The sequence below is a fragment of the Lactuca sativa genome, chromosome 5 (assembly GCF_002870075.4).
Source record: "Lactuca sativa cultivar Salinas chromosome 5, Lsat_Salinas_v11, whole genome shotgun sequence".
Taxonomy (NCBI): Eukaryota; Viridiplantae; Streptophyta; class Magnoliopsida; order Asterales; family Asteraceae; genus Lactuca; species Lactuca sativa.
This window is the reverse complement of record NC_056627.2, coordinates 357,945,019-358,017,107: the sequence shown is the minus strand read 5'-3', so window position 1 is coordinate 358,017,107 and position 72,089 is coordinate 357,945,019. Positions and strand designations below refer to the sequence as shown.

The 72,089-nt window shown below is 38.1% G+C and overlaps 4 protein-coding genes and 1 long non-coding RNA gene across 6 annotated transcripts in view; 3 read left to right on the top strand and 2 right to left on the bottom strand.

Moving 5' to 3' along the window:
- Positions 1–21,401: 21,401 nt before the first annotated feature.
- Positions 21,402–24,767, top strand: LOC111895519 (protein NPGR2). Its single transcript, XM_023891608.3, has 6 exons — positions 21,402–21,648; positions 22,110–22,312; positions 22,443–22,695; positions 22,804–24,017; positions 24,095–24,254; positions 24,315–24,767. Exons 2-6 carry the CDS (start codon positions 22,160–22,162, stop codon positions 24,635–24,637), a joined length of 2,103 nt encoding a protein of 700 aa, XP_023747376.1. The 5' UTR covers positions 21,402–21,648; positions 22,110–22,159; the 3' UTR covers positions 24,638–24,767.
- A 919-nt stretch (positions 24,768–25,686) lies between these two features.
- LOC111895530 (protein NRT1/ PTR FAMILY 5.2) lies at positions 25,687–28,051 on the bottom strand. The gene is made up of 4 exons (XM_023891618.2): positions 27,878–28,051; positions 27,493–27,710; positions 26,838–27,409; positions 25,687–26,560 (listed from the first exon to the last, which is right to left on the bottom strand). Exons 1-4 carry the CDS (start codon positions 28,005–28,007, stop codon positions 25,687–25,689), a joined length of 1,794 nt encoding a protein of 597 aa, XP_023747386.1. The 5' UTR covers positions 28,008–28,051.
- Positions 28,052–29,530: 1,479 nt separating this feature from the next.
- LOC111895531 (eisosome protein SEG2) lies at positions 29,531–31,211 on the top strand. The gene is made up of 3 exons (XM_023891619.3): positions 29,531–29,790; positions 29,956–30,044; positions 30,169–31,211. Exons 1-3 carry the CDS (start codon positions 29,704–29,706, stop codon positions 30,770–30,772), a joined length of 780 nt encoding a protein of 259 aa, XP_023747387.1. The 5' UTR covers positions 29,531–29,703; the 3' UTR covers positions 30,773–31,211.
- Positions 31,212–64,822: 33,611 nt separating this feature from the next.
- On the bottom strand, positions 64,823–70,062 carry LOC111895522 (uncharacterized). 2 transcript variants are annotated; one of them, XR_006183848.2, is made up of 2 exons: positions 69,423–70,062; positions 64,823–69,335 (listed from the first exon to the last, which is right to left on the bottom strand). It is a non-coding gene; the product is annotated as an uncharacterized LOC111895522 (long non-coding RNA). The 2 variants fall into 2 exon arrangements; XR_006183849.2 differs by having other exon boundaries at positions 64,823–69,310.
- A 1,085-nt stretch (positions 70,063–71,147) lies between these two features.
- The window catches only part of LOC111895526 (MDIS1-interacting receptor like kinase 2-like), a 3,576-nt gene continuing 2,634 nt past the window's right edge, over positions 71,148–72,089 (top strand). The window contains exon 1 of the mRNA XM_023891613.3: positions 71,148–72,089. This exon is cut by the window's right edge and continues 2,127 nt beyond it. Within this exon, the coding sequence (XP_023747381.1) occupies positions 71,183–72,089 (907 nt within the window). The 5' untranslated portion in view covers positions 71,148–71,182.

Below are 72,089 nucleotides of genomic sequence, written 5' to 3'. Positions count from 1 at the left end.
GATTACAAAGCCAAATGTGCCGCCAAAGCCAAAGGCAAGAGCATTTCAAATGATCCTTGATGAAGTAGATGATAACGCAAGGAATCAAGGATGAGGATTTTATATCCAAAGATCAAGTTATGAAGTAGCAGTGTGAATAGTAACTTATGGTGTAGCCTATTAGAGGCATAGTATAGGGTGAACTTGAACTTTTGTGTAATAGTTTCAAGGAATTAATATAAACCCTAGTTCTGTTATCTGGTGTGTTGAATGATTGTATGATTTTCTTGTGTGGTGACTTGGTCGACTGCAGGACAATACTTGGGACAAGTACGAGTAGGTGTGAAAGGTAGTAGATGCATATACTACCAGAAGCACAGGATTCACACTTGGATCAGGGAAAGTCACAAGGTTACCAAGAAGCTAGTGATTGATTCCATTTTATTCTGGTATGTCATTACCATTGTTTCGGTAATGACTAGTAAGATGGTTCTTGTTCCGACCCTAGTGGCCATGTTTAAATTTGAGTTCGACTACGAGGAGTATGTTACGTGGTCTAGAGGACCAAGTTAGATGTAACATCTGACTTAAGTCGGAAGGTTGAAGTTAATGCGATTGATAGTGTCGCGCTCGTCGTTAAAAGAAGTTTGCAGGTAGAAATGGTACATGCTGAAATGTGATTATATCACATTAGAATATGAAGGAAGGTATATTCCATTTTTTAATTTAACTCTAGGAGACCTAAGTCTAAGTATTGCATCATTCGATGAGAGGTCAGTAGAGCACGACCCATCGGTTTGTTACAATAGATAACGGAAAGTATTTATCCTAAGAAGAAGAAGGAGTCCACAATACGGACTTATTTGGTAACTTAAAGGTTACAATCGAAAGTACAACATAGTACGATAATCAGATGCAAGATTGGGCATCTTCTGCGGTCAAGAAAGCCATAGAGTTAAATACTCTTTCGAGGAAACATAGAAGTTACGGTTATTACCTAGGATGAAGAAATAACATGTGGAATCATTATGCAAGTCCTATTTCGTTGATGATTCTGGGACGTAATCATCCTAAGGGGGAGATAATTGTAACGCCCGTAGATACGGGCTAGTCAATTAGAGACGTTAAGCGTCAAAAATGACTTTTTGATGGAAGATTATTTTGAAGGAATAATCTTAACTAAGTTATAGTATATGTTACAAGGATTCCGTACATATAAAGAACGCCAAAATCCGAGTTATAACGAAGAAGTTATGACCTGTCGAAGTTTCGCGACAGAACCGACACGACGCTGAATGACGTAAAAAGTGAATTTATGTTAGAGTGATATTTAGCCTTAGCGATCTAAACGAAAGTCGTAGAGTTCCTTAAACCATGAGCGTGCATAAAAAAAATGCCCAAATCTGACTTCGTATGAGGAAGTTATGATTTTTCGAAGTTTCGACTTAGCGGTATATGCAGCCCGAATACTCGATTTGAGACCGAGAGGTTTTTAGCCGAAACAATCTAAATGAGAATCGAATATCTCATTAATTGTAGTAAAACGATAAAAAGATAGGTGAAAACGGACGTCGGATGGAGAAGTTATGATTTTATAACGGAGTTTTCTTGTCCCGGCCTACTAAAAATAAATAATAAAAATAAAGTCAAAATTAGCCGACGGAGTCTAAACAAAAGTTGTAGAGCGTAGTCTCACCTACGCGGGGATATAAAGAACGTCGAAAACAGAGTTCGTATGAGGAAGACATGAATTTTTGAAGTTTATTAAATATTTTCGATATTTAATTTAAATATAAATTCGATATTATCCGGAAGGGGGGAGTCAGCGTTCTTATCCCCATTACACCCAGCGTAATTCGGGTTTCCAGCCCCCTATAAAAGGAAGTCGTGGGCAGCCGAGTTCTATTGCTCCATTCTTCTTTCCTCTTGCGTTTTTACCTCGTTTTGCGTGCAACTTATACCCTGAAGCCCCAATATCATTCCCGAGCCCCGAAGCAAGTCTCGAGGCCCCGAAGATCCCGAGAAGTGCAATTCTCGAGCCGAAGCTCTGCCCGCGAGGAGTCCGGTTTTTGTGAAGATCTTCCAGATCTGCCGAAGAATACTACTTTACAAGTCGTACTGTCCGATCATCTTCTAATCAAGTGAGTGTGTAGTTGCTTTCTTCTAAACACATAAATATTAAGTATTTGCTATGAAATATGTGCTATGTGTATAATATAAAGATATTTATATGTGTGAGCGTGTGGTCACTTTCTTCTAACACATAAATATTAAGTATTTGTTATGAAATACGTGCTATGTGTTTATATATTGTTTGTTTATTTGAGATATTGGTGGAATGGATGAACTATATAGGTTTTAATGAGTTAAACTGTATATGTAATTTATATCTACAAATATGTTGGGTAGGACATGGGTAAATGAGATCCGTGAGTATGGATCAGATCAAGAGGTTAGTTTTAGATCCGTTACTATGGATTAGACCAAGAGGGTAGTTTTAGATCCGTGATTATGGATCAGGTAAAGAGATAAACTTGCTATTAGTCCGGGAGTATGGATTAAGACTAAGTTAATTGTCCCTAGTCCGGGAGTATGGATTGGGCACAGTTATAGATCCGGGAGTATGGATCAGATATGGATTAAGATTAAGTTAACTGTACCTAGTCCGGGAGTATGGATTGGGCACAGTTATAGATCCGGGAGTATGGATCAAATTAGGATTAATGTATAGTTAATTGCCCCTATTCTGGGAGTATGGAATGGGTACAATTATTGATCCGGGAGTATGGATCAGATTAGGAGGTTAGTTTTAGATCCGTGAGTATGGATCAGGGGAAAAGGTTAGTTTTAGATCCGTGAGTATGGATCAGGTTAAAAGGTTAGTTTTAGATCCGTGAGTATGGATCGGGTGAAGAGGATAGTTTTAGATCCGTGGATAGGGATCAGGTAAAGAGGTAAATTTTAGATACGAGAGTTTAGATCGTGTCGTTGTGAGGATCGATGGGGTGGGATAAGAGTTGCCTTTATATGGTGAAATTGTACAAGTTTGAATGTTCTATATTTATAAATATATGATATAATATTGTGGGATGAAAACCCTATATGCTCACCAGGCTCCCAAGCCTGACCCACTCAGTTTTCTTTGTATCACAGGTATCAATACGAAGACATATTTCACAGAGAGATTTAAAGGAGATATAAATCATTAGTGTAATTGAATGTAAGTTCGATCTGTTTATGCTTATATGTCTGTATCGGAACATGACATCCCGAGGTTTTATTATTAAATTAAAATACATTCTCTTTGAGAAATGTTATGATAAGTTATTATCATATCTTGTTTTGGGAACAAATTCCGCAACCGTTTTCTTTAAAAGATTACTCTGATTTTAAAAAACAAAGCATAAACAAATCGGTCTTTTCTGGCCGTGAAAATGGGGATGTCACAAAAAATCCACCCCTTCCTCATCAGACGAGTGAGGGATACTACAATCTTGGAGAAATCTTGAATAAACCTCTGGTAGTAGTACCCTTGCCAAACCTAGAAAACTACTGATATCTGAGAGAGACTTCGGGACTTCCCACTGCATCACCGCCTCGATTTTGGCCGGATCGACCAAAAATCCCATCTTGGTTAACAAGATGTCTAAGGAACTGAACCTCTCGTAAGCAAAAATCGCACTTCGAGAACTTAGCATAAAGTCGTTCTTTCCTCAAAACCCCCGGGAGCTCGCGAAGATGCTCCTCATGCTGCTCCCTGGTCTTGGAATACACCAAGATATCATCAATGAACACAATAACCAACCGATCAAGCATCGACATGCATACCTGATTCATCAAATCCATAAATATCACAGGTGCATTGGTGAACCCAAATGGCATCACCACGAATTCGTAATGCCCATAACGAGTCTGAAACGCGGTCTTCTCCATATTCTCCTCCCTCACCCTGACCTGATGGTACCCAGATCTCAGGTCAATCTTAGAGAACCAAGATGCTCCCTACAACTGATAAAAAAGGTCATCAATCTGCGAAAGGGGTAACGATTCTTCACCATTAACTTGTTCAGCTCCTTATAATCGATGCACATCCAGTGTGAACCATCTTTCTTTTTGACAAAAAGAATTGGTGCTCCCTACAAAGAACTGCTCGGACAGATTAACTGCTTGCCTAGCAGCTCCTGCATATGAGATGACAGCTCTTGCATCTCAGGCGGTGCCAATCAGTACGGTGCCTTGGCAATAGGGGTCGCACATGACACAAGGTCGATCTTGAACTCGACCTGCCTCTCAGGAGGCACACCGGGTAACTCCATCGGGAATACATCGGCGAACTCCCTGAAAACCGGAACATCAACCACTGACACCTGATCCCCAACCCGCGTATCCACCACAGAAGCCAAATAACCAATACACCCGTGCTGAATATACTGTCGAGCCCTGGCTGCCGAACTAAACCTTGAACCCAACCTGGTGCCCTCTCCAAAAGTAACCAGTTATCCCCTACTCGGGGTTCGAACTACCACACGCTGGCCCTCGCAGTCGATCATGGCACTGAAACGCCTCAGCCAGTCAATACCCACGATCACACAGACATCCCCATAGGAATTGGAATCAAATCGATTGGAAATGACACCCCGAAGATCTCTAGAACGCAACCATGATAAACCAAAGAAGCAGAAACCCCATTTTCGTTGGCGATAGAAACTCGCAACGGACACTCCAACTCCCCCATAGGCAAAGAAAACTCCCTACTAAAGGACTGAGAAACAAAAGACTGACTCACACCCGAGTCAAACAAAACTAAAGCAAGCAAAGATGCCACTAGGAACGTAACTATAGAGGTACAAACATATGAGCATAAAACAAACATAATCAATAAGATAAGGGATATAAACATACCAGTCACAACATCTGGTGATGTCCTTGCCTCTTCGGCAGTGAGCTAGAAAGCGCGACCTCGAGCCCTAGGGGGTTTCGCCCTGCCCTGACTCCCATCAGTGATCCTCAATGTAGCTGGCAGGGGAGCCTGCGTCGGCTTGGCGACGAACAATGGACAGTTCACCTTCACTTGGCCAACCTGATCACAATGATAGCAAATCCTCATACTCGGAATTGGGGTGGATTGGCAGCAGTCCCTCGCATAATGCCCCTCCTTACCACATTTGTAGCACCCACTACTAGGTCAACATGCTCCAACATGAACCTTCTTGCACTTCCCACAAGTGCGGTCACGCTGACCTCCAAATCTAGAATCAACAACCTTGAACCGCTTAAACACTGGTTGTGACTGTGTCGGGGCATGCCTCTGCTCTCTCAACTGGAACTCAATCTCAAGCTCACGCCGCCTGGCGGCCTCCTGTAACTTCAGCAAGGTATCACACCACTGAGTAGAAACAAACTGTCTGATGTCCGTTTTGAGCATGCTCAGATAACGGGTCATCTGAGCCTGCTCTGAGGCAAACTCGAGGAAAAACATTTCCCTCTCAATAAACATTCGGGCGATCTCAGTCACCGACTATGATCCCCGCCTTAGGTCCAAAAACCCCTGAGCCAACCTCTCTCGCTCGACCCGTGGAATGTAGCGAGTTCGAAACATCTCCCTAAACTGATCCCAAGATATCGTAGCCCTCTGCTCATTAGAGTATGACCCCTTAACCAGTCTCCACTAATCCTTCGCTCCGGACCTTAGAAGGTTCAGAGCGCACCTGACCTTCTGGTCAGCAGGGCATGAACAAGTGAAAACGCATCCCTCCACATCAAATAGCCACCTCATGGCCACAATTGGGTCTTGAACTCCATCGAAGGCCAGGGTCTTCGTATTATCAAAATCTCGATACTGAAAGGCCTGCCCTTTCCCAACACCTGTAGGCGCCACAGCTGCGAAGGCTGCTGCAGTAGCCGTCTCAGCAATGGCTGCATAGAGATCATCAAAGAACTCCATCATCACAGTCTTGATAAACTCGAACATCTCTGGAACCTGATCCCATACAATGGCCACAACCTTCTCGTGGAGGATCCTCCTAATCCTGACATCCAACTAATCTGATCTCATCTGACTGTCAGTCCCTGATCCCGACCCGGATCCAATCTCAACTCGCCTCATAGTCACTATACTGAAAATACACCTGAAAGATATCAGATAACCCACATAAATAACGGGGAACAAAATCCTAACGAATCCCTAGGGGCTGTGACTTCCTTGTTACGCATACGAGTCTTGTGCTTTCAGTAGTACGGGCCCATACTACCTTCCACACTTACCCGTGTTTGTCTCAAGGATCATCACAACACCCTAACAATACTTATAAGCATAAACGAACATGCAGTCCTCACTCTTAGAGGAAAAGATAAGCATCTCACTACTTACCGACTGACCCCACACGACTCATCCATGAAACTTCCACTAACCCTGCAGTACTCACGTATATACTAGCCATTCATAACACTGGACCCTATACACATTCGAATATTTGATCCTACCCTAAGCCCTTCATCAAACAAGAACAAAAAATAAGATCAAACCAAACATTCTTAGGCTATAAGATGTTAGTTATATATAACCACGATGCATATACTAAGCAACTACAGTAATGATGTCAATTTGATAAAAGAAAGGCCCTAGGCTATCAAGCATCATATAATCAGGCAATTCCTGAAGATCCCTACCCTATCACTAGCATGTTGTTCTAACATATCACAATATCAAATAATAGCATTGTATTTGGGGGTCTACTTACTGGCTCCGACTGATCGTACATATCGCATCCTCTTTTAGTATTTTGAAAACTGTTTGAAAATCATTTTGAAAAGATTTTCCTTAGTTTGAGATTGGATTCACACGGGTGTTCCTCTAATTCACTCAAACCAAGGCTCTGATACCAACTTGTAACACTTATAAAATTTTTGGAAATTTCAAACTTTGTAAATAAACACAAAACCATCCTTCATTACAATTTGTTTTCAAAATAAGTTTCACATCAGAGTTTTCCCCTGAAATTATAACAGTAACACAAGGAGGTGCACGATCAAGCCTATGCCTTCCCGCAATCATTTGAAGTACCTGAAACAAAATCAAAAACTATAAGCCCAAAGCTTAGTGAGACTTCCCCAAAATACCACCACATAAACATAACCAACAACAACATGCACACAGAGCCTATAGCCTATCTGGACCACTCTTCGGGCCTTCGGCCTGATTGGTCCGCCTTGCAGACCTTCAGTCTATCCGGACCGCCCTTGGTCTGTTGGTCTTCAACATAAAGTAGGACTGCCTCAACCCAACCATACACAGATGTCGACATACACATAACTCATAAACATATAATCAATCAAGCAAGCACAGATCATACAAATCAATAAGCATAGTATCATCTCTCTTCCAAGATTTAGATCAACCGATCACTACAGTACTCAGTCATACGATAATCAGAATAACTATCTAAATGGCCGACATTGGTGCCTTCGACCCATAAGTATAGTGAGGAATAACTCACCACACCCTAACATATCAAGCATTATCTCCAGCTGCTAGCTCACGAAAACCTCGAACTATCATGATAATGAACCTCTAATTAATAATCGGATTATCACCTCAAATCTCTTAGCCCATAATTTTCCATTAACTCTTCCTTAACTGGGCCAAAGCGCAAGTCCAAAACTTGATCCAAAAAGGTCTAAATATACAAGGCCCATAATTGGCCCAATTTTCCAAATTGGGCCCAACTCCCTTATAGACCTCATCCTAAGGTCCAATTCCCTAACTGGCCCAAAATACTCCTACTCAGAAAGTCCATTAAGGGCCCAATCCAAACTGGCCCATAGATGGCCCAAATCTGAAGCCCAACTCGCAAAAGCCCAACAGAAGGCGTATGTTGGGCGTACCTCGAAGTTACGCAAAGCGTACATGAGCCTCGCATTGACTGGAAACGGGGGTGTTGACCGCGTAAGCGGTGCGTACTCCTTTTACGTAGGGCGTACCCTCGCAGAGTTCAAACTTCAATATGTGCTTAATGCGTTAAGCACTTAAGCCGAAACTTCAGATCCATGGTCCAAATGCACCTTAGAGTCATAAAGTTTCCACTTTTATGAATTTGGATGTTTAAAAGTTCTTAATACAAGATCTAAGCACATTAAGACCTTTCTACCAAATGCACGGGACACTTCTAGCCATTGGAACCTCATTTTTATGATTAAGGACCCCTCTAAGGGTCTGAAAGGACAAATCAAATCATCCAAAACATGCCATGTTAAAAATGGAGCATTTGGGACCAAAAAGAAGCAATAAATAACCCAAAATAGATCTAGTAAAACAATCATAAAGGTATGAGCTTTATACCTTTGGATAATGAAGAAGGAAGCTAAAACCCCAGATCCAAGCCTTCCTTCACGATCCCAAGCTTCTTGATGCACTTCCTTTGATTCTAAAACACCAAAGACACACTTTAAGGCTCTCACTCTCACTTAAGGGGGCTAGAGTTTTGCAAGAACAACTATGGGACTTGGATGATTCAAATGATGGTTAAATACTCCTCAAACCCAAAACTTTAGGGTTTCACTTGGACACTAGTACACTCGACGTATATATGTGTACACCCAGTGTACTAGGGCGCACCCTGGTACGCTTAGCGTACCCACATGTACATGTATCGTACATCTCCTGCCCTCTAAATTTCCAAAATGCCAGTAGGGCTCCTTAGGGATAACTCCAAACAACTCCAAGGACCAAAATTTCACAAATGAAATGCAAGGAGAGGATTCGAAAATACTTGCAAATTCAGGGATGTTACAACATCCTTTATACATCTTAGTTTAGAAGCTAGACTAGAATACAATGTCCATTGTAACATACACGTTTTGAAATCGTGTTTTAAGTAAATAATATTATTAAATATTATGTGAATTTGAATGTTGAGTTCTAACAGATAGTTTTTACTAGAAATGAAGTAAAACTATGTTTAGAATCACTCATAAAATGTTGAAAGTCTTATGAGATTCTAATTAAAAGTCAAATAGTGAAATATAGCGAAAATATAAAATTTGGAATAAGTAAAATTTTATTATTGAAAGTTGTAGATAATCATGTTAGAAACATTTAGGCGAAAACCTCATCGAAATTCGAGTTATAACTAAGAAGTTATGACCAATCGAAGATCCGCAATAAAACCGGCACGACTCCGAATGACATAAAAAGTGAGTTTTTGATAAACTACTTTTTAGCCTTATTAATCTAAATGAAAGTCGTAGTATTCGTTAAACCGAGAATTTCGATAAAAAGAACGCCAAAATCTAACTTCGTATGAGGAAGTTATGATTTTTCGAAGTTTCAGCTTAGCAGTAGACAGCTAAAAACTCGAATTTTAGATCGAGTGATTTTTAGCCGACACAACCTAAACTAGAATTGAAGGTCTCGTCATTTATAATACAAAGGTAAAAAGTCTGACGAAAACGGACGTCAGATGAAGAAGTTATGAATTTTTAACGGATTTTCCTGTCCCGGTCTGTTAAAAATAATAATATTAAAATTAAAGTCAAAATTAACCAACGAAGTCTAAACGAAAGTTTTAGAGCATAATTTTAGCTACGCGTGCATATAAAGAACGTCAAAAACGGAGCTCGTATGCAAAAGTTATGGATTTTACAAGATTTGGCACATTTTTCGAGAAAATTCGCATGAATAGTACTGTCACGTCAGCACTCACATACAGCCTCCACGTGTCACCTTCTGATAGGACCGAGGTTGCTGTGTCGCCTTTTGATTGGACCAAGTCCGAGGTCCACTAAGCTTGGGACACCTTCGCATGAGACACCTCCGGATCACCCTCACACTAACGTGGAGCCTGCCCATGGGACCGAAGTTGGGTCCAATCCGAGGCTGCCGTCAGCGAGCCTGTTGTTCTGAGCCGAAGACCCAACCGATGACGCGCCTGAAGCTGATGACTCCTCGCATCCGAGCCTCGCCGAAGCTGCCATCTGGTCCGAGCCTCGTAGCCACCTGCCCTCTTCCCTTCGCTTCGGATCCGAACCTCGACCCTATATAAGGGGTGCGAGACCTCCTGGGTAAATGTTAGAATTTTGCCCCTTTTCACCCCTAAACTTATATTTCTTCTACTTCCACTTCCCCCGAAGCCCCGGTACTGATTCCAAAGCCCGAAACACGCCCCGAGACTCCCGAGAAGCCCGAAAAATTTATCTTTTCGGTTTCGAAGCTCTACCTTCGCAGAGCCCGGTTTTCAAGAAAACTCCCGGTTTTCAACGACGAAAGTCATATTTAGAGCCGAAGTACTGCCCAAATTAATATTTTAATCCCCGGTTATTTCACGGTGAGTTTATATATATAGAAATAATTGTATGTTATGTGTTATATGTGCTACGTGCTTTTCAGTGTTATTATTCCGGGTCATTTTCCCGGGTTATTTAAAGAAATACCTTTGACCATGTGATCAGTGAAAGGACTTATATTCATGTTGGTACTGGTATGTAGCCTCTGTCCATGTGGCACATGTCTCCGTAAGAGAATGAATTCTATTCTATGGTAGTGGCAGAAGGTTAGACAGGGCTATAAGCCTGAAATCTACCAAAATGTTAATCTAAAGTTATATATCTTCTGTGTCGTTTGGGCCAAAGCTTTATTGTTGTATATCAAGCATGGAAATTGTTATGTCTCATTGATTGTATATCTTTAAATCAAGTCAATTATTGATATGGAATGTTGGTCACATGATTCACATATGCCCTTGTTGTTCCCTGTTTCTCTTTGCTTCAGTCATATTGAAGTATATATATGGCATAACATTATATTGTATCTATTATTGAACTCACTAAGCGTCACCGCTTACCCTCTCAATGTTTAACAAATTTGCAGGAGATAAGCATCCAGTATAGTTTTATACTGGTAGAAGATTTTTGAATAGTTTGAAACTATTGTATCGATAGAAGTTTATGAATAGTTTGAAACTATTGTATTTTGCACTTCCATATGTATAAAACTATAGAATCCTGGGAAGTTATGTAATATATAACACTTTAAAATAGTCGGTTTGTATCCAGTAGTTTGTAACCTCTTTATCAATGTAAAATATTGTTTTTATGAATATGCAAGTAGCATGTTTTTGAGTAACTATATTGTCGAGTATGAAAGTTTGGGTCTTTCATAAATACGAAAGTTAGGGTCTTTCATCCATAATCAACATCCAATACCAAATCTTGTTCATGCAACACTATTCTAATTTGGTGTATTTTAATACCGAGTATTTGGTATTAATATAACTTTATCTTCTCAATAATAATACGTTTATTATTATTATCATTTAATAATATCATATATTCATCTTAACACATATATAACCATATCTGGTTCGCACAACGTATGTCATCAAATATACATCTAAAACATATTCCAGTCAAAAAGCATATAATTCACAGACACACTTTCAATAGATATTTAATACTTTTAATAAATACTTGTATTAAAATCATGTTCATGAAAGTAACTATGCAATCACTTTATTGAGGTGGAAGATCCCCGAGAAAGCTCGCTCCTCTGCTAACACTTCAACTTATCATTTTTAAACATCCTAAATACAAATATTACTATGCTTCACTATTCGTTCTTATTTATAAGCTTATAATTTATTTCTAGACTCTTCAATAATCCCAAGAAATACTTACAGCTCTATCAAATAAGGAACAACCAGGTAAGATCATATATATATATATATATATATATATATATATATATATATATATATATATATATATATATATATATATATATATATATATACTATTTAGAAAATCTACTTTAAACACCTCACAAGATCTAGCCTAGACATCACTCCTATAAGTTGATCAATCGGTATTATGACTTGTACTTACTGATAAATCTTATTCATAAATTCATAATAACGACTATGAATACTTCATCTCGTCGGGATTTCTTACGCTGCAACATCTCACTAAAATGCCCGAGCCTCAGAATTCGAACCCCATTGTTTTGAGAGAGAGTTTGAGAGATAAATATGAAGTAGGGTGTGACAAAATGAGCCAAAAATTCGTTATCTATTTATAGGTTGCTCAGGTGGGCGCACCGTGCTTTGTGGATAAGAGCATGTCGCACTTTGTGGACGATGCTCCTCCCGTTTGCTGCGACATGTCACACTCTTGTTGTTCCATGTCGACGACATGTCACTCAATTTTCTAGAGGCATGGATCTTCTGACAAGGCCACGTGGCGCCCTCCGAGTGGTGTCACATCATCATTTTTCGCAGGTAAAGTTTCCAATCTTCTAAAATTCATAACTTTCGCATACAAGCTTTGTTTTAGAAGTTATTTATATCCACACGTAGGCAGTTCTGAGTATTACAACTTTCATTTAGACTATGTCGGCTAATTTAGTCTACTTTAAATTTAACAATCTATAAAGGTTACAGTGCAAAAGTCTGTGCAAAATTCGTATCTTCTTCATACGAAGAACTACGTTCTCGATTGTATTTATATCGATGGATTTGTATTTACGAGATCTTTAAATCTTGTTTACATGGTTTTAGCTAACTCTCAATCAATTTTGATTTTGATTTTTTTGTCGCACACTACTGCATCGAAACTTCAAAAATTTATAACTTCTCCATACGAAGTCAGATTTAGGCATTTTTTTATATACACACTCTCAAAATTACGACTACTATGACTTTCTTTTAGATCACTTAGGCTAATAAGCAACCAATATCCGATTTACATTTTATGAAACACTTTGCCATATCGGGTTGAACGCAAAACTTCAAAAAATCATAACTTCTTCATACGAAGTTAGATTTAAGCATTCCTTATATCCACGAGATATTAATCACGGCTACTATAACTTTCGTTAAGATTATATATCCTAAATAATCTTTATTTTTACACTTTTATTTAACGTAATTTGTTTATTTTTGTATTAATGTTTTGTTCAAATACTATATGCCTATAATATTTGTCCATAAAACATGTACGCAATATATAAATATTATTTATATAACTCGCATCGTGTATAGATGATTCTTATTAATTTAGGATTTTCCTATTCGAGTATTTAATTATTCGATAAAACGAATATTTATATTTTATAAATTCTTAAAACATCTAGTCTGAATTTGTCGGCATTACACACGTCGTGGCCAACACCATGGCCACGTCGTGGTGGCTACATGTCAAAATAGTCGCGGTGGCACTGGTTGCCATGTCGTGGAAAAAAACTCATAACGTCGTGGGAACTAGTTCCCCACAGCTTAATGGATTAAGATCTTAACCCTAAATCTCTAGAGCTCAAAAACTCAGATCTGATTCTTCTAAAGGTCTTGATGGATAAAGTTTCTAACTTCATCCATGAAGCCATCCTAATAAGTCAAGATCTCTAAACATAGGCTCTTAATGGATGCGCCAAAGGCATGAACGTCAAACTAAGCCATGAAATCCATCTTTCTAACCACCACAGTGGTCCATAAGCCATAGAATGCACTCAAAGGTCCTATAGTTCACTCAAACTCCAAGAACAATAAGGTTTGGACAAAAAAGCTCATAAATTGACTTAATAATAGATCTAGAGAAGTAATAAGCAGTATAATAACTTTATACTCCAAATGATCAAAAATGTGATGAAGATGATAGATCTAAGCTGGAACCAAGCACACAAGCCACAATAGATGCTCATTCTTCCTTCAACCTTCACAAAATAGGATCACACATTCAAAACACACACAAGGAGGCTATGGTTTGGGTGAAATTATTGGATTAGGTGTCTTATAGACCATAACTATAACTGGGATGTACTTGACCTGATAGTAGCATGGTCCTTTTGGGTTGCCTTCACCAGTGCAATTTGATAGGATGGACTTTTGAGAATGAGGCTATTTGTGATTTTTTTTAATATATTATAAGTATAATATATTAATTGAGAAATCATATTATTTAATTAGTATTGATCAAGAATTAATTTGGAATTAATTTAGTGATCAAAAGAGACTAATTAAATATACAAGGACTGATTAAGTAAATCAATGATTCTTATAGTGTGGGCCAAAGATCCATGGTTAATTAGGATGGGCTAAACCAACATGGATAGTCCATGGAGGTTTAACCCATGGAGCCTAAGTAATATGAAAGGTCATGGTGCATTAGGGTTTGCATGGATGTAACCCTAGCATTTGTAACACTATAAAAGCATACCCCTAGAGCCAAAATCGGTTGCTCCATTATTCTAAGAGAGTGATAATCGATTTTGAGCTAACTAGCCTATTCTCTCAAGCCTCCTCTTGCATTTAGTGTTTGTGACACATTAGAGGCATCACACTTGAGGTGCTAAAGTTTTCAAAGGCCAAGAACTTCAAAACTACATAAGAGGTATTCATCAAACTATGATTTTTATATTGTATATCCTCTGTTGTATGCTAGTTAGGATATATGCTTTGGAAAATTTAAAATGCATGTATAATTAGAGAAAACAGAGATCCAAAGCATCTAGGGTTGCATGTGCACCATATGAGTGTTATAGTGCTTAAAACCCAACAAAAATATGATCTCAGAGGTTGGAGGTTGGTAATTGAGGCAACCACAGGAGTTTGTGCCTTTAAATAAGGTACTAATCCTGTAACGCCCTATTCCGAATCGTTTCATATTTCGGGGCAGTGATCAAAGATCGGGTATTAGCAGGCTCATGACCTTTGAAGAATTGAGATCTGGACTCATTTGGAGGTGGGTGATGTAATTTAGATGATTTGTGTGTTTGTTTTGTGTTTTGGATCCAAGGGGTATTTTTGTGATGTGTCAGCTCGGTCTTTTATGGAAAAAGGGATTTTGCTCGAGAAATTATAAGGCAAGTACGAGTTCATTAAAGCATAGAGCTTCTCGTTACCTTTTCATGGATATAAGGATCGTCGAAATCAGGTCTATAACAAAGAAGTTATGGCCTTATGATGGATTTAGGGTTTAAGGAAAAACCCTAGTACGCGGGGTGTACTAGTGCAAAGACCTTATGTGAGGCGTAATTTGGTGTATGCTTAGCATACTGCGAAGGATGGACTGGGAATGCGAGGCCTCATACGTTTGACGTACGAGGATTTTGCGTGGCGTATGAAAGGAATAAGAAACCCAAATTTTAGGGTGTTACACCCTATACAAACACCTTAAGTCATTAGGGATGGCCTCTTTACCAACCTTTAAGCCTCCAAAACTCTAAAAGTCGTCCCTTAGCCTCCATGGTTGTACATTTGAGTTCCTAAGAAGATTTTGGTGGTTGTTTTGCTCCTTGTGAAGGAAGTATAGAAGTTGGAAGGTGTTTTGCTTGTTGAGAAGGTTATAGATCCAGAATCATCACCCTTTTTGTAAGCTTATTGAGGTATCAAGTTCAAACCTTGTCTTCTCCATGATTATATCTCTTCATTTCTTTGCTTTATGCTTTTGGTCCCTCTTTGGGTTGTTTTGAGGAGTTGGATCGTTTTAAGGACCTATTCTTTTAGGTATGAGCTTGCTATGGACTCCTATGGCATAAATGTGCAAGCTTTATGGGATTTTTGGTCACATGCATGCATTAAGTCACTTGTTAAGTCCTCTTGAGCTTTAAGAGCTTCATTAAGCCATGCATGAGCGTAAAGTTAGCAACTTTATTCATGATTACCCATCTCAAAGAAGTTAGATCTATGTTTTGGGATCAATGTCTTAGCGGATTAAGAAGCAAATTGAGTTTGGGCTGAATGGGGGTGTACGCTAGGCGTACAAGCTTGTACGCGCATTGTACAGGCCCTTAAGCCAGTACGCTTAACATACAAGCTGAGTACGCCCTGCTTACTTAGCAAGGTGGGTTTTCGTTGTTTGGGCCATTTTTTGGGCTTAGTTGTTTTGGGCCTTCTTGGGCCACTATGGGATTTGGCCCAATTTGGAAAATTGGGCCATAATTTGGGCCTTGGGTGGCTAATTAGGACTGGGGCTTTGGATTGTTGGATTGGGCCTTGGCCTTGGGCCAAATTATGGAGACATTAAAAGGTCTTTTACCCTAGTTTGGACACTTAGTGTGGGTCGGATTCGATTATTGATGGATGATTAACTTGTGATTGATAACACAGTGTTTCTTGCGGGTCAGCAGCCATAGATTCTTTCTATGAGATTCGGTTGTGTGAGGTGAGTCTCCTCACTGAGTTTAGAGGCTCAAAGGCACCAATTTCGGCCCATGGTTTATATGTTAGGATGCTAGATGTATGCGTGACTCTTGCATGTGTTATGTGATGGCATGTTTACTGGGCAAGGTTGTAACGTTCGTCGATCAGTGCTAGTCAATTTAGAGACGATAAGCGTCAAAAATGACTTTTCTATGGAATATTATTTAGAAGGAGTAATCTTAACTAAGTTGTACTATGTTTTACAAGGATTCCGTACATATGAAGAACGCTGAAATCCGAGTTATAACGAAGAAGTTATGACCTGTCGAAGTTTCGTGACAGAACCGACACGACACAGCGCGACGTAAATAGTGAATTTACGTTAGAGCGATATTTGGCGTTAGCGATCTAAATGAAAGTCGTAGAGTTCGTTAAACCGAGAGTGTGCATAAAAAGAACGTCCAAATCTGACTTCGTATGAGGAAGTTATGATTTTTCTAAATTTCGACTTAACAGTATGCAGCCCGAAACTCGAATTCGAGATCGAATGATTTATAGCCGAAACAATCTAAACGATAATCGAATATCTCGTTGATAGTAGTCCAACAGTAAAAAGACAGACGAAAACGGACGTCGGAGGAAGAAGTTATGAATTTATAACAGAGTTTTCATGTCCCGGCCTACTAAAAATAATACAATAAAAATTAAGTCGAAATCAGCCGACGGAGTCTAAATGAAAGTTGTAGTGTATAGTCTCACCTACGCGTGGATATAAAGAACGTCAAAAATGGAGCTCGTATGTGAAAGTTACGCAAGTTTGAAGTCTGCTTAATCGAGTACACCCAACGTAATTTTGGAGTACGCCCAGCGTACCCGGAACCGCCTCAGCTACGCATGCAATGACGTCACTCAAGTACATACGCATGCAATGACGCCGTGTGCGCCCAGCGTAAGGCTTAGTACACCCAGCATACCTAAATTTACGCCCAGCATAATCGAGGTTTCAGCACCCTATAAATAGATGTCGATGGTTGCCGATTTTTTTTGTTCAAACTCGTCTCTCTCACTCGTTTTTACCCCGTTTTACGTGCAAGAAATATCCCGAATCCCCGATATTAATCCCGAGACCCGAAGCAAGTCCCGAAGCTCCGAAGATCCTGAGAATTGAAATTCCCGAGCCGAAGCTCTACCCGCGAGAAGCCGGTTTTTGTGAAGATCTCCCGGTTCACCGAAGAATACTACTTCTACAAGCCGTAGTGTTGTCCGATCATCTTCTGATCAAGTGAGTGTATAGTCCATTTCATAAACACGGTAATAATACAAGTATTGTTTGAATGTATTAAGTATATTGTTGTTTATATGTGTGAGTGTATAGTCACTTTCTTCTAACACATAAATACAAAGTATTTGCTATGAAATACGTGCTATGTGTTTATATATTGTTTGTCTATTTGAGATGGGCATAAAATTGATGTTTTATACAGGTGTTAAATGATTTAAACTGTGTAAGTATTTGTATCTACGAAAATGTTGGGTAGAGCATGGGTTGATGGGATAGTTGGTGACTATGGAGTTAGCGCCTATTGTATAAACCTTGGCGACGATGTGACTTCGTGCCTATTTGATGAACCTTGGAAACTATGGAGTTAGTGCCTATTGTATAAACTATGGCGACGATGTGACTTCGTGCCTATTTGATGAACCTTGGCGACTATGGAGTTAGCGCACGTTGAGTAAACCTTGGCGACTATGGAGTTAGCGCTTGTTGAGTAAACCTTGGCCACTATAGAGTTAGCGCTTGTTAAGTGAACCTTGGTGACTATGGAGTTAGCGCCTTATAGCTATGGATTTAGTACCTGATAGATAAACTTTGGCAACAATGGACTTCGTGCCAATTCCTTAGGTAAATCCTTAGGAATGAATGAATGAAGGATAGTTGGTTCTTAGGTTAAAACCTTAAGAAATAAAGAAGATAATGGGGATGGGTAATTGGGTTGATTATTTGATGATTAAATATAATAATTATATTATTGTAGGTTGAAAACCCTATATGCTCACCAGGCTCCCAAGCCTGACCCACTCAGTTTTCTTTGCATTACAGGTAATGACACAAGGATATAAGTTGGTGGACTTGACGAGAGATTTTGGATTATAGATCAGTAGTTATAAATAATTGTTGTAAGGTCTATTTTATATTGTTTATGCTTTTGGTCTGTATCGGAACATGACATCCCGAGATTTTGTTATTTAATGAAAATACATTTCTTTAAGAAATGCTTTGATAAATTTTGTTTTATCATATTTTATTTTGGGAACAAATTTCGCAACTCTTTTAATCAAAGGATTAGTCCGATTTTATAAAACAAAGCATAAACAAATTGGTCTTTTCTGACCGTGAAATTGGGGATGTCACAAAGGCCCGATGTCAGGTGAGGCCTGATGAGTATATGGTATGCTAGTTATCAGTATGTGTTTTATGCTACCGGGCAAGGCCCGATGCCGGGCGGGGATCGATGACTGTATGGTATGCTATTGTCTTTGTGATTATCGTAACATGTGTTAGTATGGTTATATGTTTATATGATTATATGTATCGGGAGATTCCCGATGTCAGGCGGGGCCTGGTGATTGACAGATCTGTAAACCGAGCAGGACTCGATGCCGGGTGGGGCCCGAAGCCGAGTGAGAATCGATGGAGGGCGGGACCCCGTATATGGTTTAGTATGTGGTATTTTGGGGAACTCACTAAGCTTCGTGCTTACGGTTTCAGTTTATGTTTCAGGTACTTCAGTTTTCAATTGGAAGAGCTCGTTATGATTGTTGAATACACACCACATGTTTCCGTATTCTGTGATTTACTCTGATAATGATGATATATTAATGAAGCTTTGACTACCTTGGTTCATGAAAATGAGATGATGTACAATTTTAGTAATTTTAAAAATGAAAAGTTTTTGGGTCTTATTTTTAGGACGTTACAAATCCTGAAATCTGGGGTTTAGAACCCCAACCGCGACTATGCAACTTGCCACGTCGTGGTGCCTCATTAATGTGCATCCAATAAGTTGAAAATGCCACGTCGTGGCCCCTCCACCACTATGTCGTGGCCAAGCTAAAACTTTACAAAATTAGACTAAATGATTCAAACTTGAAAGAAGCTTCCCTGGAAAGCAGATGTTACAATTTTTTCATAATTAAATGACCTCACTTAAGACTATAATTAGACCAACTGAAAATGTAAATGTGTAGGTTACATTGTACGTAATTTTGATCTGCATTTGATTTATGCAATTAAATGTATAGGTATAGTGACCATTATGGTTCAGTCTTCCTTTAAAACTATGATCAAAGTCACATTAGTTTGATATTTATGCATAAAATGGATCATATTGTTTTAAAGAAAATAAAAATGAAAATAATAGCTGTACACCTAAAGATTATATAATAAAGTTTCAAAAATTTAATACACAAAAAGAATTGTTAAAATTTATAACAATAAAGGTTAAATATTAGAAATTAACAATAATAATGTGAGCAATATATGCTTTGTAAGTTAAATAAGGTTATTAATTATTGGGTTTAAGTTATTTTTAGTCAATGCATTTTTATGGATGTTTTATTTTGGTCATTATATTTTGTTTAAGTTATCATTAGTCATTGAACTTGTTTATTTTGGTCACTCTAACCGGTGATAGCAAATATATAACATAGAACGACGTTGTCAAAGTTATAATTAGTCATTGAACTTTTATGAGTGTTTTATTTTAGTCATTATATTTTGTTTAAACTACCATTGATCACTGAATTTGTTTATTTTTTCATTTTAGTCACTTTATTTTTTTATTATCATTTATAATTTTTTTTTAAAAAAAACTACTATTTTTTTCATTTTCTCCACAACTAAACTTGTTACATCAACTATTTAGAGTAAACTAAACTATTTAGAGTAAACTATATGAATAATCCTTGTGATTTAGGGTAGGGTGCACATTTAGTCATTAACTTTTTTTTAACTCGAACACTCCCAATGATTTAAAAAAAAGACTATTTTGCCATTATCCACCCCATCGCTCTTGTCACTCGTAGAAATGCACCCAGTCATCATCGATAACTAGTTTTACATTAGGTGACCCTATGGAAAGTCTTCTTATCGGGTGGTCCAAACCAAGAAATATCTTAGTACATACGAATTAATTGAAAACACTAACAAGTCTACTTCTTCTTCCGAAAGCCCGAATCAAGAGACTAGATCATCCTTCAACGCAAAAAGGCTATGTTTTGTATGTAGCATTTGAAAACATTAAACATGCATGCTACCCTCAATCACAAAGATTATTCATATAATTTACTCTAAAATAATTGATGTAACAAGTTTAGTTATGGAGAAATGGAAAAAATTATAGCTTTTTAATTTTTTTTTACATATGATAATAAAAAATAGAGTGACTAAAATGAAAAAAATAAAAAAGTTCAGTGACTAATGATAATTTAAACAAAGTATAATGATTAAAATAAAACACCAAGAAAAGTTCAATGACTAATTATAAAGTTGACAAGACAAAAATAATAAAAAAAATAAACAATTTCAATGATTAATGATAACTTAAACAAAATATAATGACCAAAATAAAATATTCAGGAAAATTTAGTGACTAAAAATGACCTAAATTTTTAATTATTAAATTAAAAGTAACAAATATGACATTATTATAGTTTAATGGGCAATCTAATACTTTGAGTATAATTGTGGTTGTTTCCCTGATGATGCACAAAACATTTTCTATACAATCTTAAAACCATTATCAAAATTTGTTTATAGACTTACCAGTTTTCTTCTTAATTTTATTTCTTTTGATTTTTTAGTTGTGTTATCAGTTATAAAAGACAACCAAAATAACTCTATTATTATTTTCAGAATGATTCTTATTTTCAAGATAAACACTACCTAAATCTTTATTTTCAAAAAGGCTCTTATTTTATATGCTTGAAAATATGTAATTTGATTTGGTTTTAGTTATTTTAGTTCTTACGGAATGAAAAGTAACATGTGTATTTAGCACCGACTTTTCAAATTAATAATTGTATAATTAGGCTTTTCTTTTAATTTTTTTTTTATTTTAATATGCTAAATGATATCGCTAAGAATCATAAAATGTAACAAAAATATAATACAAGAAATTTAGCCCTGAATATATTAAGTTAAAAATTCAAAAGGAAACATGGAACAGAGAGACACGGCCACATCTAACTTCTTTGTGACAGGTAATCCCTTCAATGCTTAAATTCTTTATGACGCCATCTACTTACTACACATGGGAAAACAAAATTCGAATAATCTCCCATATGGTACAACTTTAACTTCTTTTAAACTTCGGTTTCATCAACTCAAGAAACCCAAATACTTACCACTGTTTCATACTGTTCTTCCATAAAGATGGAAAAGCTTCAAACTTTACTTGATTCTGTGTCGATCAAACACTTTTGACTGGAACAGAAGTTGGGTTCGGATGTTTCTCCTCAATTTCAGTCGCCATAAAGAAAGGTAGTTTCTCTCTTATAACTGAATCTCTCCTGGGTGAATGAATCGCAATTTGGGTTTTCCTGATTCATCATGAATTGTATCTTTGATTCTGAGGGCTTTTAAGTTGTTTTGAGCATGGATTTTGGTTTCTAGGGTTTGAATTTGCTGGCCCATCGTCAATTATATATTTAATTTGAGTTTTATGAGCTGTTAAATACGAGTTTTGGTAATTCATCTACTATCTTTGATTTTGGCGTTTTCCTGGTTGTTTTGATCAGGGTTTTTAGTCTCTAGGGTTTGAAGTTAGTCGTGCGTCCTGAATTTCGAATCTCTGATTAGTTTTTCCTAACTGTTCTTTATTAGGGTTTGAATTGGGCAGATTTAGTGTTTATTTTTTGGACGAATACTGAATTGAGTTTATTTTTTTGCATAAAACAAGATTTGGAATCGCAAGCAATTGTGTTAACAACTCAATCTTGCAGATTATTTGCGATAATTTCAAACTTGGTGCTGAATTAAGCTAGCAAGAGTGATGATATCTTCATCAGAATCATTAGCTGTGGAGGATTGTTCCTCTGGTGCTTATTCTTCTCAAGCCACTGGTGAAAACGATAGGAGGCCAGATACGGGTAATATTGAAGAAGCCGAATCATCTCTTCGTGAAAATGGTTCCTTAAATTTTGAGGTTGTTTCTCTAAACTTTTTACATTTTTTCTTATTTCCTGGTTTGAATTGAACCCATAGAACAAGTTTTAATCTTTCTTTTGGTTAAGAAAGTCTATTAGAATTGGTAATTGAATGTTATTGTAAAATAGGAAGCAAGAGCGTTGTTAGGGAGATATGAATATCAAAAGGGAAACATAGAAGCTGCTCTTCATGTGTTTGAAGGGATAGATATAGCAACAGTAACTCCAAAGATGAAGATTAGTCTTTCCCAAAGAGGCGAACCTCGTAGAAGAGTTTCTCATAATTATGGGGATCCACCATTGTCTATACATGCTGTTGGTTTACTCCTTGAAGCAATTTATTTGAAGTCAAAATCATTGCAAATTCTTCAGAGGTATAAAGGTACTCTTCTTGTTCTATATATTCTACTTATGATCATCATTTAGGCTCAAATGTTGAAATAACATCAATCATAGAGGATCATATGTCTTGATTTTCTACTCTTTGCAGAAGCTGCTCAATCATGCAAAGTAATTCTTGACATTATCGAATCATCATTACCCGAAGGGTTGCCTGAAAACTTAGGTGCTGATTGTAAATTACATGAAACCCTAAACCACGCAATCGAGTTGCTTCCTGAGTTATGGAAACTCGAGGGTTCACCCCAAGAAGCAGTTTTGTCATTCAGAAGGGCCCTACTTCATCATCAAAGTTTGAATCTAGAAACAACTGCAAAAATTCAAAAAGATTTTGCTGTTTTTCTTCTTTACAATGGAGGCGAAGAAGCCATCCCTCCTAATCTAAGATCCCAAATGGACACCTCATTTGTACCTAGAAACAACATCGAAGAAGCAATCTTAATTCTAATGATTCTTCTAAGAAAAGTTTCATTAAAAATGATCAAATGGGACCCGTCTGTTTTATATCATCTTTCATACGCGTTATCAATCTCGGGTGGACTCGGGGCTTTGTTTTCACAGATCGAAGAACTTCCTCCGGGTGTTCTTGATAAAAAAGAAAGGTGTCTTCTTTTGGCTCTATGTTACCATGGACAAGGTGACGATTTGTCTGCTTTAAATTTATTGAAAAGTATATATAAACAAGAGGATCCACATTGCGGGTTGGCTTTACTCTTGGCTTCGAAAATTTGTGGTGAAAACTCGGATTCAATCGAAGGTGTGAGTTGTGCTAAAAGGGCGATTCAAGTATTTGAAACGAGATGTGATGAGATGGTTGGAGTCGCGTATTGCTTCTTGGGAATTAGTCTTTCCAATGATTGTAGATTTGCGATTAGTGATTTTGAAAGGGCGGAGAAGCAATCGGAGGTGATTCGGTGTTTGGAAATGGCGGGGAGATTGACCGGAATGAGTGATTCCGGAGTTGTTTATTTTTTGAGTTTAGAAAACGCGGAACAACGGAAGTTGGATGTGGCTTTTGGTTACGCGAAACGTTTGGTGAAATTGGAAGGCGGGTCGAGTGTTAGAGGCTGGATTTTATTGGCGAGAATATTATCGGCTCAGAAACGGTTTTCTGAGGGCGAAATCGTAATTAACGCTGCGTTAGAACAGACTGGGAAATGGGATCAAGGAGAGTTGTTGAGGACAAAAGCGAGGCTTCAGGTTGCTCAAGGGGATATAAAGAATGCTATTCAGACATACACACAGATTCTTGCTGTTCTTCAAGTTCAAAGCAAAAGCTTTCGATCTCAGAAAAAAAACCACGAGGTAATAATACTGCTTACTTTTTGGATTTCAATGAGAAATCCGATTTTGATTTTTTGATTTTGATTTTTTTTGTTAAGATGGGTTATGGAAAGCATCAGCTTAAAAGCTTGGAGATGGAAACATGGCATGATCTGGCTATGGTTTATATGAAGTTATCACAATGGCGGGATGCCGAGGCTTGTCTTTTGAAATCTGAAAATATCGGTTACTACAACGCTTCTCGATTGCATATCACTGGTATGTTGTATTTGTTTTCCAAGGGTGAAATCGTCATTTAAAGTTTGAAATTTGTTGTAGGTTTACTGTATGAAGCGAAAGGTCTTGAGAAAGAAGCTCAACAAGCTCAAGAACTTGCGTTAGATGTGGATCCTGGTCATGTCAACAGTCTGGTTTCAATGGCTGTGATGTTCCGAAGAGCAGGTGGAGGAGGGAAGTCTGCTGCAGCAGCTAAAAGCTTTTTGACCGAAGCGTTAAGATTAGACAGGCTGAACTCATCAGCTTGGTATAATTTGGGCCTGCTTTATAAAGATGATGGGCCCATGTTCCTAAAAGAAGCTGCCAATTGTTTCGAGGCTGCTACTTTACTTGCAGAAAAAGAACCAATTGAGCCTTTTAGATAACCACTGTTTTTGTCACCCAATCTGTAATTGACTACAATATCATTATCATTATTGTTTCAAGGATTTATTCTTTTATGTATTTGAAATCAATTCATTTGTTGCAATTAAGTAAGTGTTAAAATTTGCCTAATCTTGAGTGAGACAGTTTGAATATGACAGATGTGTGAAAGTTAACGACTATTTACATTTAAACGATTTCACAAATAGCTTAGCTGACGAATCAAATCCAGGATAATGATGTTTAGTGTGAATGTGATGAGTGAAAACAGTGAGAATTTGCGACACTTGAAAAGCAATCACATGAAAGCTTAACAGAAACATAAATGTACACAAGTACACTTGCCAAACCTTAAAGCTTATTTGATGCATCTCTTCATCAATCTCGCGTCCACATCCAAAATACCTCTCACAAGAAATGTTAATATGTTATAAATCTTCTATGTTTTCTTCACTACAACAATGAAATATCATTTCAAAGAATACGTTATCTGATATCAAAATGAAGTTAAAAAAAAAACAATGTTTGGATTAGATGATACGTAATAAGCTGATAAGTATTTTTTTTAGTTTTTGGTATTTTTTAGTTTTTGACAAAGTTTGCTTATACGTGTAATGATGAAATAATTTATCAAAAACTATTTTATTTAAGCATGAAATAACTTATCAAAAACTTTTTATTTAAATAAATAAGTGCTTTTAATGTTCTTTCCAAACATTTACAATAACTTATTTAACTGTTATCAAATATAATAAATCAACTTCAAATAAGAAATAAATTATCAAAACAATGTTAGAACATGTAAGCACCACTTATATAGTTACATGATTCACAAAAAGTTAGGTTTTTAGATCATCTAATTTTTTTTTACCACAATTAGCTAAATCACAAAAAATAATTTTGAAAAATATCTAACCCACTTACACAGTTACATGAATTCAGGTGCATAATCATGGTTGATCAAATAATAAATACTTTACATCAAAAGAATCTATCATACTTGCGAAAGAAAAAAAAAATCAAAATTCAATTCTTTTCGAGGTTGAATATATCAACTAGCAATGTATCCTTGTTCAGTAAACTTCCCGATATCTTCTTGCAACTCGTTGGCCGACTCATTCACTTCAGTATTGTACACAAAGTATTTCGCAGCCACAAGAAAGAACAACAAGTTCACGAAGCTTAAGATCGCATAAAACCCGTAGTAATAATCTATACGAGACTCATTTAAATCATCTAGAATCCAACCTTTATGTCCATTCCTCTTTGTAACATCAGCCACAGTCGAAAGAATAAAACTACTGAGAAAATACCCAATCCCAATACTAGTCGTCCAATAAGCAGTCCCAAGACTCTTCATCCCTTCGGGTGCTTGATCATAGAAAAACTCAAGCTTTGCAACTTCTAAGAAACTATCTGCAATTCCCATTAACGCGAATTGAGGAAGGAGAATAAAGATACTCAAAGGAACCACCTGATCATTTCCAATAAGGCCATGATCTTTAGCGACACTTAGTCGTTTTCTTTCCACGACACTTGCAATGATCATGATAAAGACATGGAGAAGGAGTCCAATTGTCATTCGTTGTAGTAATGTGATGCCTCTTGGGTTTTTGGTGTATTTTCTAATGGTGGGAACGAAAAAACGATCGTAGAGTATGATGCTTATTAGAAGGAAAATTGTCACGAATACAGAGAGACATGCGGGTGGGATCTCAAAATGTGGGCCCATTGATCGAACCAATGTCACACCTTGCTTGATGAAGAGTGTGTGGGTTTGTGCGCCTAATGTGCTCGGTATGAACATCGCTATCAAGATTGGAACCATTTTCATCATTTGTTTGGTCTGTTCCACTTGGGTCACCGGACAAAATCTCCATTCTGAAAATGGTTCTTCGGTCCTTATGGCGGCTTTGTCAAGAAACCTACAGAAAATTTCTTCGATTTATCATGAAATACATTTGATTTTCTTTCATAAAGAGTCCAACATCTAGATTGTATCATGTACACTAAAACGTTAGGATATAGAGCATTGATTTATCATGATTTTAAAAAGTTTTAAATACATTTGGTCTGTTCCACTTGATGAAGAGTATGTGGAGCTATATATTTTCTTTAAAAAAAATGTCAAGAACATATACATGGATTGTGTTTAGCCAATATGGAAAAGAATGAATAGGCCAATAGGGGTGGTTTAATTACCTTAAAGAAGTCGAGTGGCCAATCATGTATTTTCCGGGGCCTGAATACTTATCTGGGCTCAATTCGTAAAGCTCTTTGGGGTCATCAGGTAGGGCCCGGTTCCAATTATGTATTGTAGCGGTCAATACCTTGGCCATCTTAGTAATTGGGCTCCCGGACGCGGGCTTATGGCGGTATTGAGGTGTCCCAACTATAAAAACCACCATTGCCGCTAACAATGCCACCGTTGGGATCATGTAGCCTACACCCCATCCGACATTATCTTGTATGTAAACCAAAAATGTGTTTGAAAATAGGGTGCCAAAATAGATGCTAAACATCCACCAATTGAAGAATGTGAGCTTTTGAGCTTTTTCTTTCGGTTCAAAATCGTCAAATTGATCTGCACCCATTGTGGAGATGTTCGGTTTGGTTCCACCGGTTCCAACCGCAATAATGTACAATGCACAGTAAAAAATACCAATTTGGAAAGACGAAGGTCGTTCATCACAGTCGAGGTAACTTACGTTTTTACCACAAGATGGTGGTTTTAGTGACGGTATAGTGACCACAAGCGTCAATAAGCTCATTCCCTGTGTTGAAAAACATGAAACGAAAATTACTTCACTCGATTTTTGCGACTCAAAAGTCATGAAAAATGGTGAAATTTTCTTACCACAAGGTAAATAACGGAAGCAACCATGAAAGTCCAGTATCGGCCAAGATATGTGTCGGCTATATAAGCACCTAAAATAGGCGTAATCCAAACTGTTCCGACCCAATTCGTGACACTATTTGATGATTTCACGGTGCCTTCCTTCATTTCACGTGTCAAATACAACACTAGATTTGTCGCTATTCCATAGTATGCCATCCTTTCACACACTTCATAGCCTGCAAACGTAGTATATATATATGCTTTAAATTCTTTATAAATGTTGGTATTTTCGTTGCTAATTTTTTTAAAAACTCTGTCGCTAAAACCAGTGATGAACTTTTCACAGTTGCATAATCTAGTGGAGTAGCAAGTTAATAAATGTATAAAGATCGAAGAGACTAACCGAGCATAAAGTAACAAGCTTTCCATCTCCCGGTGGCTGGTCTGAGGACAGGTCTTCCGTTAAGATCTGTAGTCCCGTCTTGAGTAAAATCTTCGCGTAGTCCAATTTCATCGGCTGCTTTCAAAACCATGGTATTCGGTTATGGCATGCACGTATACACACAAACAGATTTAGGTTTTAGATGATATGTATGTTGATGGAAGTTTACTTTTTATAAGCTTATACGATTGCTAGATTCCAATTTTTAGTTCAAACTCTTAATATAGTATTACTACGGAACCAGTTGTCGTGTATAAACACTAATCAAACTCGATTATGCAAGTTTTTGGCATTTTCATTGCTCCTATTTAATTGGAATCAACTATAATACAAGCGTGTTGGGCACAAAGGTTTTGAAAGCTCTTAACTTTTTATTTTTGTAAAATAAAGATTCTATAATATGAGTTTTTAACTTTTATTTTAAACAAATAGATGCTAATCCAAATGCTATATTAGGCTAGAGGGAGTGGGTGTGGCATCGACCGCACTCCCCTTGCCATGTAAGCGCAAACACCGCCTCCTAGACGCGGTAGAGAGCGCAATGCGTCCTTCCAAGGGAGCATTCCTTCAAACAACGTGATTGGTTCTTTTTCCTTCCTTGTGATTGGTCCTTTTTATTTATTAAGAAAAAAAGAAACACCCAAGTGTGGCACCACTCCTTGGGTGTGGTATGAAACCACACTTTTGTGGTAATGAGTGAGGCGACACCACTCCCTCCAGACTTAAGTAACTTTTGCTTATTTGTTTTTGGTTTTTATGAAATTGTATACCTTTAAAAATTAACTACTTTTTATAATACTTATGTACAAATAAAAGTTATAATTTTTCGCTTGTGGCTAGTAGCCACCAGAGACATATCAGTTACTAGCTTCCAGCTAATGGCTATCAGCTACACTATAGGTGACATACGATCCAATCCTACTCTCGGCCTTCATCTTGCTGAAAGAAAAAGTAACTTTTAGTTCATAAAATGCATATATTTGAAAAATCAGTATCATTCAGGAAAAAAGTTTGTAACCTCATAAAAGGTTTTTAGTTTGTACAAGATAGAGTGTGGAGGATTTTGCGTAATGAACGGCTTTAGGGACCTATGCAAAAGAACAGAGAATATCTTCGTAAAAAAAAATTGAGCTTAGAAGAGTGTTTCCATTGGTTTTGCGAAATTGGAAAAATGAAATGACAAGCCCGTTCTTTACACATGCAAGTAGATGATCACATTGATGTTTTTTTTTTTTTTAACTTTCATTTTACAAGTTGGATGGCATATCATAGTCACATTTCTTGGTGACCAGTTAAATCTAATACAGCCCGTCCTAATGATTTAAAATGATACACTTTCTTTAACGGGAGCTTTCAGCTTTGGTTCATATCATTTCATTGCTATAGCATGATACTTTTTAACGGGAGTCGTAGAGTTCTAATCTGTTTTGAAAGACGATCGGTTGAAACTGTGTACATGTAATTCAAATGATCAGACATTAAAGTAACTAATAACTAAAAAGGAATAAAACAGTCTATGGTGGACAGGTGGCAGTAAAAGACCCCACGCCCATCATTCTCCCGTTTCACTCCGAACTCAACGGTCACTAGCCCTTTTCAAAAACATAAACCCAAATCCCCCCAAATCCAAAAAACCATACACTTGACCGTTTATCTGCTTTTCTTTTTCTCATTCCGTCTATGGAGACCCTTTAACAATTCGATTCCTCAAACACCCATTAGAAGGCGGACAAACCCCCTTCAAATCTCTGTAAATTAAGAACACAGAGACTCAGTGTCGATCTATAATGGGTTGTTTTATTGGGTGTTTCGGTGGTTCTTCCAGGGATCAGAAACGTAAAAGACAGAGGTACAAGGTGATTCTTCGAGATCAAGTAAGTTTAATTCAACTCCCTTTACAGTTCAATTTATTCCATTACTGTTTGATTAACTAGAAAACGTAACAAACCCTTGTTTTTTGAGTCGAATTGTGGGATTAATTCGAGATTTTGACTTTGAGTTTAGCTTGTGAGTATTTAATTTGCCACTTTCTGTTGCAGAAACCTAAAATTGAAAACCTTGTGAAAGCTGATGCATCTTTGGGACTAAGCATCATAGAGAGTCCCTTGAATTTATTTCCAGAATCAAGGTAATTTCTGATGTAATTGTGTTCGTGATTTTGTTTAAAAGCTCTATGTTTTTGTGTTATGTTCTTGATTTTACTTTTGTGTTTCGGATTTCTACAATGATTTTTAATTGTTATTGGGATGTAGAGAAAAGACTGAGGTACCATTGAGGTTGAAGAGAAGGAAAAAGGTTACGTTTGATACAAATGTGACAACCTACGAGCATATTGAAGTGTATGATAGTACTGAATCTTTATTGGAAAAGAACGAAAAAAGTGAAACTTTTCCTAAATCAACCCAAAACTGCAAAGATGATTCAGTTGTGCTGAACATACCAAACTATAGGTATGGGAATTGCCTTGAAAGTGATGATGAATTTGAAGATTTAGATCATGAAGAATATGATTTGGATGGTGATGATGATGATTTGGATGATGATGATGATAATGATTTGGATGATGAAGAACATTATGATGATAATAATGAGGACATGAAGGTACAAAATAGGAATGGTTATGTTCTTTCTGTGTTGAACCCTGTGGAGAATCTTAGTCAATGGCAAGCTTTGAAATCGAAAGGGAGACCACAAAAACCATTGATTTTTAAAGAGCAAAAGGAGAATTTGTCTCTGAATACCAAATCATTAAAACACAAGAACTTGAATCAAGAAACATCAGTAGACGCCAGTCTATCGAATTGGTTGATTTCTTCACATATAAACATACGGAACAACAACAAACCAATATGTTGATATGGTTGTGGATATAGAGGGAGGGCAAAAGGGTAATTTGGCAGAATACCTTAAAACTGGAGGTAAATAACTGGATTAAAGCTCTATTGTTCTTGTGAATTACATGTATTTTTGTTAGGAACGTTTGTTTTTTTTAAACCAGTCTAGTGGGTATGGACCATGGAGGGTAAGAAGGTAAATTTGCAGAATAATTTGTTTGAAACTTGAAGAAAGCTTTGGGTATGGAGGGTAAGAAGGTAATTTGGTATAATGTTTCATTTGAAACTTGAAGAAAGCTTTGAGGGAATGAAGAGAAAGTCATTGAAGGCCACTTTGTGAGATTGGTTTGGATCAAGTTTTTTTATTTTGATGTTGTGAATTTATTGGTTTTACTTTTAATTTCTTATTTGTTTTCTGGTGAGTGTTGTAATACAAAAATTCAATATATTATTTTGGTTAATTACTTATATAATCAATATATATTTTAGATGCGCACAACCAAATCTGAAATCTCTAAATTTGTTTTCTGGACCTGGTTAAACCCGGTCTCGAAAAAAGAAAATCACTGGCGGATCCAGGAATCTTGTCTGTGGGAGGCCTAATGATTAGTTATATGACCGAGTCACATTAAAATAATCAAAATGATGTGACTAAATAAAGAGGTTGAAATTTTTTGGTTTTCGGGTCGGATTGTCATTATTATCATTTAAGACAAATACTAAGTTGATGCACGTTAACATATATTACAAATACTAGTTGTGAGACCTTTATAACATACAAGTTGATTAAAACAAAATGTTAAATACAAATGATTAAACGAAAAGTTTATTTGAATTTGAAATTTGAAATAAATGAAAATTATCAGAAAAAAAACATGCGAAAAATAAATAAATTAAAATTATATGTTTAGTTGTATACCGTTGTACTAAACGAGTTCACTATAAACATCAAAATATCATATTTACTTAACTTAATTTTTAAATATCATATTTATTCTTCATAAAATTTCTAAATATCATATTTACCATTCATAAAATTTCAAAATATCATATCTGTCCTTAAATATCAAAATATTGTATATGCACTTTTTAAACATCAAAATATCAATGGTAATATCTTAAATATCCTCCATCTATAACATGATAATAATCAACAACAACAAAAACTAAATAATCAAAATATACATTCCATAGAGAGGGTTGAAGATGAATTTTTTTGTTTGTCAAGAAGGCGACATTCCATCAATTAAAAAGTTCACACTCCATTATCATAGACGTAAGGATAATATGGTTAAATTTTTTAATTATTATAATAACTCTAAGTATAAAAAATGATTATAAAATACTGGGTAAATTACATGGATGGTCACTGTGGCTTGGGGTAACCTGCGCGCCTAGTCCCTGAGCAAGATTTTTAACTCGGATGATCCCTAACGTTAAAATTCGTAACCCGCCTGGTCCATCACTTAACATTTCGTCTAGTTGCTCTGTTAAAACACCCCACATGCAAGGCACGCAGAGGCATTTTTGTCTTTTTAATATTCTAGAGTTAGCGCCATTTTGCATACGAAGAGACGATCATTTTCTCAGTACTCCATCTTTCCGTTCAAAAAACCCAGACAAAAATTTCACAGTCGAGATAAGAAAACCCTAATCGTGATATATTTGTCTCTGAAACGCAATGGTGTTGTGGCGTATACGTGAAAATATGGAGGAAATCGATGTTGGACGTCGTTACTGTAAGTAATCTTTCACTCTCAATCTTCTATAACTTCGATTTTGTTGAAACCTAATCTCAAGTGGGTTATTTCATAGGGGGGGGCATCCGACAATCTTTTTCATTAGCTTGTACCATGGTGGAGAGTTCACCAAATTTCCTAGAAGAAAGTACATCAAAGGAAAACAAACGTATGTGGACTTACTGGACATGGATACTTTCTCAGTGCATGACATTGATGAAATGATGGAACAGTTAGGCTATGTTGATGAAGGTATACCTTTGTACTATCACTTTAAACGACTTTTTTTTTTTTCAGATTTAGATTTCGGGTTATTTGCTTTGGGTAGTGATCAGGATGTGAGACATCTGGGTACCTTCATTTCCAAGCATAAGTTAATTGAAGTCTATATTGAGCATGGAAAAACCCAATTACATACGTACACAAAGTCCCCAAATCAATCAAAAATTCAGATAAAGGAAATTATTTAACCTCTAACATGTTCTCATCGGCTTTTCTTAGATTGGTATGATACCGGGGAAAAAATGTTGTTGGGGATGCTTCTAAAGAGGCTAATGTAGTGGACCTCACTGGAAATGACAATATGGACTTAACTGTTATTGATAATGGGGATAATAACAAGGAAGAAAATCCATTTGCTGAATTTGAAATTGGGGACAAATTTGAGCACACAAATGAAGTTGAATCTGGGGATGGTAACAAGGATGGAGAAGATCCATGGGCTGAATTTGAAAGTGGGGACAAATTTGAGGACAAAAAATGAAGATGAATTTGGAAGTGGGGACAAATTTGGGGATGATAGTGGTTATGAATCCAGTGACTCCGATGACATAGACTTTTATGTTGACAATGACAACATCTTAGATGATGTAGAAGTTGACATGAATGATTTCAATGATAACATTGATATGGATGCAGAGTGGGTTGGAAGTAAGAATGACAATGTGGTACAAGAAGAGAATGAAGTTGGGGAGCTTAATGAAGTACTAAATAACGAGGTTCTTTTGTCAGGCTCATCTTCGGATGAAGGACCAGTTACTCAACGAAAGAAGACCATCAAATCTATCCAAAGAGCTCACGAGAATGATGAAGAAAATATTGCTGAACCATTTTATATCCTTCAAACCTTTAATACAGCCCAAGAGTTTAAAGAAAGAGTTAAACTCCATGCAATTGAGACAAGAAGGGAACTTGATTTTGAAAAAAAATGACAAGAATAGGGTAAGAGTTGTGTGTAGGGGGCAATAACAAAACTAGGAAACTTAGACAATAGTGGGAAAGGTCAACAAGAAGTCAACAATGAAGATGAAGAAAAGTGTTTGTGGAGCCTCTATGCTAGTAAATGGAAACGTGATATAAACTAGATGGTCAAATCTTAACAAAGAACATCGTTGTCTCCAAACTCAGAATGTTAAAGCTTATACTTATAAGTTTCTCGCTAAACAAATTGCAACTCGGGTGGAATCTAACCCAACTATTCCAATGTGTGCTTTACAAGAACATCTACAACGTGATGACCAAGTGGGAATTTTCAAGATGAAAGTGTTTAAGGCTAGAACTGAAGCTCTCAATCAGGTGCAGGGGATTATGTTGTTTAGTATGCTCTATTAAGAGATTATGTTCTAGAATTTCAAAAACATAACCCAGACACGACTGTGAAGATTGATGTAGAGAGTGAACCAAATCCAAATGCAGAAACTAGAACTTTCAAGCGCATATACATCTGTCTTGGTCCTTTAAAAAAGGGATTTGTTGCTGGAAGAAGAGACTTTGTTGGTCTCGATGGTGATTTTATGAAGGGTCCATACCCAGGACAAATACTTTCAGCTGTGGTAACCTTTTTTCATATGAACTACATTTATATTATAAAAAGTTGTATTTTAGGTTAATTGTGAAATGTTTACTTATGAAGGGAATTGATGGTAATAATGGAACATATCCATCGACTTATGTTGTTATGGAATCTGAGAGTACCAACTCATGGACTTGGTTTCTAACTTGTCTAGGGGATGATTTGGGTTTAGGAACCAACTCGAATTTTACATTTATGACAGACAGACAAAAGGTATTAATTCGAATATCAAATTAATACATTATATATGGTATACTTTTAAAACATATTTTCCATGTATAGGGAGTGTTACTTGCTATAGCAAAGTTGTTTCCATGCGTTGAGCATCGTTATTATCTTCGTTATATCCATGAAAACATGAAAGCTAATTGGAGGGGAAAGAAATTCAAAGACCTGCTATGGGATTGTGCAAAAGCATCTATTGTTCAATAGTTTCAATGATCAATGGGGGAACTTAGAAAACTTAATAATGATGCGTATAAGTGGCTTAAAAACATTCCTCCTCAACATTGGTCTCGTTCACACTTTACAGGTAGATTTTAAAGTTATATCATTAGTTTGTAACAATAACTGCTGCATTATTAATGATTTATCAGGTAGAGCTCATACAGATACTATGCTTAACAATATGTGTGAATCTTTGAATAGCAAGATTATTGAAGGTCGTGATGTACCAATCATTACATGTTTGGAGTATATTAGAGGGTACTTAATGAAGAAAATTGTAACTGTGCAAAAGGAAATTGATAAAGCTACATGCCCCTTGACTCCTACAGCTACCGTATGGGTTGGAAAACTGAAGAAAGAGGCTACACAATTAAGGTTTGTTTTCTGTGGAAATCGGAAATATCAAGTCACTAAAAATCTTCTGGAAAAGTTTGTGGTAGATATGGGCCAACAAACATGTTCATGTAGAAGGTGGGAACTAATACGGATACCATGTGCACATGCAATATCAACTATGTGGGAGTTGTTGAAGAATAAAGAAATTGATAAGATACCAGAACATTGGGTCCATCGAACATATCGGTTAGAAACTAATTGACTTTAATTTGGGAAGTTTGAAATTAAAAGGTAAGTCCATTAATGAAACTGATATCCATTTATTACTATATTTATTGCAATTATTGCATTAAAATATTATGTGAAATTTAATAAAATAATAAAACTCCTAAAATTACATGTGGGAAAAAATCAATTCAAGATAACCACCACAAAATGACATTTGGTAAAATGAACGAGAGTTGACATGTGGCAAAAAAATCTTCATTTATTATGATAGATATACATATAGCTATATAAAATTTGAAACTTAATAACGTAATATACTATAACTATTCCTTAGGTTTTTTTACTATTACATATAAGTTAAAATCAATGTTTCTATTGAAACTTAAAACTTGAACCATAAGTGTATATGCTCTGCACGCTGCAACCTTATAGAATATAGCATGTCACCACTCAAGAGACCATAACTCAACACTCAACAACCGATATCTTATTTTATTTGTAGGCATTTGTATCTAATAAAATAATGACAAACAATAATCATATTTATAGGCATATCTGATGGGGGTTTCTTATTTTCTGGTGAGAAGAAACCGAGTAGGAGGAATAAAAAAAGTTAATCTCTCTCTCTATGTGTGTGTGTGTGTGTAACTCATGGTTCCTAGTATGTATTTAACTTATAATTTATTCTATTTGATAGAGAAACTCGATGAGTTGGAAGCCCCAAACTCGTCGAGTAGAGATCATAAGGGCCACATATTTTAAGTGACCTACTCGACGAGTAGGCTGACAGATATCAAACCCTAATTTCCGGGGTTTGCACCCTATTTAAATACCTTAACCCCAAGGTGTTGGCCTCATTTTCAACCTCCACTGTCCAAAACCCTAATCTCGAAATCCTAATGCTATTGTAAGTGTTTTTGAGCCATTTTAAGTGTTTTAGTGTGTGCATTGAAGCCATTGGAATAAGGAAAAGCTTGCGAACACAAGAAGGAGTTTGTTGATCCAGAATCCTTGCCTCATCCACAACATTTTGCTGGTATAAAGTTGGAACCTTTCCTTGTTGTTGTTTAGATCTTCTGTTACGGTTATTTAGCTTGGTTTTGATCAAAATATCATGGTCCTTGGGAGTTGGACGTACCAAATGGGTTAACACTTTAGATCTAAGGTCTTGAGGGGTTTTCATGGCATAAAGGTGCCAACTTTATGGCCATGGAAGTCCCATGCAACCTTTAGACCATCATTTTGGCCTTTTGGAGCTTCTAATGGCCATGCATGTAGAGAAAGTTGGAACTTTATGTGATCATCGTTAGAGACATGCCAGCAAAAAACCCGGGAGGATCAAGTTAGCTTGTACCCGTGACCAGTCAAAGTATCCCGCTGCAATGCCTAAAGTTAACAACTACAAATTATACAAGTTGGTCGATTATGGTGGAGTCGATCTTACAAGCATACAACTTATAGGAAGCAGTTAATCCGAAAACTAGAAGAGCGATTGAGGCAAAGAAAAATCTAATGGCAAGAGCATTTGTGCTTCAAACTCTACCTGAAGATATATTGCTTCAAGTGGCTAAGCATAAGGATGCAAAAGACGTGCGGGAAGTGCTTCATGTGCGGTATTTGGGAGTTGAAAGAGTTCAAAAGGCAAGACTTCAAACACTTAGAAACGAGCTAGAAATGTTAAAGATGAAAGAGGGTGACATGATTGATGAGTTTTACAAGAAACTTAGTGAGATTTCATCCAAATTCAAGAGTCTCAAGTCTAGCTTGGAGGATGAGATAGTGGTAAGAAAACTACTAAATTTGGTTGCTAAGAAATTTTTGTAGATTGTTGCATCTATTGAGCAATACTCAGAGATAGAAGAAATGTCACTTGAGGAAGTTGTGGGAAGGTTGAAGGCATATAAAGAGATAATAAAGGTTTTTGATGAAGATGGTGAAGGGTTTTAAGCATTCTAACACTCCTATGGTGTACATGCCACCTTATAAACCTTGGATCTATGTTTTCTCTATTATACATGCAAATATTTGATATTCTAAGGTTTCATCCTAACTAGCATAATATGAAGCAACTATACTACAAGAAACCAGTAGAATGAGATACCTTTTGATGGAGCTTGAAGTCTTCAATCTTTAAGAGTCTAGTGCCCCAAGTGTTGCACCTCAAATGGTTCACACAACATCAAGAACTCTTGGAATAACTTGAGAATAAGCATACTTGAACCAAATCGGTTTTACCCTCTTGTGTACTATACACTAGTGCCATTTCATGAACCATAAGCCTCTTTATATAATGTGGAGGATTAGGGTTACATTCATGCAAACCCCAATACCCATGACCTTTCATTTCCATAGGATCCATGGGTTAAAAACTTCATGGACTATCCATGCAAGCTTAGCCCAACCTAAATCAACTTGGCCCACCATATATATAAGAGTCCATATTTAATAAGTTCCTTTTGATCACTAAATTAATGCTAAATTGATTCTTGATTAATACTAATTAAATAATATGATTTCATATTAATATATTAGAACTTATAATATATTAATATAAATCACCAGTAGCCTTTTTCTCATTTTGTCTATCCAATTGTTTCGATGCCATGCAACCCAAATGGACCATGCCAAATTGGGTCAAGTACATACCAATTATAGTTATGGACTTAGACACTAATCCAACAGTCTCCCACTTGGATAAATCTAAAACTATTATTGCGTATGACTCCAAAACCCGACTAGCAATCGTAGCTCTTAAAGTCGCTGTTGAACTCTGACCTAGTCAATGACTTGTCCATTAGATAAGGGATCATATATTCCTCCATTATAGATATCATATGGACTGAGACATGGATTATAATCATTCTCTCTACCCATTTGTTGTTTCCCGATTTCTGATTTATGACGACTGACTAATTGAACAAATAAAATCAGTCCAGGCTTGGCCAAGCACTTAGGGATGTCATCACTAAATCATTGAGGGGCCCATATATATCGCTTTTTATCCCTCCAAGGGTAAAAGGAATGGATAAACTTCGAGTCATATTCTTGTTCTACTACTTGTTGAATCATACACAAAGGAATGTTTTATAACATCGAGTTACCAATGCGTTTTCGTGCAATCAATGTATAACCAACTCATAGTCAACAACTCATATCTCTAGGTTTGAAGAATATAAGATATTATCGTCTCATGATCACCATGAAGTGATTCAAATGAGCGTGGGTTTAATCCAATACTCAGAACTTATGAGCACTCATGAATGTTGTAGCAACTCTTGCTATGTCCAACACCTTAGACATCTACAAGCCAACTTCATGACAGTCTTGATTCATACCTACTTCCAACATATAACCGAATGTGGATGGTTTGAATAACTTAGTCATTCGGGAAGAATGACCTAGTTATTCTGAAAGTCAAAACATGCAAAGTGAAACACAAGAATAATCGAATCCAATATGGTCTCAGAACTTATGAATATAAATAGAACACCTTTTATTTATCACCATATTGATTACACATTATTCACTGTATAATGTTTCAACTAGTCAACTTTATACTTGAATCAAAACAATAGTCATGCCATGCTCTAAGCTTGCACACTATATTTATCCAAACAATAGTCATGCCATACACCAAGTATGCACACTATGTTTGTCCAAACATTAGTTATGCCATACACCAAGTATGCACACTAAGTTTATATATGATCTTTACTTTGTGAAATAGATCGATTGAACATAATTCCAATGATTCTCATTTCACAATCCCAAATCCTTATCGTAAATGTAAGAATTCCAAATTCCTACCATTTACCGAAATCTGTTAGATTTAAACTTATATGCACTGATCCTCTTGTAATGATTATGCACAAAGTCACAAAGACTTGTCAACAGTCATTACAGAGTATTCCAATGGAGATCAACTTCATGGAAATGAAGTCTCATATTCAAAGTACATTGTTTTGAACATCCTTCTTGCATTAAGTTTTCTAATCTTACACAGATTGAATAACTTCCACCTATGGAGACATTTTCATATTCCCATTTTAACTATCACTTCTGAACAAGATTTGCCTCCTTTTAGAATATGTCAACATGGTCCTTCCAAAATTAACACTATACTTCCAACTGTCCCTGAGCAACCAATCTTTGGTAAACCTTAGATTGTCCTCGACAATTGCTTAATCATTTTAGTCATATCCAATTCTAGACCTTTTCCCGTCTCAATGCCCCCGGGCATTTGGAAAATTTAGAAAGGATAAATATTAAAGCACATGTAATTGATCCTATACCGAAACATATGTGACACGATTCATGATGTCTCACATAAAGACATGATCCTTGATCAGTATTTTGCTACAATATTTTTTAATTTGCCATGTTTTCATAATTCGACTATGAAGAGGGATATCGTAATCATAATCGAATTTTGAGAACGCAATATATATAGAATTTCCTTAAGTTGATCCATTCCAACATAAAATTCACACACACACACACACACACACATATATATATATATATATATATATATATATATATCCTTGACTAAAGATGATTAAAATCTCAATCTAAACTTTTTAGAATTGAAATGAAGTATAGTTTCATCTCCCTTAATTATCGCAAAACAACTTTTCCCAATTGAAAATTTTGTTTTTTATAATTAATATTGCTAACTTGCAACACTTATCATAATTATCATGCTCCCACTAACATGATAATTATCAGCATAACACTTATGCTCCCATTAGCTTTGACATGTACTCAGAAATCAGCTGGACTTCTAGAAATCAATACTTTATTGACTTTCTTACCAAAGTTTAGACTTTTGATACGAGATGCTTTGATAAAACTTTATCAAAATCATACACCTTTAGTTAGATATCACACATGTGTGTCTAAACAATTTAAGAACTATGAAAATGGATGTCGTAATCATAGTCTCAACTGTAACGCCCGCAGATCCGGGCTAGTCAATTTAGAGGCAATAGGGGTCGAAAACGACTTTTCGACAAAAAGATTATTTAGAGTAAATAATCTTAACCAAGTTGTAGAATATGTCACAAGGTTTCTGTACATATAAAGAACGCTGAAATCCGAGTTATAACGAAGAAGTTATGACCCGTCGAAGTTTCGCGTCGGCACCACCACGGCACCGGGAAGCGTAAATAGTAAATTTATGATAGAGCGAGATTTAGCCTTAGCGCTCTAAACGAAAGTCGTAGAATATGCTAAACTAAGAACATCGATAAAAAGAATGCCCAAATCTGACTTCGTATGAGGAAGTTATGATTTTTCGAAGTTTCGGATTAGCGGTGTACAGCCCGAAATTCGAATTTTAGATCGATTGATTTTTAGCCGACACAACCTAAACGAGAATCGAAGATCTCGTTATTAGTAGCGTAAAGATAAAAAGACAGACAAAATGGACATCGGATGAAGAAGTTATGAGATTTTAACGGACCAATCCTGTCCCGGCCTGTTAAAAATATAACTTTAAAAATAAATTCAAAATTAGCCGACGGAGTCTAAACGAAAGTTGTAGGGTACGTTCCCGCCTACACGTGGATATAAAGAACGTCAAAAACGGAGTTCTTATGAACGAGTTATAAAATATAATAGCATATTTACGTATTAAAATAAAGTATAAATCATGTATACGTACACATATATATACATATGTATATATCATTAGAAAGGTATCGACGATGCGGTCATTATAAGACTAATGTTGAGTTCTTTCAACATTATTTTAGTACAAATATCATTAAATCCATTTAAAATAGTATTATAGAGGGGTATTTAGTTGTTTATATAACTAAAAAGTCATTAAGTAATTATGGAGGGTAGTTTTTGAAAATTCAATTAGTATAAATAAGAGCCTTGGGCTCTCATATTTCTTGCACCATTCTCTTGATTCAAGAGTCTTTCTCTCCTTATCCCCCGAGCATTTCGGTCCCTCGTGATTCGACTTCTCTTTCTGTAGTTTAGTATAGTAAGGTGAGCGCTGAAGCGCTGCACGAATCTTTCTTAGAAAGATTCAGCGACGAAGTTCTGCCCCTGCATAGCCCGACTCCTAGCTAAAACCCCCTTGTAAGTAAGTTATGCTTACCTTATTTTAATATAGCTTATATTTAAAATTAGTATTGTTATTATGAACTTATAATAAATATTTGAGCTATTATTATAACTTATATAAGTGTCGTTATAATATTTTTTTAACTACTCGCGGTACGGGGAATCTGGTTTAAAGGGCCGCATAGGGTTGTTGGATTTCAGAAGTGCTATATGCCAAAATGGTCCTGCCCTCCGATGTTTTATGTCTGGCCCCTGTCTGTACATAGTGGTTGGAAAATATTGTTTAACGCTTATATAATAATAATAATAATAATACTAAGACTAATAGTTGGTCACGGTAAATATTAGACTAAAATTTAGCGATAATAATGCTAGGTTTCGTCGAAGGAAAATAGAATCGTTAGAAGCAAGCGCTGCCCGATTTTGGAATCATCACTTTAACAAGTGAGTGCATAGTTACTTTCAGCTTACACATAGATATGAAGTATTTTATATAAATTACGTGCTATGTGTGCATATTATCTGAATACTTGCTATCTATGCTGGATGAACGTTTTATACATGTTTTCAATTATTTACACTGTATATGTATTTTATATCTACAAAATGTGTTGGGTAAAACATGGGTAGATGTAATAGTTGCTGTGTGACAAGATAAAACGATGAGAGGCCTCGTTATAGATGTTATTGATGATCCAGTCATCTAGCAGAGTATAGATGACGACCACGGACTATTCTAGACAGTCTAGTGGAACACTAGCAGGCTCGCAACCTGTAGGTGTTTATTCGAACTGTGTATTTATTTGAACTGTGTGCTCACCAGATGTACTCCATCCCCCACATGGTTGCCTTAAGGACATTTATTGCTGAGGAATCCCCTTAGCAGTAGTGTCCGTCCCGATGATAATCCTTAGGATAGGTCCCTTATGATAGATGCTTAGGGACGTAATGTGAGGATAACGGGAACGGGTAATCGGGTTTGTTTAATTTAATGAAGTTAATAAACTTATTTATTGTGGGTTGAAAACCCTATGTGCTCACCAGGCTCCCAAGCCTGACCCACTCAGTTTTATGTATTACAGGTAGTGGCGCTTGAGCATAGTTATGATGTTTGGACGAGGGATTACGGATATAGGCCTGTAGATATGAAATAATGTAGTAAGGCTTATATTGTACTGTTTATGCTTTTGATCTGTATGAACATGACATCCCAAGTCTTTTAATGAAATACATTTCTATGGAAATGTTTTTGATAAATCTTTATCATATTTTGTTTTGGGACAAATTCCGCAACACTTTTATTTAAAATGTTACTCTGATTTTTAAACAAAGCATAAACAAACCGGTCTTTTCTGGCCGTGATTTTGGGGATGTCACAGTTGGTATCAGAGCATTAGTTTAAGCGAACTAGAAATATGGATTTATTTCTAGACTTAAACTTAGAATGCTAAGCGATGATTGTGAGGTGTGAGCACTAGATTATTTTAGGAATTGTGCCTAAAATGCTTTTATGTGCTAAATGCTTGTGCCTGATATGCTGTTATTTGTTCGGATCTATGGTCTGTTGCCGACCGGATCTGGAAACCTTATGTGTTTAGGATTCTAAGCGTTTAACTACGATATAGAACTAGCATATAAACGTTTCGGAGTGATAAGAATGATTTAAACGTCAATCCTAAGTAAAGGTCTAGATTCACCTTATTCGGTGTATAGATCAAGATGGGAAGAACCTGTAGCGGAAACGTGAATGCAAATGGGAACCGAGATCAACCCCCAGCGATTGAGCAAATACCGGTTGTGGTAGCCGCTGCTGATCCAATAACGATGGTCGGAGTGCAAGCGATGATCCAAGCGATGTTGGATCGTCAAATGGAGGAAACCATACGTTTGCTCCAGCAAAATCGAGAGGAAGCGACTATTCAGATCGAATAGCCCGAGTTGAATGAAGGGCAGATTGAGGAAGGAAACTACAGTGGGACTGTTGGTCAAGTCAACCCACCAATAGTTCGACAAAACAACCAAGATGACAAAGTCGAGAGGAATGGATGCAAGTACAAGGATTTTTTGACTTGCAAGCCATCGACTTTCACTGGAAAGGAGGATCCGATCGGGGTCATGGATTGGATCTCAGAGATGGAATTAGCTTTCATGACGTGCGGTTGCAAGGGAAAACAACATACCACATTTGCAGTGCGTCAATTTCGAGGAGGCGTTGTACGATGGTGGAATACCTTGGGAAAGACGTTGAGCCCCAATGAGCCCCTGCAACTGACATGGGCAGAATTTCTGGTGCAATTCAAACGTAGGTACTGCTCAGCCCAAAATCTACTCGAGCTAGAAAACCAATTCCTTACCTTAAATAAAGGAAGCATGTCTGTTGATGAATACACCAACAACTTCACAGAGAAGATGGAGTTCGCCTTACGTCTTGTTCCGGATGAGCTGACGAAAATTGACAAGTACGCAAAAGGACTTCCATGGGAATATGCAGTGCCAGTGTGTCAGGCACCTACTTTGGAGGCAGCTATCTGGGCTGCCAAGTCGGTTGAGGAGATGATCAAGGGAAGAGCCGCCAACAAGACCGAGGTTGGCAAAAAGAGGAAATTTGAGGGGTCTGCGAAGCCCGATGAGAGAAGCAAATCCAGTACCAGGAAGTTTAGAGGAGGAGGGAGTGAAGAAAGATGGTGCGAGAAGTGCAAAAAGAAACACTCTGGAAAATGCGGTGAGGAAGTAACTTGTTTCAAGTGTGGGAAGCATGGGCATTATGCCAACGAGTGTAAATTCAATAAAAGGGTGTGTTACGAATGTAATGAGGAAGGGCACTTCAAGCAATATTTCCCAAAGAGAGAGGGGGCTACAAAGCCAAATGTGTCGCCAAAGCCAAAGGCGAGAGCATTTCAAATGATCCTTGACGAAGCAGATGACAATGCAAGGATTCAGGAGTGATGGCTTGACATCCAAGGATCGAGTTATGAAGTAGCCATAGAATCGTATGATGTAGCCTGTTAGATGCATAGTCTACGGTGAACTTGAACACCTATGTAATAGTTTCGAGGAATAATAAAAAAAAACATTCGTTTTGATATTTGATGTGTTAAGCTGTTATGTGATTTTCTTGTGTGGTGACTTGGAAAACTGCGGGACAATACTTGAGACGAGTATGAGTAGGTGTGAATGGTAGTAGAGGCCTATACTACCGGAAGCATAGGACTCACACTTGGATCAGGGAAAGGCACAAGGTTACCAAGAAGCTAGTAACTAATTCTGTTTTATTCAAGTATGTCATTACCATCGTTTCGGTAATGACTAAAAAGATTGTTGATATTCCGACCCTAGTGGTCATATCGAATTGAGTCCGACTACGATGAGTATGTTGCGTGGTTCAGGGAACCAAGTTCGATGTAGTGTCCGACTTAAACCAAACAATTGAAATCAAAGCGATCAATAGAAGTATCGCGTTCGTTGTTAAAAAAAGTTGGTAGCTAGAAACGCTACATGTTAAAGTGTGATTATATCACATTAGAACATGAAGGAAGGCATAGTCTGTTTTAGAATTTAACTCTAAGAGACCTGAGTCTAAACGTGCATCACATGATGATAAGTCATAATTTGGAGTCTAGCCTGAGGTAGAGAGCAGGTGCACGATCGAGTACTGCTTACAGTCAATGAGTCTAAGAGATAGACTTGAAGGAATATAGAAGTTATAATTATTACCTAGGATGAAGAGATGACGTCTGGAGTCATTATACGAGCCCTGTTTCGTTGATGATTCCGGGACGTAATCATCCTAAGGGGGAGATAATTGTAACGCCCGCAGATCCGGGCTAGTCAATTTAGAGGCAATAGGGGTCGAAAACGACTTTTTGACAAAAAGATTATTTAGAGTAAATAATCTTAACCAAGTTGTAGAATATGTCACAAGGTTTCCGTACATATAAAGAACGCCGAAATCCGAGTTATAACGAAGAAGTTATGACTCCTCTTCTTAGCCATTTCAACAATTCATGACTCCTCTTCTTAGCCATAAGAATGCACTAAGATGTCCTTAGAGGATGAATTGTGATGTGGTCTCATAATCATTAAGATGATCATAAAACATGATACTAAAGTACTCTCCCATCTTTTCAGATTTGAGAAACTTTTATCTTTCTACCAAATTTGATTCTTCTCATTCGTTCTGCCATACATCGAAACTTTTCCAATGCTTCAGAATTATACTTAAACTTGTAAGTATAACCATATTTACTAAACTTTAGTAAATCATGATGAATAGTCGAATCGATCTTTTGTAGTGGACTTGACCAATGCACACGAATGTGTACTCGATCCCTTAGTCCTTCACTTGACTCACATATACATGTGAACAAGGAGTTAGTCTTAATTTTCCAAGGATGAAAATTCTCATTCATCATACAACTTTCATGATTCCAAGTTTCGGTCCAATTGAAACTTGGGTGATGAGAATCTTTCCTTATTTGGTAAATTTAGACATTACCAAAAATGAAAGAATCAAATTTATATTTCCATTATTGCTAGAAACATACAAACATCAATTTTCCATAAATGCCATTGCAAGGAAATATAAAATAAAGTAAAACAAAATTTTATTTATTTATAAATGCGGAAAAAACTTTTTCCTTACAATGCAACTTTAAATGAAAACTATGGTATTACATATTTTCTAGCAATCTATCATAACTCCTAAGTAGTAGCTCAAGAATCTGATCTTCGAACCATGAGATTGAAATCCATCTTCGCGATCAGATTCAACATACTCTTCCTTTAAGTTTCCTTCCCTTTGCTTGATCCTTCCAAACATCAAAATGTAACTAAGTCACATTTTGTATTAAGAATCATCAATTAGGAACTTAACAGAGTTAGATAGTGGACTTACCTGAAATAGAGTCAAATTTTTTGATTCTTCCTTCTCTCAGATCTTTCAGGTAGCTAGGGAAGCTTCACAACCAATGCCCCTTCTCTTGGAAATAAAACCATATGGACCCTTTGGGAATGGTACACGAGACTATCTCAGACTTAGCCTTTCTCTTTACTGTTAGGTCAACCGAGTTGACTATGGCCGATCCCTTTCCATTGGGAAGAGAAAGCTTTTCTGGATTTCCAATGTTACCATTGTTAATGTCTATGGAAGTTTGGGAAGTTGATCTTCCATTCAAATTTTCTTTACAGGTGCTCCAAATCATTGTTGATTCAGCAGCATCAAGCAAATAGGTAAAATCATTAAGGGTCACCTCATAGTCTGTTACATAGTAGTCCTTAAAGAACTCATTATGTGACTTAAAAAGTGATTGAAGAACCAACTCAACAACCAACTTCCTCAAGACTTTGACACCCAACTCTCCCAGCTTGTCAATATGTGACTATGTCTCCAAGATGTGAGCACACATAGACTTTGCTTGGCAATAAGGCTTCAGTGACCTTGAAATTTTTAATAACTTGTGGGTTAAGGAGAATAATTGGAGGATGTAGAAGAAGAGAAGTATGATTTCCATGATCTAACCGTGGGACATCATCTTCATTATGAAAACTTGTTTCAAGAGAGTTGGGAAGATCATAGTTGTCTAAACCAGACATCTACAACGGGAGATATTCAAGTTAGTTGATTTAAGTCCTTAATAGAACACCCAATATAAAATATTAAGGCTATGACCCAACACAATATTTTATAACTTGGAAGAGGGATGTCGTAATGCAAGCTATAAAATATTTGAAGGTAGGCGAGTGACGATTCACCAATTTCCACCATGAAAAACGAAATAGAAATTAGGTTTTAATTGGTTTGAAACTCCTACATCTTTTAAGATTCATTGAACTTTTCAAAACTCGAATATATGCTGTCAGGGGGTCCAACTCATCGAGTGCATGAACCAACTCGACGAGTTAGATGCATTTTCACATGGACTCGTCGAGTCCCCTATCCAGAAAGCAAAAAATTCGATTTTTCCAGCTTTTTTCAGCAATTTACATCAAGTATAAATGAAAACAAGCCTAGGCTCTGATACCACTGAAGGGTTTTAATCATTCTAACACTCCTATGGTGTACATGCCACCCTATAAACCTTGGATCTATGTTTTCTCTATTATACATGCAAATATTTGATATTCCAAGGTTTCATCCCAACTAGCACAATATGAAGCAACTATACTACAAGAAACTAGTATAATGACATACCTTTTGATGGAGCTTGAAGTCTTGAACCTTTAAGAGCCTAGTGCCCCAAGTGTTGCACCTCAAATGGTTCACACAACATCAAGAACTCTTGGAATAACTTGAGAATAAGCATACTTGCACCAAATCGGTTTTACCCTCTTGTGTACTATACACTAGTGCCATTTCATGAACCATAAGCCTCTTTATATAGTGTGGAGGATTAGGGTTACATTCATGCAAACCCCAATACCCATGACCTTTCATTTCCATAGGATCCATGAGTTAAAAACTCCATGGACTATCCATGCAAGCTTAGCCCAACCTAAATGAACTTGGCCCACCATATATATATAAGAGTCCATATTTAATAAGTTCCTTTTGATCACTAAATTAATTCTAAATTGATTCTTGATCAATACTAATTAAATAATATGATTTCATATTAATATATTAGAACTTATAATATATTAGTATAAATCACCAGTAGCCTTTTTCTCATTTTGTCTATCCAATTGTTTCGATGCCATGCAACCCAAATGGACCATGCCAAATTGGGTCAAGTACATACCAATTATAGTTATGGACTTAGACACTAATCCAACAGATAAGAATGATAAAAATCAAAACAAGATTTTACTATCAAAAGAGGAATGGGAAGAGAGAACCAAGCGTGGTAACTTCAGTCAAGATCAAGGAAGAGGTCGGGGTCAAGGAAGAGGTCATGGTAGAGGTCGATATGGCCGGTTCCAAAGCTATGAAGATCGAAGGGAGCAAGGTATGTATCGAGATAAGCAACATATTAAATGCTATAATTATCAAGAATATGGACATTATGCAACTGAGTGTCCTAAGAAAGAAATAAAAGAAGAAGAAGTTAATTTGACTCAAGATGAATATGAGCCTGCAACACTGCTTTGAAGAATCAGATTCATGTCAAGATTAAGGGGGTGAGTGTTGGGTAATCTTGACATGGGTCATCGGTTTATTGGAGTTATGTGTATGGGTAAAAGGGTAGTATTTGGTTTGATTTATTTAATGTTTGAATAAAGGACTTTGAACCAGTTCAAAATGAGAAAACGTGTTGTATGCTTGGTCATTGTAGTGTCCTTTTCTTTAGGAGTAGTGACTAGCTTTTAGGTTGGTATTGTTTCTTTCTGTTGGGTTTGTAGGCTATTTATAGCCATTTGCTTTTGATCAATAAAGTAGTTGTCGAGTCCACAATATAAACAAAAAGTCTCCATCTGTTTTCCTTATTCTTTTCTTTTCTTTTCTTTTCATGTACAGCAACAACAGGAAACAACTCTTTGTTTTCCTTCTTATTTGTTTAGAGGTTATAGGGGTTGGTCCAACAACTGTTCTGGCAGCCTTCTGCAGCTTCGTTTCTGCCTAAAATCAACGGGGAAATACAAGGGGAAGGAGGGAGAGGTCGGTGGTGATCAGAACAACAACACATAATGATGGAGATGGTTGTTTGGTGGTTTTATCGTCGGTCAAGGGTGGTGGTTGGTGATTTCCGACGACTTTTCGCAAGGAAAGGTTTAGAAACATGTTTGCCACTTGGTTGACGAAAAACAAGAGGGTAATGATGGTGGAACTTAACTGTAGCAGTGGGAAATTGTATGGTGGGTTTGTGGTGGTGATTTGATGATTCTTGATGGTGGTTCACAGTGGTCTTATGGTGGGGTAAGGGTGGTGAAATGATGATGTTTCAGAACTGAGAATTTGGGTTGATGAATTGTTTGATGATGATGAAGGTTGAGCTCTTCACTTATACATAATCAAGGAGGTGGGGAATGGTGATTCACATAAGCATGGTCCAAGAAGAAGAAGAAGACACATTCTTACATTCATGGAGTAAGTCTTTTGAATCAATGGTGGAAAGCATTTACTAGACAACCTTCTTATAACCCATTGACTTTCAAAGTCCAATATGTAGTACATAAGAGTGACAAAGATGAGAGAGAGAAAGAGAGGTGCATGGTTGGCCATTTCTCCTTCTTGTCCAATATGTGTTTAAAAGTTCAATATCCCCATTAAAATTTTAAAATGCCATAGAAACAGTTTTCACTTTGCGTGTCTAATTCTTGACGTTAACTAATTTTTCTGAAGGCGGTGAATGATGAAATTTAATTCGAGGATTCCAAAAACCTGAACGGATAAATTTTTTGAGTTGTATAACTCCGAGAAATTGTGTTTAAAGTTTCACGTCTAACTGGTCTAAAATGTCTGATTTTCCGACTTTTACAAATATTTTTTTTAAAAATATTTCGTATAGTAAATCAAATATTAGACCGTATGCTTAGTCTAAAAAAGTTCTCAAAATCTTCATCAGAGGTGTACAAGTGTCTCAATGGATTAATACGGTTTATGCAGTTCAGGTAAAATCAGCGTTATACCGGTTTGGTTTCTTAAAACAGTCGTAACTTTTGCATACGAACTCTGTTTTGGACGTTCTTTGTATATATGAGATCAGGGAAACATGTACTACGATTCCAGAATATTTTCTTTACTCATAGCTGCTAAATACAAATTTTCAATTTTTCAAACGTTAACTAAGGTTACAGTTTGTGCTTTTTGATTCGGTTGAGATTTTCCACAAAGGGAAGTAAGATACCATTCTTATCTTATCGTAATTATAATGACGTTATATTTTGGCCAAAATGTGCATTAAAACTCAATAGATCAAGTTATAAAGAGGTTTGCGGTGAACTAACTGTTTACAGATTCAGACCTAATTTCTGAGATGTCACGGTAATAATGTTGAGAGGGTTTTAAATGATTTTCAAGATTGAAGTTGCAGAAAAATGTCTTTGGAGAGAGAGAGAGAGAGAGAGAGAGAGAGAGAGAGAGAGAGAGAGATGTGGGCCTCATATTTATATTTAATAAAACTTTAAATTAAACAGGAAAAAAAACATTTATAAACATTAAGAGGACAATTTAGTCTTTTCAATTTTACTACGGAACGAAACATGCTAAAAATGACTAACAATCAAATAGTTTAGTAGTTTTGATATTTTTTCCTAAAAATGTACAAACCATTACATTTTTGTCTAAAAAATAATTTAATTAAAATTTTAAAACATTTAAAAATCTGAAGATTATATAAATAAAAAATAATTTTATATCTATAAACTATAAAATATCCTAATCTTTCATTGAAAAAAAAAATCATCAATTCATCATCCTCGTTCAAAGAAAATCAACCATAAAAAGAATTATATTCCATGAATAATATTTTGTTTTTATTTTTGTGGCAAGCGAATATAATTCTTTCATGTCACTATTATTCTTTCTTCGATTACAAAATACAAAACACTGGCTTAGAATTATACTTTTTCATTGTTCGGTTATAACTTTTGAACATTAATAAAGTTATTTATTTTCATACGCAGTTTCAAACTATATTTTTCTAATCATACATATTTTAAAAAATGACATATTAAAGGGGTGTTTGGGGTATCTTTTCAGAGGGCAAAAAAACTTTTGGGAAAAGTTCCAAAAAGCTAGATTTCCCTGACTTTTCCAAAAAGTCAGTTTTCCTTCTTTAAAAAATCCAAAAGGAGTTTTTAAGGAGCTTTCCCCAAACATCTTTTGTTTGTTATCTTTTCCCAAAAGTTCTTTTGCCTTCTCAAAAGATATCTCAAACACCCCCTAATTATCTTAATTATTATTTTTATTTAAATCAAATTTAACTGTTAAATCATCCATCATACTACCATAGCATAGCTTGGTAGCATCTTTTGGTATGTGTAAAATATAACATCCCAAAAATCATAATCATTTTTTTAATTATATAAAAACATAATTTTCAGGAAAGTCAAGTCAAGAGAATCATAAGTATTAAAATACAATCATTCAAAAACCAAAGTATCACAAAATGTGGAATCATGAAAGGTGCCGATGAGAGTGTACAGTCAAGTATTCGCATTCCCACGATCATCTGAAGTATCTAAAACACATTTAAATCAACAATTGTAAGAACAAAGTTTAGTAAGTTCTCCAAAATATTACATACAACACAACATAAATAAACATCTATCTATGTGTTATCAACAACCATGTGGACTATCAGCAGTCCCAATGGACTAACATCATGCCCTATGGGTTATCAACAACTTTGGGGCTATCAGCAACCCCAATGGGTAATAGCATGCCTTGGAGCTATCAGCAACTCAATAACACATAACAACAAACAATAAATAAGACCCAACTAGTCAGCATGCACACACTATGACATAAGTAATATATTGAGAAAGACTCACCTCACAGATACCAGCTAAACACAACAACTCTCACATAGAGAGGACAGGTACCACGAGACACCTAACAACAATAAAGAAGTGTCCTCTCAGTCTACACCCTAAAACCCTTAAATTAACCAAAAGTCAACCATGATCAAAAGTCAACGGTCAAAATCATCCACAATTGATCGTGACGTGGCCATCCATTGGTCACGTTGTGACAATGTTCGGACAAAACAATCACAAAATTGACAGTCGCCACGTCATGACAATCAACCTATCGTGTTGTGTGAACCACTCTGGACAGCTTAATGTTTTAAGCTCTTAATCCTTCAAGCCAAGCACTCAAACTTTCCAGAAGACTTTCTTCATCCCAAAGCACCATAAAAATCATTGCTTTTTTTGACATACATGTCTTGAACACAAGATAGGTCAAAATAAAGGAAAAATGAGATTAAATCTCATGCATGGAACTCATAACTCGCTGACTTTCGAGATATAGGACAAAGGGTCACAAAGGAGCCTCAAGAGCTCATAAAGTTGCCAACTTTATGAGATTCTAACATTCAAACAAGGGAAAAAGTGGACAAAAATCTATATCTAGCATATTTGAACTAAAAAGGCAGGAACTTGAGGAGTTACAAGAGTCCTAAGAAAACTCAAGGTCATGAGGTAGAGGCTTGCTAACTGAGATAATGCACCAAAACACATTTTCTTCTTCTTTAAGGCTAGAAATCACCCAAAAAAAAGAGCTCACAAGATCAAAAATAGGGTTAGGTTTTCTTAGAGAGCAATAGGGAGGTGACATAGTTATCAATAATGAATAGCGGTAAATAGTTACTGGCTACCTATAAGCTACATAGCGATATTGATGAAATAGCGACCGCTATTTTGTATTTAGCGATAGGTATAAAAATATTAAAAAATATTTATTATGTAACCATTATAGCTAGTATAACTAATAAATAAGCAAACAAACCATTAAACAAGCTAAATAACTTGACTATTATTTTTTTAGACATGTTTGTAGCCGATTGTAATCAACTAGAAGTTAGTTTTTAAACATAAATAACAAAAGTAGCAAGTTAAACGGATAACGGATAACAAAAGGCAAGTCTAAACTCAAAAACCCAAATCAAAGATCATCTAGATCTTCATAGACAGCCCCATCATAATAATCTTGAACGGATGACGGCTCAAAATCTTTATAAGCAACTACATCATTTTCTTCTTCACAAAAGTTATTGTCATCATCCTCGTCTATTAAACATCTTCCTCTGGAGCTCGATGTGGACTTGTCAGCAGCCCCCTATTCCTACTTCTTGTAGTATAAGGCGGATCACATGCCCCAACAACATCTACAACTTGACCCCAACCGGGGAATCTTCCTCTTCTTCTTCGCCTCCCATCAACCACTCAGTCGGATCTAGAACATTTGCATCGTCCGATATAATTGGGTCAATCGTATCACGCATATTGTACCTCCATTGGTTGTCTTTTCAGCCTCATTTTCACTCATAATTTTCTTAGTGTGTATCTTTTCAAGCTTCAACATCGAGATTCAAACCTCATGATAGCTAGGCGATTTCATATTGCAACCATGTCTAGTTATCGCTTCAATTTGCGGACCCTAGAATGTTGTATTTCATGGCATTGAATGCCACACCCGCATCATAAATCCAACGTGAAAACTTTTGGACAACATCTGTTCTTAAATTTTTTTTGGCCATCTTTATGTTGTGGAGTTACAACCAGATGCCCATTTTTCTTCCCCCATGTATCAGATTATTGGTTGTAATACAGATGGATAGTCCCTTTAGTGTTTTTATTAGTTTTCATTGATCAGGAGGATGAAACAAGCCTCTTTCCTTTCGATAGAAGCTCACTATTTTGAGTGTGCAATTCGTCATCATCTATTTCTTCATCTAGTTCGTCAACATCATCAAAGTGTGGTATGTTATTTGTTGCCTCTTTTGTTCATTTCTTCTTATCAAAAGCTTCTTTAAAGAAAGCCTTTACTTGAGTGGGACTCTTGTACACTTTGCTACATGACTGGTATCACCAAGTCACAAGGTTTACATTGCACCCATTGGCTATTTCCTTCAATCTTTGTCCCATAAGCCCAACCAAGATTGGTTTCTCTTTTACTAGCCATTTCTAAGAAAGTAGAAGTGATCAAAACATGAATTCGAAGTGTAATACTAAGTGTAATCATCAAACCAAAGTGAAAACAAAATGAAAGACAACAAAACCAAGTGAAAACAAAAAAAGGAAAAGAAAAAAATAGCAAAAACTTCCAATCGAACCTGAGGTCGCCGAAGAGAATGCAGTGGACCAGGTGGGGTTTGCCGGAGGCGGACGCAAGGATTCGGAGGTAGAGCAAGTCGCAAGCATAGAGGCGGGAGGCGAATGAGAGTTGATTTCAGTTAGCATCAACCATAATTAGTTTATTCCGATTTTTACAAAATAATAATAATAATAATAATAATAATAATAATAATAATAATAATAATAATAATAATAATTAATACCCCATCGCTAAAACCCTTGCTTTCGGTCGCTATTTAGTAAATAGCAGTCATCGACCTATTCATTACGTTGTTCACTATAGCGACCGCTATATCGCTATTGACAACTATGGGAGGTGATGGAGGCTGAGGGTGTACAAACCCTAGCCAATGTTTTCAAAACGCGGGTCGACCCGGCCGGTTCAACCGGTTGGACCGTGACTCGGGATAGAAAGCGGGTCAAATTAGAACGGGTTTTTGTAAAATTACCGATCGAATCGAACCGACCGGGTTTAACTTGAATCGCGGTTGAACCGGGTATTTCGAACCGGTAAAACCCAGATTGGCCCGTTTATTAGGGCTTGGTTAATTAAGTGAGATCGCTCCATGCAAAACAAAGTCGGCTCTTCTCTTCTCTGGGAAACGAAAGCAACGAAAGCAATGAGCTGAAGAAGAACGCAAGCAACGACATCAGCAGCGAGCTGAAGAAAGAAACTCAACTCTTCTCTTCTCTAGGTGAGTTTTCCTGTTTCTTCTTTTCCTTGCAAAACAACGACTTTTTGTGTGTAACAGCCCGGAATCTCAGGTATTGTTAAAATTATGTTTTTGGGGTATTTTAAGAGGGGACTCGGCGAGTTGGAGCCTAGACTCGCCGAGTAGGATCGCAGACTTGGTCGCAGGTTCGCGACTGGACTCGACGAGTCCAGATATGGACTCGGCGAGTCTACGCTGTTTAGCGAAAACCCTAACCGTTCAGGTTTGGGACGTATAAAAGGGACTTATTGGTCGTCATTGTTCATTTTAGCCTTCTGAGAAGAACCCTAAATCGATTGTGTGCATCTGGAGCAAGGATTATAGGCCATTGTTGATTATAGAAGAGTTGTTGTGCAAGGAAGAGAAGGGATTGGCTAAAGGAACAGCAAGGGAGTCACATTCTGAGGATTGGGGACACAGAGAATACATCATCCAGGTAAGAATTCGAGTATACTCTGCTATGTTGATGTGATTATGGAATTAGGGTTTATGGAACCCTTTTGTGAATAGATTGAATGTTACCCTAGTCCCCTAATCGATTGTAACCCTGTATTGGGACCTTTGGAGGTCCAGAATGTCCCATGTCTGTGCATTTCGGGAATTGATGAAGGTTTTGGATTGGAATCCTTATGCCTTAGGTCAAAATGTAAATTATGAATCATAGGGTGTATCATGAGCACTGAAATGTGGACTTTACGTGATGGATCAGCCTAGGAAGGCCAGACCTAGGAATGGTCGGAGCGGTTCTGACCTTAGGATGCAGTTTGAGCAGTTGCATGGCATGGACTCGCCGAGTTCGACGAACAGACTCGGCGAGTAACTTGAAGATTAACTGGGACTCGTCGAGTTGTTCTTCAGACTCGGCGAGTTGAGTCGGGGTGGCCCCGCGATTCTTCCAGGAGTAACTCGTCGGGTCAAGGAGGATACTCGACGAGTGGAAAGGGAATCTCGGAGAATTGGAGGACGTCTAGACTCGCCGAGTCGCCATGGCACTCGCCGAGTCCGGTCGAGTTGACCGTTGACCGTTGACCAGAGTTGACCTAAGTCTGACTTCTTAGGGATAGTCAAACTTAGAAGGTAAAAGTATTAATAGAGATATATGATGTTATAAGGAGATTGTAGCTCGGTGGATTGTGCACGAGTGATTTCAGGACTTGCTAGCTTTCAGCATTCACGAGGTGAGTCTTCTCACTATACTGTACCCGGAAGGGTTTGATTGTGTGACCGAAAGGTCAGATATGATATGTGGTATGTATGCTATATGTGCTAAGTTATTTGTTATGTGTGCTATGTATGTCATGGGCCGGAAGGCGAATATGTTATGGGCCGGAAGGCGATACGTTATGGGCCGGAAGGCAATATGTTGTGTTATGGACCGGAAGGTCGGCGTGGGTAGGACCAGAAGGTTTACCTAGCAGGGACGGAAGTCCCCTGAGACACATGGACCGGAAGGTCAGGGCCTGGAAAGGCGTATGTGCGTAAGTAGTATATTGGGGAACTCACTAAGCATTTATGCTTACAGTTGTTATGTATGTGTTTCAGGAACTAGCGAGGACCGTGGGAAGGCGCCGGCGTGATCGGTACACACTGAAGGATGTTTTTATGATCTTGGGATTTAGACAATTTGTATTTGACATAACACTTGAATTATTTATGCCTTGTTTTGTATGAAAATACTTTATTTTTAAAATGAAAAAATTGGTTTGAAAATTTGCGTTGTTACAATTGGTATCAGAGCCTTGGTTTGAGGGATTCGGGTGCACCTTCGGGAGTAACTGAACTCAAACCGAGGATTTGAGGAAGACTTTTTAAATAAAGGCATAAACTTTTGTAAATGGTTTTGTGGTAAGCAAGAAAGAAGCAGTGTGTACGATCAGTCAGCGCCCGAACGGTAAAGATCCCTAAAATACCTTACAATATTATATGATATGAATTGTTATGCATGCTAGAAGACTAGGTATTCATGATAGGACTAGAGTGGCCTGATTTGTGATGCCTTAGTCTAGGGGAGTTTGCCGATATGAGATGTTTTGCTAGTGTGCGGGTAGATAGTGCATGACAGAAGTAGAGTACTCACTATCCGGGGTTTGGGGAGGAAGATTTGGGATGAATGCTGATGCGGTGTGGTCGGTAGTATTGGGCCCGTACTACCGAAGACACCGGGTCAGTGGGAGACCCAAGTAAGAATCCCTGGATATCGGAGACTGAGTAGGGTTGCGTTATCGAGTGCGATTATACTCGATGGAGTCTCTGATAGTTTTATGTTGTATTTCATAGACATCATGGTTAGACCACGCCACGGAGCGAGTTCGAGCGGTGTGAGTGACGAGGAGATTCGTCAGATGATTCACGAGGAGGTAGCTGCGGCGATCCGGGCTGAGATCCCGGAGATGTTTGGGTCTATTAAGACCACCCTGCTGGAGACGTTTGAGGAGCGGTACGCCACATTGACTGAAGCTGCAGCCGCTGCAGCTACCGCAGCTGTGGCCGCTGCCAGGCCACAAGGGGGTGACTCGTTGCTGTTCCGAGAGTTCAGCAACACGAAGCCACCTGAGTTCGATGGGATGCAGGATCTGATTGCTGCGATGAGGTGGATCGCGGATATAGAGGGGTGCTTCTACACTTGTTCATGCCCGGAGCACCTGAGGGTACGGTTCGCTTTGAACCAGCTCCATCTGGGAGCGAAGGATTGGTGGAAGTTCGTGACGACGAACTTCACTCTGGCAGAGATTTCAGCAGTGACATGGGAGGGGTTTACTGTTATGTTCAGGGATGAGTACGTTCCCCCGGTGGAGAGGGAACGATTGGTTCAGGAGTTCTTAACCCTCAAGCAGGGTACTGATTCTGTTGCGGCGATCACGCGGAAGTTTCATGAGAGGGCGATGTTCTGCCCCGAGCTGGTGTCCACTGATCAGGCTCGGATGAGCCGGTACTTGGGTGTGTTGAGGAGGGATATCCAGGAGTTTGTGTCAAACTCCACCTACCATACTTTTGCTGAGCTTCAGGCGAATGCCAGGAAGCGCGAGATCGAGTTGGAGACCCAGGCCAGGGAGGAGGCCGAGTCTCAGCGGGTGGACCGGCGACCGGCTCAGTCCCAGCCGGCAGCCAAGCGGATAAAGTCCGCCGATTCGAGGACAGGAGGTTCGAAGGGCCGCACTTGCGGAAAGTGCGGCAAGGGTCATGATGGGGCGTGTCGATCTGGTGCTTGCTACAAGTGTGGCAAGGAGGGGCACATTGCTAGGGAGTGCCCCAAGGGGTTTACGGTATGCTTTCATTGCAACCAGACAGGCCATAGGAAGGCCGAGTGCCCTCAGCTTCTTCAGGGATCTGCACCTGCTACCAGAGCTACTGCGACTCGACCGGTGAAGGCCGAGGCCCCGAGGGCTCGGGGGAGAGCCTTTCAGCTGACTGCGGAGGAGGTCCGCGTTGCGCCCGATGTTGTGGCAGGTATGCTGTAATTCATGTATTTATTTTAATGTCGAGACGTTATGCTTATGTTATTATATGCGTAGGTACTTTCCTTGTGAACTCTGTGCCTGCCCTAGTGTTATTTGACTCGGGTGCGAGTAGGTCCTTTGTATCTCTAGCCTTAAGTCAGCATATCAGCGTTAGTCATGAGTCGTTGAGTCGACCTTTGAGAGTTTCTATAGCTGACGAGAGAGTGATTTGTGCCACGGAGGTTCTTCAGGGGTGCGTGCTAGAGATTTTCGGGTTGAGTTCCCGATTGACCTGATTCCTATTGCGATGGGTGACGTCTGTGTCATCGTGGGCATGGACTGGTTGAGCCGATTCGGCGCTGTCATCGACTGTGAGCGTCAGTTGGTGACTATACGAGACCATAGTGGGGGAGTCCTTTCGGTGTACGGCGAGGGTACCCGTTCGGGATCAGCTTTTTGTTTGGCTGCTAGGGCGAGGCAGTGTCTACAGCAGGGCTGTAAGGGTTTTGTGGCGTATGTGATGGATACGCGGGAGGTTTCCGAGAGACCGAGGTCAGTTGAGGAGGTCCCAGTGGTGCGTGAGTTTCCAGATGTTTTCCCCGAGGAGCTGCCGGGAGTACCTCCTGTGAGGCAAGTAGAGTTTGGTATCGATCTGGTTCCGGGGGCCGCGCCTATTGCTAAGGTGCCTTATCGTCTTGCACCTCCAGAGATGCAAGAGTTGTCCTCGCAGCTCCAGGAGTTGCTGGGGAAGGGATTCATTCGGCCGAGCAGCTCGCCGTGGGGAGCACCTATTCTGTTCGTCAAGAAGAAGGATGGTTCACACCGGATGTGCATTGATTACCGGGAGTTGAACAAGTTGACGGTCAAGAACCGTTACCCGTTACCGAGGATCGATGACTTATTCGATCAGTTGCAGGGAGCATCTTGGTTTTCCAAGATCGATCTGAGGTCAGGGTACCATCAGGTGAGAGTGCGGGATGAGGACGTCCAGAAGACAGCGTTTAGGACGCGATATGGGCATTATGAGTTTGTGGTGATGCCTTTCGGGCTCACCAATGCCCCGGCTGTGTTCATGGATCTCATGAACAGGGTATGCAGGCCGATGTTGGATCGGTCAGTGATTGTATTTATCGACGACATTCTAGTGTATTCGAGATCTAGAGAGTAGCATGAGGAGCATTTGAGGGAGGTCCTTGAGGTATTGAGGTCGGAGAAGCTTTATGCAAAATTCTCCAAATGTGACTTCTGGTTGCGGGAGGTCCAATTTCTAGGACATGTTGTTAATCGGGAAGGGATATTGGTCGATCCGGCCAAGGTCGAGGCGGTGATGAGTTGGGAGGTGCCGAAGTCACCCTCTGAGATCAGGAGTTTCCTTGGGTTGGCAGGGTACTATCGGAGATTTATTAAGGATTTCTCCAAGATCGCAGTGCCGCTCACCAGATTGACTCGCAAGGGTGTTGCATTCTCATGGGGACCCGAGCAGCAGACTTCCTTTGAGACACTTCGCCAGAGGTTGTGCGAAGCCCCGGTATTAGCTCTCCCGGAAGGGATGGAAGATTTTGTAGTATACTGCGACGCATCGATTTCGGGACTGGGTGCAGTGTTGATGCAGAGGGGTCATGTGATAGCGTATGCGTCGAGGCAGCTGAAGCCTCATGAGGCGAGATATCCCACGCATGATTTAGAGTTGGGGGCAGTAGTGTTCGCTCTCAAGATTTGGCGTCACTATCTGTATGGGGTTCGATGTACGATATACACGGACCATAAGAGCTTGAAGTATTTGATGGATCAGCCCAACCTAAATATGCGTCAGAGGAGGTGGTTGGATGTGGTCAAGGATTATGATTGTGAGATCCTGTACCACCCAGGCAAGGCTAATGTGGTAGCCGATGCATTGAGCCGCAGGGCGGAGAGCACTCCATTGCGAGATGTATGTTTGAGATTGACTGTGATGACTCCAGTATTGGATGCTATTCGTGGGGCACAGGCCGAGGCTGTGCGACCAGAGATGCAGAAGAAAGAGCGGGTTGTTGGGTTAATTTCAGAGTTCGTTAAGGATGGACGAGGGCTTATGATGTTTCAGGGTCGGATTTGGGTACCGTTCGTGGGCGGTGCACGTATTACTTTGATGGAAGAGGCTCATAGATCGAAATTCTCGATCCATCCCGGTGCTACGAAGATGTATTTGGATTTGAGAAAAGAGTATTGGTGGCCCTGCATGAAGAGGGACGTCGCATGGTTCGTTGAGAGGTGCTTGACCTGCCGTAGGGTTAAGGCCGAGCACCAGAGGCCGCATGGCAAGTTACAGCCATTGGAGATTCCCGAGTGGAAGTGGGAACAGATCACTATGGATTTCATCACCAAATTGCCGAGGACTGCCAGGGGAGTTGATGCAATTTGGGTGATTGTGGATAGGTTGACGAAGAGTGCACACTTCCTTGCCATCAGCGAGAGTTCTTCAGCGGAGAAGTTGGCGGAGATATATGTGAGAGAAGTGGTATCTCGGCATGGAGTGCCGATCTCGATTGTTTCAGACCGTGATGTGCGCTTCACTTCCAGGTTCTGGAAGAAATTCCATGAGGAGCTGGGTACTAAATTGCATTTTAGTACCGCATACCATCCACAGACAGACGGTCAGAGCGAGCGGACGATTCAGACGCTAGAGGACATGCTTCGAGCGTGTGTGTTAGACTTCGGGGGTAGCTGGGATGCGTATTTACCCTTGGCAGAGTTTTCCTACAACAACAGCCATCATTCGAGCATTGGTATGCCACCTTTTGAGCTGTTGTATGGTAGGAGGTGTCGGACCCCCATTTGCTGGGGAGAGGTGGGACAGAGAGTGATGGGCAGCACAGAGATCGTGCTTCAGACGACAGAGCAGATTCAGCAAGTTAGACAGAGGTTATTGACCGCCCAGAGCCGACAGAAGAGTTATGCAGACAGGCGCCGATCCGAGCTTGAGTTTCAAGTCGGCGACTTCGTTCTCCTGAAGGTCTCTCCTTGGAAAGGAGTGATTCGATTCAGGAAGAGGGGCAAGTTGGGGCCCCGGTATATTGGGCCATTTCGTGTGATTGCAAGGATAGGCCGGGTAGCCTATCATTTGGAGTTGCCAGCAGAATTGGGGTAGATCCACGACACCTTCCATGTGTCGCAATTGAGGAAGTGCATAGCCGATGAGTCGGCAGTGGTTCCATTAGAGGACATTCAGGTGGATGCGAGCCTGAATTATGCCGAGAGACCAGTGGCCATCAGGGATCGGAAGATCAAGGTTCTGAGGAACAAGGAAGTACCTCTGGTGTTGGTTCAGTGGCAACACCGTAAGGGATCGGAAATGACTTGGGAGCCGGAACGTGAGATGCGGGAGCAGCATCCGGAACTATTTTCAGAGTGAGACTTCGAGGGCGAAGTCTAATCCTAGTGGGGGAGAATTGTAACATCCCGGAATCTCAGGTATTGTTAAAATTATGTTTTTGGGGTATTTTAAGAGGGGACTCGGCGAGTTGGAGCCTAGACTCGCCGAGTAGGATCGCAGACTTGGTCGCGGGTTCGCGACTGGACTCGACGAGTCCAGATATGGACTCGGCGAGTCTATGCTGTTTAGCGAAAACCCTAACCGTTCAGGTTTGGGACGTATAAAAGGGACTTATTGGCCGTCATTGTTCATTTTAGCCTTCTGAGAAGAACCCTAAATCGATTGTGTGCATCTGGAGCAAGGATTATAGGCCATTGTTGATTATAGAAGAGTTGTTGTGCAAGGAAGAGAAGGGATTGGCTAAAGGAACAGCAAGGGAGTCACATTCTGAGGATTGGGGACACAGAGAATACATCATCCAGGTAAGAATTCGAGTATACTCTGCTATGTTGATGTGATTATGGAATTAGGGTTTATGGAACCCTTTTGTGAATAGATTGAATGTTACCCTAGTCCCCTAATCGATTGTAACCCTGTATTGGGACCTTTGGAGGTCCAGAATGTCCCATGTCTGTGCATTTCGGGAATTGATGAAGGTTTTGGATTGGAATCCTTATGCCTTAGGTCAAAATGTAAATTATGAATCATAGGGTGTATCATGAGCACTGAAATGAGGACTTTACGTGATGGATCAGCCTAGGAAGGCCAGACCTAGGAATGGTCGGAGCGGTTCTGACCTTAGGATGCAGTTTGAGCAGTTGCATGGCATGGACTCGCCGAGTTCGACGAACAGACTCGGCGAGTAGCTTGAAGATTAACTGGGACTCGTCGACTTGTTCTTCAAACTCGGCGAGTTGAGTCGGGGTGGCCCCGCGATTCTTCCAGGAGTAACTCGTCGGGTCAAGGAGGATACTCGACGAGTGGAAAGGGAATCTCAGAGAATTGGAGGACGTCTAGACTCGCTGAGTCGCCATGGCACTCGCCGAGTCCGGTCGAGTTGACCGTTGACCGTTGACCGTTGACCAGAGTTGACCTAAGTCTGACTTCTTAGGGATAGTCAAACTTAGAAGGTAAAAGTATTAATAGAGATATATGATGTTATAGGGAGATTGTAGCTCGGTGGATTGTGCACGAGTGATTTCAGGACTTGCTAGCTTTCAGCATTCACGAGGTGAGTCTTCTCACTATACTGTACCCGGAAGGGTTTGATTGTGTGACCGGAAGGTCAGATATGATATGTGATATGTATGCTATATGTGGTAAGTTATTTGTTATGTGTGCTATGTATGTCATGGGCCGGAAGGCGAATATGTTATGGGCCGGAAGGCGATACGTTATGGGCCGGAAGGCAATATGTTGTGTTATGGACCGGAAGGTCGGCGTGGGTAGGACCGGAAGGTTTACCCAGCAGGGACGGAAGTCCCCTGAGACACATGGACCGGAAGGTCAGGGCCTGGAAAGGCGTATGTGCGTAAGTAGTATATTGGGGAACTCACTAAGCATTTATGCTTACAGTTGTTATGTATGTGTTTCAGGAACTAGCGAGGACCGTGGGAAGGCGCCGGCGTGATCGGTACACACTAAAGGATGTTTTTATGATCTTGGGATTTAGACAATTTGTATTTGACATAACACTTGAATTATTTATGCCTTGTTTTGTATGAAAATACTTTATTTTTAAAATGAAAAAATTGGTTTGAAAATTTGCGTCGTTACATTGTGTTTCTTTTTTTTCCTACAAAACATCGATTTTGATTAGCTGTGAAGAGAAGCAAAACAACGATTTTGAATAGCTGGTGTTATGAAATAGTTTCCCCCTCTATTACTAATCCACTTACTCCAATCCGTCCAATCATCCAATTTTGATTAGCTGTTGTTATGAAATCAGTTTTCTTTTGACTGTGAAATCAATTGACTGTGAAATCAGGTGGTAAATTTGTTTTCTTTTATTCTCCAATTTTCTTTTCTTCTCCAATTGACTGTGAAATCAGGTTCTTTTCTTCTATAGTTTCTGATTAGCTTTTCTTCTATAGTTACTGATTAGCTTTTCTTATGAAACATGTGTTCTTTTGAAATAGGTGATAGATTCTATTAGTTTACAGTTCATTTATGGTTAATTGATCATTGTTTCAAGGTTTTGGTTAGTTTCCAGTATGCAGGAAAGTAAACTTTGTTTGGCATCAAATTATTGATATTATATGTGTATGTAGCATGCAGGAAAGTAAAAATATATGAAAATAGAAAAACAACATAAACCGGGTTGACCCGTGAACCGATCATTACACCGGATCAACTAAAAACTCGGGTTTTAAAACATTGACCCTAGCCCTCATTTCCCTTAAATAGGGGCACAAATCCCAAAATTAAGGTTAAACTCAGACGGCTGTCACGTCGTGACCACATGCTCACCGTGTCGTGACACACAAAATGGATGCACGTTTAATACATCGATGGCCACGTCGTGAAGTATCATTTATCCCGTCGTGATCATCTCAAAATCCATATTTTACATCTTTAATTGCCCAAAAATATAAATGAATCATTTACTTGGAATAAATATTACATAAAACAATGAAAACACCATAATCGTAACAAACATTTTGAAATTTCAAAGAATTGTTATCACACCATAGTTTATGTCTTTTCGATTATGGTCACGTGTGTGTGCTTAGGTGTGTGACATATATGCATCTCCATATATAGTAAAGCATTCTAATTTGAAAATGATGGAGCTAAAATGGCAAAAAGACATACTTGGTTAGTTGGTTTTGCCCTTCTTTGTATGGTATTTTTCCATTAAAAATGCATATTTTATGTTTAAAATGATTTAACTTCCTATTAATAGTAATTTTATTGCAATTAAAAAAAAAGGATTAGATTTGTTCCAACTAATTTGATAGTGAATTTGAAGTCAAAGTTGAATGTGAATAGGCATGAAAGGAGCTACATTTGTTTGCCTTTTTTTTCTTGCTTTTATAAATCACAATCCAACGTCAACTTCCTACTTCCTACTACGCGTACAAATAGTTGGCGGAATTCAATAAAAGAGTTTGTCTTTTTTTTTTAATATAAATCCAAATATAATTTGAGAATTGATAGTCAATATTTAAAATCTCATATTCAATTAATTTCTTTAAGAAAGACTAGACGCTGGCTCATAAGTCATAAAAATTGTTAAAACTTAAAAGGAGGAAAACACCTACAAAAGTCAAACTTGACATTTAGGTTTATTCCTATAAGAGGGACAAAATAGTAAACTGGTGTCTCATACCATGTGATGACGACAGAAGGCGCCCAACTGTGAATAAACAAATCCCTTGAAAGCTCTCATCCACCATTTTCCAGCTTTTGGCAACTTTCAAGGACTCATTTATTGATACTGACACACAAATCTCTTATTTTTCTAAATTCAACCACATATATTTATAATTCTTATCTACCCATTTTGCTCTCAATCTCTTCACATAACACCTCCTTCTCTCTGAAACTGATTATAAGCTTATATTCTTCTTTACCATGTCCATGAGAAAAGCTTAAAAACGAAAACCCAAACCATTCATGGCAGCTTTGAATCTGCTCTTTTACATTGCGTTTCTTTCTTTACTGCCATTAGAGACCACGTCGACATCAACAACACAAGCACAAGCTCTTATAAGATGGAAGCGTACCTTATCATCTTCTTCTTCTGATGATGCTTTACTGGATTCATGGTCTTCGAGAAACATTCAGAAGCTCTGCAACTGGACTGGTATTGTCTGCAATGAAGGTGGTCTGGTTTCCAAAATTACCCTCCAAGATTCATCTCTCTCTGGAACACTAACAGAGTTTGAGTTTTCTTCATTCCCAAATCTTACCCACTTCGATTTAAGCAATAACGATGTCAGTGGGTCGATTCCATCCGCCATTGGCAACCTCACCAGCATCATGTTCTTGGATTTGAGCTCAAATGGTTTCGAAGATGAAATCCCATCTGAGATTGGAAGGCTGACACAGTTGAGATATCTGAATCTTAATGACAATAATCTGAATGGTGTTATTCCGTTTCAGATCAGCAATCTTCAAAAGGTATGGTACTTGGATCTTGGAGGGAATTACTTGACTAATCCAAACTGGTCTGACTTTTCCAGTATGCCAGCTTTGACTTTTCTTAACTTTTACCTCAATAATCTTGACAATGGCTTCCCCGATTTCATTCTCCAGTGCAAGAAGTTGACTTTTCTTGATTTGTCAATAAACCAATTCAATGGCTCATTACCTGAATCGTTATTCACCAATCTCAACAAGATTGAATACTTTAATGTCTCTGATAATTTGTTTCAAGGTCCATTGTCAAAGGGGTTCTACAATCTTACTAAATTGAAAGATCTTAGATTAGGAAACAACCAATTCTCAGGTCCAATCTTGAAAGATTTGGATTTGATGCTGAATCTTGAAGTTATTGAATTGTTTGGCAATTCATTTCATGGAGAGATTCCTTCTTCTATTGGTTACCTTCGAAATCTTCGGTACCTTGATCTTCACTCAAACAACCTCAATTCTTCGATTCCTTCTGAGATTGGATTCTGTTCTAATCTCACCTTCTTGGCTCTTGCCGGAAACTCGTTTTCCGGTGAATTGCCTTTCTCTTTGTCGAATCTGACCCGGATTTCTGATCTTGGTCTCTCGGAAAACAATTTTTCCGGTGAAATTTCTTCTGATTTCATCAGCAATTGGACCCAATTGGTTTCCTTGCAGGTTCAAAACAATCTCTTCACTGGGAAAATCCCACAGGAGATTGGTCTCTTGTCAAATCTGAGTGTTCTCTTTCTGTATAATAACAGCTTCACAGGCCCCATTCCTATAGAGATTGGGAACTTGGAGAATCTTAGGAGTTTGGATCTTTCAGACAATCAGATATCGGGTTCAATACCTTCCACGATTGGAAACTTGGTTAACCTTGAAGATATGCAGCTTTTTTCTAATGATCTCAATGGAACAATTCCACCGGAGATTGGAAACTTGACTTCCTTGGTCAAACTTGACTTGAACACAAACCGGTTGAGTGGAGAGTTGCCTAAGACGCTCTCTAAACTTTCTAATTTGATGGTTCTTTCGCTGTTTAGCAATGGGTTTTCAGGTGGTATTCCTGCAGATTTAGGCAAGAACAATCTTGTTTTGACAAATGTTAGCTTTTCAAACAATAGTTTCACTGGAGAACTACCTGCTGAACTGTGCAGTGGCTTTCAGTTTGATCAGTTCACTGTAAATGGAAACAAATTCACGGGAATATTACCAGATTGCTTAAGGAACTGCACTGGTCTACGTCGCATTAGGCTGGATGGTAACCGCTTCTCTGCTGACATTTCACAAACACTTGGTGTGCACCCAAATCTCACATACATCAATCTCCGTGACAATCAGTTTACCGGTGAAATCAATCCCCAGTTGGGAAAATTACAAGACCTAACCAATCTGGAGTTAGGAAGAAACAGAATCTCAGGGAAAATTCCGCCTGAGCTTGGAGACTTGCTAAAGTTAAGTGTTCTAAGCCTCGAATGGAACCAACTTACAGGCGAAATCCCAAGTGAATTGAACAAATTAAACAATTTGTTCAATCTCAATCTCAGCAACAATCAGTTAAATGGACAAATCCCTCCAGCCTTCGGCAACTTAACCAACCTCCAAGCTCTCGATTTATCTAGCAACGATCTGAATGGAAACATACCAACAACAATTGGGAATTGTGTAAGGTTATCAAGCTTGAATTTGAGCAACAATGATTTGTCAGGAGAAGTGCCTTATCAGATCGGAAACTTGTTCGGATTGCAGTATGTGTTGGATCTTAGCAGCAATTCATTCTCCGGCAGAATTCCTCAAGATCTGGCGAAGCTCAACACACTCCAGAATCTTAATCTTTCTCATAACCATTTCTCAGGTCGAATTCCTCCAGGGATATCTACTTCCATGATTAGCTTGCAATCAATCGATCTCTCGCACAACAATTTGTCAGGACCAATCCCGAACGACGGTGTATTCAAAAAGGCACCGGCAGAATCCTTTACCGGAAATCCGTATCTGTGTGGATCAGAAAATGGATATCTTCCTTGTGACGGCAGCGCTTCATCGAAAAAATCCGGAAATAAGAAACTGCTTATCGCAGTTCTTGTACCGGCGGTCACTTTCGTCTTCATGGCAACAACGATTGCTATCTTCTGTATAATCATTCGAAGAAGATCAAAACCTATCGACGAAGAGATCAAAAGTACCACAACAATTGGAAATTCTGAAACGGTTATATGGGAAAGAGACGGTAGATTTACGTTCGGAGACATCGTGAAAGCAACCGGAAACTTCAACGAGATGTATTGCATCGGAAGAGGGGGATTCGGGAGTGTGTACAAAGCGAAGCTACCAACCGGACAGATAGTGGCGGTGAAACGTCTGCACGTGTCGGATTCCGACGATGTTCCGGCGATAAACAAGAAAAGCTTCGAAAACGAAATACATGCCCTAACGGAAGTCCGTCATCGGAATGTTATCAAACTCTACGGATACTGTTGTAGGGAAGGCGGGATGCATTTAGTATATGAATACTTAGAAAAGGGTAGTTTGGGAAAAGTACTCTACGAAGAAGGAAGGGCAATATCAGAATTAGACTGGATTACTAGGGTTAAAATCGTCCAAGGACTCGCACATGCATTAGCCTACTTGCACCACGACTGCAATCCTCCGGTTGTACATCGGGATGTCTCGTCAAACAATATTTTGCTCGAGTCCGATATGGTCCCCCGACTGGCTGATTTTGGGACAGCCAAATTGTTGAACCCGGACTCGAGTAACTGGACCGGAGTTGCTGGTTCATATGGTTACATGGCACCAGGTATTTATTATTTATTTATATGGTTAACAACGTCCAGTTTATCTTATTTTTAATTGTTTTACTGAAACATGCTAATTTTGTTTGTACTTTATGCTTTAGAACTTGCGCTCACAATGAGGGTTACAGAGAAATGTGATGTTTACAGCTTTGGAGTCGTATCGTTTGAGATTATGATGGGAAGACATCCTGGAGAGCTTTTATCGTCTTTGCAATCATCAAATACGATCTCTACATCTCAAGATAATTCAAATATGTTGTTGAAAGACGTCCTTGATCAGAGGCTTCTGCCTCCTAATGATAGTGTCGCCGAACAAGTGGTGTTTGTGCTTAATGTTGCTCTAGCGTGTACACGATTAGCACCCGAGTCAAGACCTTCGATGCGTGCTGTTGCACAAGAACTATCGGCAAGTACTCAACCTTGTATAATTGAACCATTAGACCAAATTAGAATCGACAAGTTATCAAGTTTCCAAAAGTAGAAAAGAAACTATTTTTTTTAAGATCGTTTCACGTATCATTAAACAAGCAGTGAAATTTAAATAATCTATTGTACAGTCCTAGTTGTAAAATTGATACATACATTTTTTGGGGTAAGATGTTCTAGGAAAATTTCAAATTTTCAATTTCGATGTTCATGGGCGGACGCAATCCATCAAACTTAGTACATGATTTTTGCAGAAGTCATCCATAAATATTCTTTTGACTAATCATTTTTGCAGGCCTGCAAGTGTAAGAGCCTATGTCACCTGCAAATGACGTAAATCCCTAATTCTAAAAATGATACAAAAAACTGTTTACTAACTACGAGAGAAATTCTAGGTGATTGATGTTACCTGTTCCAAAGAATTATTATCTTTGATTCTCAAATATCTTTTGTTAGGCTTCTTTTTTTATGGTCTAGGAGATGTCGGAGGAGAAGTAGCAGGTGGCGGAAGAGAGTAACATGGTTGAGAAATATAATCGCCATATTGATTACCTTAACGATGAAGAATGCTCACATCTCGCTCTTTTTTCCCTTGAATTCTTTCCACCGATTGACTAATCGTTCATATATTAAGAATGCAAAATTGAATGCAAGACCGAATCAGATAACGAATATGAAAGAGGATTGAGTGCGATAAAAACCTAATATGGAGAATGTATGTGATTACACGAACGTTTGAATTTGATGTTTTACTGATAATAGATTATCTTGATGTTGAATCGATCATAATCTCCTTTTGAAACCCTACGTGAATGATCAGAAAATCAACGATGTTTGGCCATGTTCAGTGATGGAGAATGGAGACAATCCTTTATCCAAGAGGAGAGAGAGAGAGAGGCGATGATGCGGTGGTTCTAATGACGGCAATGGCCTTGATCTCTATGGTGGTGTAGTTTCAGAAGAGTGTTGGTGGTTGGGTTGGGTAGATGGATAATTTTTTAAATATATTTTTAATTATAAAATATTTAGTGGTTCTGAAATGTTCTCGATTTTCTCTCATATATATATATATATATATATATATATATATATATATATATATATATATATATATATATATATATATATATATATATATATATTTTGAGAGAGAGAGGGGTAGGCAGGGACATGGATGTTTAGGCCTTCTCTTATTTTTTTAATTAGTAAAATATTAAAATAAAAAGATATAATAGTCATTTCAATTTTTGAATGGATAAAAAAAATTCTACAAAGTTTGAGGGTTTAGACAAGTTTCCTGCAACAAAAAATTACGAACCACCATAGGACCATTTTTTAAGTGTTATCCATAAATTATAACAAAAAAATGTCTCTATACCCTTTCATTTAAATGGTCAAGGTCAGAAGACTTTTGACATTTTATTGGACTTTTCACACCTGGACCCTAGACTTAATTGTAAGCCACAAAATAACCCCACACATTCAGTTACAAAGCAATCTCTTTTGTTGTTATATCTTTGATCGTAAAAAATATGAACGATGTTTTATTGTGATATTATAATTGTAATTATGAAATGTTCAATTTTAGTTTTTGGGCTTTTTGTCCCATATCTGGTGTAAATGACACCAACGATAAGTTAGGTAGTCTTTTTTTTTTACTTGAATGACATGTACGTAAATTTTAGTGACGTCAAGGATCATGTCATTGTTATAAACTTATACATAAAACAAATTTAAGTCAATTATAAATAGGAATAGAAGAAGACCTGAGAAGACAAAGTTCATCAACAAAATATAAATGCATTTCAAACATTTCAGTGAAGACGAAGACCATAAGGAGAATACCCACACGTTGGTCTCCACTCTCCTCTTACCAACTATGTCTTATTTTTCTATTTTAGAAGGGTATTTTTGTCATTTTAAAATGTCACAGTCATTCAAACATTTTTGACTGGATTTAAAAAATATACTATATATGAAACTGATTGAATAGCTTGGATGCATTTGGATGACACGTTTGAAGTGTTATTAATATGATTATTGACCCCCAATATGAGTTCACATGTATAGTACAAATTTGTCCTATTTATTACCTATCATTGACGAGTTAGAAAAAGCACTATAAAATATTATGAGCATGAAAAAGCTTCAACAAAACCCAAACCATTCATGGCAACATTTAAAAAAAACATTATGAATCTGCTCCTTTATATTGCCTTACTTTCTTTTCTGCCATTAAAGACCATATCAACATCAACAACACAAGCAGAAGCTCTTGTTAGATGGAAGCGTACCTTATTATCATCATCATCATCTTCTTCTGATGCTTTGCTGAATTCATGGTCTTCAAGAAACATTCAGAACGTCTGCAACTGGACTGGTATTGTCTGCAATGAAGGTGGTCTGGTTTCCAAAATTACCCTCCAAAATTCATCTCTTTCTGGAACACTAACAGAATTTGAGTTTTCTTCATTCCCAAATTTTACTCACTTTGATTTAAGCAATAACAATGTTGGTGGGTCGATTCCATCTTCCATTGGCAACCTCTCCAGCATCATGTTCTTGGATTTGAGCTCAAATAATTTCAAAGATGAAATCCCATCAGAGATTGGAAAGCTGACACACCTCCGATACCTTAATCTCACAGAGAATTTGTTTCAAGGTCCATTGCCCACGAGCTTTTACAATCTTTCAAACTTGAAACATCTAAGGCTAGGAGACAACCTTTTTTCAGGCCATATTTTACAGGATTTGGATTTGTTGTCCAATCTTGAAATTTTTGAATTGTATAATAATTCATTTGTAGGAAAGATCCCTTCTTCTATTGGTAAGCTTCAAAATCTTCGGGAGTTAGATCTCCACTCAAATCAACTCAATTCTTCAATTCCTTCTGAGCTTGGATTCTGTTCTAATCTCACATTCTTAGCACTAGCTAACAACTCTCTTTCCGGGGTATTGCCTTTGTCTTTATCAAATCTGACAAAGATTTCTGAACTTGGTATCTCTGAAAACAATCTTTCTGGTGAGATTTCTTCTGATTTCATCACCAATTGGACTCAATTGGTCTCCTTGCAGC

What these genes read in the sequence shown, in the direction of transcription:
- LOC111895519 (XM_023891608.3), top strand. Translation starts at nt 22,160, where the DNA reads ATGATATCTTCATCAGAATCATTAGCTGTGGAGGATTGTTCCTCTGGT. An exon ending in AATTCTTCAGAGGTATAAAG is followed by an intron (nt 22,696 to 22,803) that starts GTACTCTTCTTG and finishes TACTCTTTGCAG; the next exon opens with AAGCTGCTCAATCATGCAAA. An exon ending in CTCAGAAAAAAAACCACGAG is followed by an intron (nt 24,018 to 24,094) that starts GTAATAATACTG and finishes TTTTTTGTTAAG; the next exon opens with ATGGGTTATGGAAAGCATCA.
- LOC111895530 (XM_023891618.2), bottom strand. Translation starts at nt 28,007, where the DNA reads ATGGTTTTGAAAGCAGCCGATGAAATTGGACTACGCGAAGATTTTACT. An exon ending in CTTCCGTTATTTACCTTGTG is followed by an intron (nt 27,410 to 27,492) that starts GTAAGAAAATTT and finishes TTTTCAACACAG; the next exon opens with GGAATGAGCTTATTGACGCT. An exon ending in GGCCACTCGACTTCTTTAAG is followed by an intron (nt 26,561 to 26,837) that starts GTAATTAAACCA and finishes AATTTTCTGTAG; the next exon opens with GTTTCTTGACAAAGCCGCCA.
- LOC111895531 (XM_023891619.3), top strand. Translation starts at nt 29,704, where the DNA reads ATGGGTTGTTTTATTGGGTGTTTCGGTGGTTCTTCCAGGGATCAGAAA. An exon ending in AGGTGATTCTTCGAGATCAA is followed by an intron (nt 29,791 to 29,955) that starts GTAAGTTTAATT and finishes TTTCTGTTGCAG; the next exon opens with AAACCTAAAATTGAAAACCT. An exon ending in AATTTATTTCCAGAATCAAG is followed by an intron (nt 30,045 to 30,168) that starts GTAATTTCTGAT and finishes ATTGGGATGTAG; the next exon opens with AGAAAAGACTGAGGTACCAT.